General features: G+C 37.5%; 7 protein-coding genes and 1 long non-coding RNA gene across 29 annotated transcripts; 5 read left to right on the top strand and 3 right to left on the bottom strand.

Annotated features, from left to right (window-relative positions):
• Positions 1-15,728: 15,728 nt before the first annotated feature.
• Positions 15,729-19,772, bottom strand: PIN6 (Auxin efflux carrier family protein). Its single transcript, XM_023669619.2, has 7 exons — positions 19,198-19,772; positions 18,379-18,932; positions 17,715-17,907; positions 17,548-17,633; positions 17,302-17,459; positions 16,285-16,361; positions 15,729-16,195 (listed from the first exon to the last, which is right to left on the bottom strand). Exons 1-7 carry the CDS (start codon positions 19,635-19,637, stop codon positions 16,129-16,131), a joined length of 1,575 nt encoding a protein of 524 aa, XP_023525387.2. The 5' UTR covers positions 19,638-19,772; the 3' UTR covers positions 15,729-16,128.
• Positions 19,773-25,846: 6,074 nt separating this feature from the next.
• LOC111786667 (transcription factor VIP1) lies at positions 25,847-28,959 on the top strand. 2 transcript variants are annotated; one of them, XM_087121801.1, is made up of 5 exons: positions 25,847-26,686; positions 26,820-26,952; positions 27,085-27,169; positions 27,306-27,576; positions 28,819-28,959. In XM_087121801.1, exons 1-4 carry the CDS (start codon positions 26,109-26,111, stop codon positions 27,569-27,571), a joined length of 1,062 nt encoding a protein of 353 aa, XP_086977927.1. In that variant the 5' UTR covers positions 25,847-26,108; the 3' UTR covers positions 27,572-27,576; positions 28,819-28,959. The 2 variants fall into 2 exon arrangements, with proteins under 2 accessions (XP_086977927.1, XP_023522668.2); XM_023666900.2 differs by lacking the exon at positions 28,819-28,959 and having other exon boundaries at positions 25,850-26,686; positions 27,306-27,857.
• LOC111788967 (abscisic acid 8'-hydroxylase 3) lies at positions 27,437-31,262 on the top strand. Of its 2 annotated transcripts, XM_087121800.1 has the most exons (9): positions 27,437-27,576; positions 28,819-28,972; positions 29,216-29,534; positions 29,622-29,774; positions 29,925-30,188; positions 30,271-30,354; positions 30,427-30,505; positions 30,584-30,809; positions 30,977-31,262. In XM_087121800.1, the coding sequence occupies exons 1-9, from the start codon at positions 27,552-27,554 to the stop codon at positions 31,068-31,070; spliced, it is 1,398 nt and encodes a 465-aa protein (XP_086977926.1). In that variant the 5' UTR covers positions 27,437-27,551; the 3' UTR covers positions 31,071-31,262. The 2 variants fall into 2 exon arrangements, with proteins under 2 accessions (XP_086977926.1, XP_023525337.2); XM_023669569.2 differs by lacking the exon at positions 27,437-27,576 and having other exon boundaries at positions 28,565-28,972.
• A 2,838-nt stretch (positions 31,263-34,100) lies between these two features.
• On the bottom strand, positions 34,101-35,875 carry LOC147793427 (uncharacterized). Its single transcript, XR_015420050.1, has 4 exons — positions 35,519-35,875; positions 35,276-35,331; positions 34,833-34,869; positions 34,101-34,307 (listed from the first exon to the last, which is right to left on the bottom strand). It is a non-coding gene; the product is annotated as an uncharacterized LOC147793427 (long non-coding RNA).
• A 7,583-nt stretch (positions 35,876-43,458) lies between these two features.
• Positions 43,459-47,659, top strand: LOC111789177 (factor of DNA methylation 1). Its single transcript, XM_023669839.2, has 7 exons — positions 43,459-43,616; positions 44,229-45,120; positions 45,447-45,628; positions 45,807-45,896; positions 45,968-46,255; positions 46,388-46,603; positions 47,138-47,659. Exons 2-7 carry the CDS (start codon positions 44,229-44,231, stop codon positions 47,366-47,368), a joined length of 1,899 nt encoding a protein of 632 aa, XP_023525607.2. The 5' UTR covers positions 43,459-43,616; the 3' UTR covers positions 47,369-47,659.
• A 1,772-nt stretch (positions 47,660-49,431) lies between these two features.
• On the top strand, positions 49,432-55,530 carry LOC111789178 (SKP1-interacting partner 15). 20 transcript variants are annotated; one of them, XR_015419962.1, is made up of 6 exons: positions 49,432-50,701; positions 50,878-50,936; positions 51,051-52,177; positions 52,969-53,050; positions 54,548-54,633; positions 55,110-55,530. XR_015419962.1 is itself a non-coding variant. In XM_023669841.2 (2 exons), exon 1 carries the CDS (start codon positions 49,534-49,536, stop codon positions 50,653-50,655), a length of 1,122 nt encoding a protein of 373 aa, XP_023525609.2. In that variant the 5' UTR covers positions 49,432-49,533; the 3' UTR covers positions 50,656-50,701; positions 55,110-55,530. The 20 variants fall into 20 exon arrangements, 1 of the variants encoding a protein (XP_023525609.2); XR_015419958.1 differs by having other exon boundaries at positions 54,288-54,633; XR_015419964.1 differs by having other exon boundaries at positions 51,051-52,181.
• Positions 55,531-56,641: 1,111 nt separating this feature from the next.
• Positions 56,642-62,868, bottom strand: UNG (uracil dna glycosylase). Its single transcript, XM_023669843.2, has 5 exons — positions 62,098-62,868; positions 61,609-61,639; positions 60,678-60,813; positions 57,394-57,477; positions 56,642-57,039 (listed from the first exon to the last, which is right to left on the bottom strand). The coding sequence occupies exons 1-5, from the start codon at positions 62,734-62,736 to the stop codon at positions 56,973-56,975; spliced, it is 957 nt and encodes a 318-aa protein (XP_023525611.2). The 5' UTR covers positions 62,737-62,868; the 3' UTR covers positions 56,642-56,972.
• A 3,229-nt stretch (positions 62,869-66,097) lies between these two features.
• LOC111789180 (uncharacterized) lies at positions 66,098-69,381 on the top strand. The gene is made up of 6 exons (XM_023669844.2): positions 66,098-66,257; positions 66,374-66,673; positions 66,950-67,084; positions 67,629-67,685; positions 68,511-68,645; positions 69,091-69,381. The coding sequence occupies exons 1-6, from the start codon at positions 66,099-66,101 to the stop codon at positions 69,154-69,156; spliced, it is 852 nt and encodes a 283-aa protein (XP_023525612.2). The 5' UTR covers position 66,098; the 3' UTR covers positions 69,157-69,381.
• Positions 69,382-70,080: the final 699 nt, after the last annotated feature.

The raw sequence follows: 70,080 nt of genomic DNA, 5'->3' as shown, positions 1-70,080 counted from the left end.
GCTTCAAATTTTTTTTTTTAATATTTTTGGATTGGGCCGGGTTGACCCAATCATTTTCTTTTGGAACCTAAACCCAACCCAAATCAGATCGGGTTAAAAAAAATGGACCCAACCCAAACCCGAAATCCAACACAACCCAACCCAACCCTTATATTTCGGGTTGGGTCGGGTCGGGTTCTCGGGTTTCTGGGTTGGGTGTACACCCCTGTTCTCTGGTGTATTTAACTCAAGTCATCAATATAAATCGTTTGATAATCTTCTTCCTTGCATTTTCTCTCTCCTGTTTTCTGTGTTCATCTTGATCAAGTGTGTGCGTTATTGTGCGATCCTAACAACTAGTATTAGAGCTAGGCGAAATTCATCACGATCTGTAAAGATGGAGAGTTCAAATATTGGAAATGGGAAGTTCGATGGATCCGATCTCGATTTCTGGAAGATGCAGATTGAAGATTATATGTACCAGAAAGATCTTCACAAACCCCTATTGGGGATGACGCCGAATATCATGACCACGGAACAGCGGAAGCTCAAGGATCGTCAGGCCCTAGGGTTGATCCGGTTGACGCTTCTAGAAATGTGGCGTTCAACATCATCAACGAGAAGATAATGTCAGATCTGTTGAAGGTGCTGTCGAATATGTACGAAAAACTGTCGATTATGAACAAGGTGTATTTGATGCAGAGATTGTTCAATCTATAAATGTCTGAAGGTGGATTTGCTGCTGATCAAATAAACGAATTCAATATGATTGTAAGTCAACTGAGTTCAGTGGAAATTAATTTCGAAGATGAAATTAAGGCACTGATTTTGATGTCAACTTTACCCTAGTAGTGGAATACTGTTGTTGCCGCGATCAGCAGTTCCCGAGGATCAGAAAAGTTGAAGTTTGATGAAATCCAAGTGGTAGTTCTTAGCGAAAGTATTCACAAACGAGAAATTGGGGATTCATCTGATGGTGCTCTCAATGTTGACCAAAGGGAAAGAAGTAAATCGAAGAACCCAAACAAAGGTCGATCAAAATCAAATAACCGTGAACATTTTTCAAGCAGACCAAACGTAATGTGTTGGAATTGTGGAGAAAAAGGTCACTTCCAGACGATTGTACGAGACAAAAGAAGAAGCCGAATCACAAATTAGAGGATGACGATGATTGTATAAATTCAACAAAAGACATTGGGATTTTTTAATCTTCAATGTGAACAGTCTGATTGAATCCTGAATTTTGGATTCAGGTGCATCTTTTTATTCGTTTCCAAATAAAGAGTTGTTTCAAAATTTCAAGTATGAAAATTTTGAGAATGCATATCTTGCCGACAACAAAGCTTTAGAGATTGAAGGAAAGGGGATGTCTACGTAAAAACTTCGGCATGAAATCAATGGACATTAGAGGATGTCAGATATATTCTTGGTCTCAAGAAGAACCTGATTTCTATTGGTCAGTTGGATAGCACAGCTTATACAACAGAGTTTGCGAAGAGTTCGTGGAAGATTGCGAAGGGTGCTATGGTGGTAGCACGTGGCAGTAAATCTGGAACCTTATTGTAACGACCCGAATTATCTTATAAGTAGCCGTTAGGGCCATTACAAAAAAATAATTTGATTTGTTTTAAAATTAATGAAAACTATGTAAAACGGTTATTTATTAAAATCTAGTGTGGGGTACCGGTTTTAAAAGGTTAAAACATGCAACCAAAAAAATGTTCAAACAACATAGGAAATTAAAATCAAAAGGTAATATGGCGTGACCGCCTAGTTCTCATAAACTAGGCTTCCACAAACAGTTTAAATCAATAAACACAAGTGCGGAAACGTCTATCCATCAAAATAAAATTCCAACAAAAACATAAAATCCTTGAGTCACTCCATGAGTGACTTTTGCATCTTACTCGTCACCTCCATGCCACAGCTTCGCCTAAAAACCATTTTAAAAACCGGGTGAGTATTAAAATACTCAGTAAGAAACTCCCCTGTTGGGGTCAAATACATATATCATCACAAGAGATCAACCAAAATCAAGGGACCCTAGTGGTTAATCACCCGAAACACGCAGCGGTTGATTATTGCCACAAGAAAATCAACGCCCACCTTTACTCCTTAAAATAATTATCTCTGGCTGGTTACCCGAAACATGCGCTTGACCAAAATCCTACGGCCCATCACAACCAGAATCCGCGTCCGGAGTCCGACCACCCGATAGCTCGCGCGCTTGACCCGACGACCCGCGCCTCAACCCGAGACCGCTGCACATGCGTCGCCCTCTGGTTGTGCCACTTGGCACGTCTGCAGCGCGACACCCCCTCGACTCCAGTGGCTTCATCGGCTGGACGGCGGCATCTCGGCTTTGGCGGCTTATTCGGCTCGGGAAACCAGTTTCTAACCTGTTTGGCACTGTTTTGACCCTTTGAGACTTGATTTCGACCCCGTTTAAGGTAAAATAGATCATGTTATGGCCGTATTTCACAAACTCAAGATGGATATTAATTGTGTTTGTGAAATACTTAGGAAGTTGTCAAATGGTCCAATAGGAACTAACCACCAACGAAAGCGTAAGACGTATACGATGAGCTAGGAGCTTACGTTATATTTTAGGGAATACTTCGGCTAAGGCCTACCAAGTAAGTGGCTCACCCATCGTAGGTTATGCATTAGCACGTGTCATTAAATTGTATGCTAGCCTGTTATACAAGATTAAGTACACTTGTGAAATGTGAATGTATGCTATTTGAGGTGATATGATGTGCTATGTTTATGACGTTTATGATGTGTCTGGATTATTCTAGCGTGAATGGTACTATAATTCTGAATGTAAACAGCATGTAATGTATGACATGAAATCACGATAAATTGCATGAAATGTAACCCCATTAGGATTAGGTATGATACGTAGACTGAAAAATGAGAAATGACATGTTAAGCATGAAAGATGATAGCGGGGTTATATTCATTAATGATAAAAGTATAATTATTGGGGACCTCATGCATTATGTGTGTTCATGCATTGGGGGGATACCCCTATTCCATCACGAGGGTACGGACGCGTACATCCAATGCTAGGACAACGGTCATTATGTTTTGCATAGCGTTGCCATGACGGTTACTAGTTCTAACGGGTGTCTCGCCAAGGGAGCATCCCAGTGTATGCTCGCCCGACAAGTAAGGTGGCCCAGCGGTGTGCGAATTGACTGGTGAGCCCATACCCGCACGTATGGGCTGTGTGTAGAGTATATGGTACACGTCCAAATTACCCGTTAGAATAGCACCGTAGGAAGACAAATTGAAAGATAGGTCCCATCATCTCATTGCATGTGATTGTTGCATAACCCCAATAGGGGGTCACTTACTGGGTATTCTAGAAATACTCAAGCCTCGTGCTACTATATTTTTCAGATAAAGGCAAGGCACCCATGTGAGATTGACGGCAGCATCGCACAACCCAGGATCATGGCACATGCATAGCATAGTTGTTTTCATTTCGTAGTATAGGTTAGTTTAGGTTGAATTCCCGTTTGCATCAATAGTATAGGTTAGTATAGGTTGAATTGTAATTGTATAATAAATCATAGGGTAGTATAAGACATTTGTTTCAACGTTGTTCTTTTTCCTTTCTTTCTTTTGTATTCGTTATTCATGAGGTAATAAAAGGAAAACTTATGTCCCATTTATGATAAGAGCTCATTTAAGGTAAATTCCACATTTAAAGTATAGTAATGACCTTAGATTAAATAGGTAAAATTTAGGGTCGTTACAACTTCACAGATTCGTGAGTGTTATTTTAACACTGTCAACAAAACTCCTCTATCTAATTAACATCTATAAAACATCTTTTTGCAACCAAATCTGGATCATCATGTTTTTTATCAATAAGACAATGCCTCAAGGTCGGTTGTACTGTTAACTGGGCCGATTGAGCTGCGACCTCCTCCACAGCCACAACTACACCGGTGCGTTCTAGATCCTTCTGGATAGCTTTTTGTGTGGTGATTAGAGCAGACGCGTGTGTTGATTTTTGGCTCAACGTATCAGTTACCACGTCCGCCTTTCCTAGGTGATAGAGTATCTCCACGTCATAGTCTTTAAGTAACTCCAACCATTTGTGTTGTCTCATGTTTAATTATTTCTGAGTAAAGAAGTATTTAAGACTCTTGTGGTCGGTGAAAATTTGGGTCATTTTCTTCATAACGGTAGTGTTTCTAAATCTTTAGTGCACATACCACTGCTGCGAGTTCTAGGTCGTGGGTGGGATAGTTTCGCTCGTACTCTTTTAGTTGACGTGAAGCATAGGCGATAACCTTCCCATGCTATATGAGGACACACCCTAACCCTTTTTTGAAGTATCATTGTAAACTACAAAGCCTCCATCTCCTAACGACACAATAAGTATCGGGCTTGTTACTAACCTCTGTTTAAATTCTTGGAAACTGCCCTCGCATCGATCATTCCAGGTGAACGACTTTCCCTTCTTGGTCAACTCGGTGAGGGGAGTGGCGATCTTGGAGAAATCCTGCACAAACCACCAATAATACCCTACTAGACGAAGGAACTTCATACCTCAGTCACTGTGGTCGGACGAGGCCAATTCATCATCGCTTCAATCTTTGCTGGGTCTACAGTGATTCCCATTCGTGAAACTACATGCCTAAAAATCCTACATCTTCTGCCTAGAACTCACACTTGGAGAACTTTGCAAACAAATTCTTCGTTCTCAAAGTGGTCAACATTTTCCTAAGATGTTCCTCATGTTGTTCCCTAGTCTTGGAGTATACCAGGATATCATCGATGAAGACGATCACGAAGCTGTCTAAGAATTCTCTGAACACTTTGTTCATCAACCCCATAAATGCTGTTGGAGGGTTGGTCAAGCCAAACGACATACCTAAACTCGTAATGTACATACCTTTTGCGAAAGGCTATCTTTGAGATATCACTCTTCTTAATCCTCACCTGATGGTAGCCTGATCGTAGGACAATCTTTGAGAATACAACTACTCCTTGCAACTGATCGAACAGGTCATCGATCCGGGGTAAAGGGTACTTGTTCTTAATTGTCACTTTGTTAAGCTCCCAATAGTCCATGCATAAGCGCATAGAGTCGTCCTTCTTTTTCACAAATATCACTGGGGCTCCCCAAGGGGACACACTTGAACGTATAAAGTCATTGTCCAGTAGCTCTTGGAGCTGCAACATTAGTTCTTTCAGTTTAGTAGGGGTCATTCGGTACGGGGCTCTTGAAATAGGGGCTGTTCCTAGCTCAAGTACAATTTCGAATTCTACCTCACGGTTCGAGGGTAGGCTAGGGAGATCTTCTGGGAACACATCGGTGAATTCTCTCACTACTGGCACTGAGTTAATGCTCGCCTCAGTTCGCCCTAATTCCTCCACATGAGCTAATATCCCCCAAGCACCCTGGGGTAACATCTTCCTTGCCTTTAATACCGAGACTATCTTCAGAACCATTTCTACCCTAGTTCTCTTGAATTTGAAGCTTGGCTGACTAGGAGGTCTAATCACAACCACCTTATTGAAGAAATCAATGCAAGGATGGTTTTTTGCTAACCATTTCATCCCTAAGATGACGTCAAAATTGGTCATATCTAAGACTATCAGCATCACATCCATCGTGTGATTCGACAAACACAACTTATAGTCTTTTATCCTCTTGAAGGCTTCCATACTTACCCCTGTCGGGGTATCCACATACAACCCATACCTTAGTGGTTCAACTTCTACTCTCGAGTGTTTTAAAAGATTAGTAGAGATAAAGCAGTGGGTTGACCCAGAATCAAACAAGACCCATGCGTAGTGCCCAAGAATAGAGAGCGTACCTATGACTGTCGTGATGGACTTTTCTGCCTCTTAACGAGTGGTAGCATATATTCGACCCTGTTGTGGAGCCGGCCTCGGGTTTGAGGTCAATTGGTTACCAGTGGGTCTATTGGTACTAGTTGTTGCTCTCTCTTGGGTGCAATGCGCGACAACGTGACCTTCTTGGTGACAGTTGAAACATACCCGGTTCTTAAACCTGCACTGTCCTAGGTGACGTCTACCAAAGTTCGTGCAACATGGTGTCACGTGGCGTGTTTTGTGGGCGAGCCTTTGGTTGCCTACACTCTTGGTTTGAATTTGTCTTAGCGTGGTGCCACAGTACCTTTGAGGAGGTAGGTGATGTCTGTTCTCTCTTTCTCTTCTGGTCAACCGTCGTGTTTAAGTGGGTTTGGGTGTCTTACGTCGGATATTCCTTATCATTGAGCATCTCAACAAGTCGAAGTGTTGTTGCATAATCAGGTGGAAGGTGAGCTGACACCCCCCTCAGACATCGGGCCTCAAGCCCATAATAAAACATTCTACTTTCTGCTCTTCTGTCGCGACCATTATTGGGGCGAAAAGGGATAGGCGGGTGAACTTTCGTTCATACTCCTCTACTGACCTGTTTCCTTGCTCTATGCTTAGGAATTCACATTGCTTCCTATATCGCACCATTGGTTTGAAGTATTTTTGGAGGAACACTGCTCTAAACTGCATCCAGGTGATATCATCTTTGTTTGTAGCAATCGCCAGGGAGGCTGATTGCCACCACAGTTTAACATCATTACGTAACATGTAAGTCACACAACTTAGTCTCTGCTCCTCCGGACATTTCGTGCGTCGAAAAATTTCATCAATAGAAAAAAACTACAATTCAGCTACGACAGGGTCCTTGAAATTTCCCTCGAATACTTCGGGATCCCAACGTTTGAAAGCTCGAAAATACTTGCTTTCTTCTATCGCGTCGGCATTCCCCCAGTTGTGATGGGTTGTCTGCCTGGCGCTTTGCACTAAGGTCGGGATCAGTTGTGCCATTTGCTCAGCTGTCTGTGCCATGGATTGCATCATTCCCATCATGGAGGTCATATTAGGTACTTCCAGCGCATCAAGATTTTCTCTCAGTGGATTAGATGGGAAACTCCTATTCCCGAATTTGGGTTGCATTTACTGATTGTTCTTGAAGTGGGGCCTCTAAAGATGGTTCTCCTGCACCCTTGCTGGCCCGCTTCGAGCACGTTTACCCCCCAAATTTGTTACTTGGTGAGACATATTTTTCCTTGTTTCGTTCCTAACCAACAATTAACCACCTCGTAAAATTTCATTTTTCAACGGGGTATTATGCCACGTGTACGTAAAATTTCATTTTTCAGCCGGGTACGTAAAATTACCCACGATAGCCAATCAAAATATCAATATTTGACAATACATATTCATACATTATCCACTACTTTTGACTTACAAGCGTACGTAAAATCACCCATGATAGCCAATGTAATATCAATATTCAACGATACATATTCATCCATTTTATGGCCAAGCGTACCTAAAAGTGACGAGGGTTCGCCGTTCAGTCATGGGAGACTCTTTAGCTTACGAGGTAAGCAGTCTACAGAATCCCATAACTGGGCTCTAATACTAACTGTAACGATCCGACTTATCTGATAAGTATCAGTTAGAGTCATTACCAAAAAAATAATTTGATTTGTTTTAAAATCAATGAAAACTATGCAAAAGCAGTCATTTATTAAAATCCGGTGCGGCGTACCCCTTTTAAAAGGTTAAAACATGCAACCAAAAAAATGTTCAAACAACACAGGAAATTACAATCAAAAGGTAATCTGGCATGACCGCCTAGTTCCCATAAACTAGGCGTTCACAAATAGTTTAAATCAATAAACACAAGTGCAGAAACGTCTTTCCATCAAAATAAAATTCTAACAAAAACATAAAATTCTTGAGTCGCTCCATGACTGACTTTTGCATCCTACTCGTCACCTCCGTGCCACAGCTTCCCCTGAAAATTATTTTAAAAAAAGGATGAGTATTAAAATACTGAGCAAGGAACTCTCCTATTGGGTCAAATACATAAATTATCAAGGTGATCAACCAAAATCAAGAGACCCTAGTGGTTAATCACTCGAAATATGCAGCGGGTGATTATTGCCACAGGAAAATCAACGCCCACCTTTACTCCTTAAAATGATTATCCCTGACTGGTTACCCGAAACACACAGTGTGTTATCATTACCACGAGAAAATCAACATCCCTCGTTACTTCTTTAAAATGACTATTGAAGGCTGGTTACCAGAAACACACAGGGTGTAACCCATACCTTGGTAGTCATTTTCTGCAATCACCCCGAAAGGTGACTATTAGTGGCTAGTTACCCGAAACTTCCTTAAAATGACTATTGAAGGCTGGTTACCAGAAACACACAGGGTGTAACCCTTACCTTGGTAGTCATTTTCTACAATCACCCTGAAGGGTGACTATTAGTGGCTAGTTACCCGAAACACACAGTGTAACTATTTACCTTGGTAGTCATTTTCTGCAATCACCCCGAAGGGTGACTTAATATATTATGTTATACAACTCACATCAGACCAATCATCAAATACAACTACACATGCAACAGTTTTCATCGTGTTTAACAGTCATGAATTACCCAATATTTATCAACCACCAACAGATTACACACGCAACATAACAATCATTAATTACCCCGACAGTCATCAATTACCCAATATTTATTTATGAAGCACACAGTACAACACACAACCTTATGAGAAATATATTCGATCCTTTTAAAAACACAAAACATTTAGTTTCAACAGGAGGGTCCCGAGTTGTGAGCGATGGGTGGCAACGGGATGACGTGTGTGACGACCTAAATTGTCACATATTTAGAGTCGACACTAACATCTCATGCTCATCTCTAATGCAGAATATAACTCCTTATCCTAACCAAGACTAGGTGGACTTACGTTAAAACATTAGAAAACACTGTTGGACTTACGTGTTTCAAACATCATGCTGGAGTTCAAAATAAAATAAAACAATTACAAATTAAATAATTTAAATAAATGAAATGCAAACACCTTATCCTAACCAAGACTAGAAATTTTAAATATGCAACTATCCTATGCATGTGTCATAGTCTCTGATCACGACACCGCCATCAACCGTACATGGGCACCTTGCCTTTACTTGAAAAACAATATGGCACACGACCTAAGTATTTCGAAGAAATACTCAGTAAGTGAGCACACTATAGGGGTCATGCTAATGCAAACACATGCAATCATGAATTAGGGACCTATCTCTAATCATCTTAAGGGTGGCCTCCAGTTTCGAACAAATTAGATGTGTACTACTTCCCTACACACGACTCACACGTGCGAGTGTGAATCCCCAGGGTGCTCACACACCCCCTGGACCCTCTGGTCAAGCTAATCTGTAGCGACATCCGGAGGTCAGCGGAACCCCATAGTGTCATGCGCCTCATGAACACCCTCATCTATGTGCATTCGCACCTGTGCGCATTTGTGCTCATCATACGGTGCACGTCCGCACTCATCATCTCTAGGGGAAGTAGCCCTATGCTTATGAACATACAATATGCATGAAGTCCCTCTAAGTCCAATTATACATCTCTTCTCACACAATGCTCTAGTCTCACTCTTGGTTACACTATGTAACATGTGCTCGTAGATATTTACATTAATACCATTTTCATACTCTTAGGGTTGTGTCCTATGTCGATCTAACGACATGATGCAATATGACAAAAAACATCATAAGGCATGTTCAACATGGAAAACATCATCATGTTAATAACATCGTCATGCATACATCATACTCATCATAGAAGCCATTAAATGCATCATATATAACATGTACGTCATGCATCGAAACATAAATAACGTACATTTAACATACATCACAACACAATGTCATACTCATACATCATCATAATTCAAACAATCTTTAACCTATCTTATAGTAAGGCCACTTACTTGGTTGGCCTTACCCGGAGTACTCCCTAATTTAATTAACGTAAGCTCCCGTTCCTCGAGAGCTACTTCAAATGTTGCCGGAGTTCGCTTCCTATCACACCGTTCGTCATCTTTTGTTAATATTTCACATTTTAATTAATAATCCAACTAACAATATGAAATACGACACTAAAACGACCTCAGTAAAAATCGAATTCCATATTTTCATTGCTTCTAAATTATATTGGGTAATAAACTTCATGTTATTTGGATCATTTCATTCAAATATGGTTTATAATAATATTATATTTGATGGGTACAAATTATAATAATTTTTCTTATTTTCCATTTTCCTTCTCACGAGTTTATCTCCTATATAATATTTTGGTTAAATTTATTATCACTGGCTACTTTAATTGATTCTAATTTTCTTTTCTTTCCTAAATCATCATTTTTTTTTAATTCTATTTATTGTACTTGTCATTTTCAATCGAATTTGATTTTCATTTCTTTCTTTAAAAATGTCTATGCAATTAACAGAGTCATTTTCAATCCATTCTTATTTTCTTTTCTTTCTTAAAATCTATTAACCTTGCCATTTTAAATCGATTCAATTTTCTTTTCTTTTTTAAAATCTTCCTCTCTTTCATTTTTTTTTCTTTTGAGTTCTAATTCTTTTCTAATTCTTTTCTAATTCTTTTCTAATTCTATTCTAATTCTATTCTCATATCTAATTCTTTTAATTATGTTATCAGTTTCATTACAAGATTTTATATTTGGCTTTGTTATTTACAACCGTTCTTCCTTTTGTTTTCTTTCCCTTTTTGATTATTTGATTTGTTTTCCCAATCTTCCCCTCTTTCTTTGTATTTCTTTTCTCCTACCAAATTTTAATCTACTCTTTTGGTACCCTACCATAATCCCAATCTTCCCCTTTTTCTTTGTATTTCTTTTCTCCTACCAAATTTTAATCTACTCTTTCATACCATAATTTCTAACTCAGATCTAAATAATTGCAACATATTAATATCCTTCCAATAAAAGAAAAAGGTAAATGTGACTACTAAACTTTTTAGATGACATCTCTCTTCCATTATCTTCCTAACCATCTCTATTATCTGTCTTTTTTCTCCCCATAAATTTTTTTCTTTGTTTCTGTTTTGTTTGCAGAATTATTGTTTTGTTTACAGAATAATTGATCCAATTAGACAGATATTGTAGGGTAGGGTAGAGAGATTAAAGGGGAGGTGGTACTACTACTACTATTATTAATAATAATAATAATAATAATAATAATAATATTAATAATAATAATAATAATAATAATAATAATAATAATAATAATAAAGAGAAAAAGGGAGGGCGGCAGCTTAGGGTTTGTGAGTGTTGGCTTGAGTCTACTTCGTGAACAATGGGTTGGCGGCTAGCTAAGGGTTTGGTTAAATAGCTGAACCCTAGGACTTGTTGATTGTATTATTGTAGTTATTATTTTCTATTGGGCCTTATACTTATGCACCACTGCAAGGTGTATGAACATGGCTACTATTGCTGAGAGTGCATCAAATTCAAGTTTATGGCTGAGAGTCCATCTTCGGTTTTATCCCTTGGCGGATCAAAGTTCTATGTCACCTTCATTGATGATTTCAGCACGAAGGTGTAGATTTATTTCCGGAAACACAAGTTCACCTTCAAGAAATAAAAAGCTGAAGTTGAAAATCAAACCGACTTGAAGATCAAATGCCTTAGATTTGACAATGGAGGAGAGTACTACAAGTTAGAATTGAAAGCATTTCGTTCAGTTGAGAGAATTCAATTAATGAGGACAATTCCCGTTAAAGCAAGGCAAAATGATGTTGCTGAAAGGATGAACAGAACATTGAATGAGCGGGCAAAGAGTATGAGGATTCATTTTGGATTGTCAAAGACATTCTGGGTCGATGCTGTAAATAAAACACTCTACTTGATCAATAGAGGGCCGTCAATACCCTTGGAGTTCAAGTTGCTAGAAGAAGTATGGACAAGAAAAGAACTGAAGTACTCTCACTTGAGAACTTTTGGTTGTACTGCGTATGTTCATGTTGATACAATGAAGAGTGTCAAGCTTGACGCTGAGCCTGTGAAGTGCTATTTTATAGGCTTTGGTTCTAACATGATCGAGTACAAGTTTTGGGATTACAAGAACAGAAAAGTCATGAGATATTATGACGTGGCCTTTAATGAAAATGTCTTGTACAAGGACAAAGAGAAGAAAGATTCCAAGACAACGAAACAAGTGTGAGTTAAGGTTGAGTTGCTAAAAGATTCACCTAGTGATGTTGTAGCAGATACTCAAGAAACTCCTAAGACTATTGCTGAGAAACTAGAGGCGTAGCAAGTGACACCAGAGCAGATGCTTATGAGATCATCCAGAACTATCAGAGTACCAGATAGGTATTCATCTTCATTACACTATATGTTGGTGATTGATGCAGGGGAATCATAGTTCCTTGATGATGCTCCATAGTTGGAGAATACAACCAAATGGGAGCAAGTCATGGATGATGAGATGTCTAGGCTTCAGAAATGCGTTGCTCTTTCATCTACTAAGACTAAGTACGTGGCAATAACTGAAGCTGGAAAGGAGATGATATGGATGACAAACTATCTAGAAGAATTGGACAATAAGCAGCACAAAAATTTTTTTATAAAGATAGTCAAAGTGTCATACAGTTGGTGAGGAAACTGGTTTATAATTCACAAAACACAAAATGTGATACCGTTTCACTCGCAAATTAGTGGAAGATGGTGATATGTTTGAAGAAGATAGAGGGTGCAAAGAATCCAGCAAACACATTGACAAAATGTGTTGATGTTGAAACATTGAGGTTGTGCAAGGCCTCAATTGGTATGGTGCAAGAAGATTGAGAACTAAATTCTTGGTTAACTAGATAAGTCTCCAAGTGAGATAATTGTCAACATATGGAGTCTGATGACTATTTATAGTAAAAGACGTGACAGAGATATATTTGGTAGGTGTTTATATCTCTTTAAACTAAAACCATATATATAACTCATTAGCGGTCAAAATGTACTTTTTTATTCTCCATATTCTACCTGAAGTAATCAATACACATCTTTTAGTCAATATTCCTTGCATTTTTTCTCTTCTATTCTTTCTGTTCATCTAGAGTGTGTGCGCTGTTGTATAATCCTAACAGATCCAATCATCCACATTACCCCAAATATCTTAGGACTCAAATAGAAAGTTGAATTAGGTTTTCTTCAGCCGATAGAAAGGTGAATTAGGTTTGCTTCAACAAAAACAATATTTTAAAGCAAACTTTGACGACAAATATCTTAGACTACAGACCACGACAAGGTAACAACTTGGTCCCTACTTCTTCCTTACTCACCAACTACAACTCTAATAACCCAAAAATTAGAGGAAAAAAAAAAAAAAGAGAAGGGGAAATTTGTCCCACGTCACTTAAGTTGAGAAGTGGGAAGTTGAATTCCAGAGGATGCTAGTCTGACCAAGAAACGGGCCCAGGAGGTGTGCGAACTGACTGGTGGGTCCATACTCGCACGTGTAAGCTGTGTGTGGAACAGTAAATACATATCCAATTACCCGCTTAGGATAGCGGCCTAAGAGAATATAGACCGATATGATAGGTCTTACTCATGATTGCATGTGCTTGCATCTAACCCCAATATCTAGGTCACTTACTCAGCATTTCTAAAAATACTTAAGTCCTGTGCTACTCTTATTTTCGAGGTAAAGCAAGACTCCCCTATACGGCTGAGGGGTAGAATCGTCACTTAAGAGACCATGTCACATGCATAGGGTAATTTACCATTTAAATTTCGTAGACTACATGTTAGTATGCATTTAATTTCGTAGTATATAGGTTAATATAGGAAATTTATATTTTATTTTATTTTCACTTATGTTATTTTATTAAAGACCTTTTAAAAAATACGTAAGTCCATGGCTATGTATTTATGATAAAGTTTTGAATGAAGTATTTTTTTCATAAAATGACGATGATATATATATAGTAGCGACTTTAGGCTAAGTAGAAATTTAGGGTCGTTACAATATCAAAATTGGTTGTACCAAAGTCTAGTGGAGCTCATATTTAGAACGTGAAGGCCACAAGCTTGAGGAGATCCTTATCGTGTTCACCAATCAGCACCAAAGCTACTTAAAAATGCAAAAGGAACCCTCGAGCTTGGAGGAGATAATTGGATGTTCACTAGTAAAAATGTCCTTTCAAAATTCATACTTTGGCTTAAGAGAAGGAAAGGAAGAGATTTCATGATGTTATTAAGGCTTGATATGGTCCGATTGCCTCCGTCAATAGAAAGTTGAATTGGGCTTGGTTTGGCGAAAATAGTGTTTTCAAGCTTGACGACAAATATCTTAGGCTACAACCCACGATAAGATAAGAACTTAGTTCCTATTTCTTCCTTGCTCATCAACTACAACTTTCATGAAAATTTTGATGCTTAAAAGTCTTTTTACAAGCCTAGCACAACTCATTTTTAGAACATAAAAGGCCACGACCCTAATGATCCCTATCGTGCTGACCAATAAGCACCAAAATCACTTTACAAAGTAGAAAGAACACTAGAGCTTGGCAGAGAAAATTTGATGCACATGCGTAAAATTGTCCTTTCAAAACTCGAGCATAAGATGATCCCCATTGTGCTGACCAATAAGCACCAAAATCGCTTTAAAAAGTAGAAAGAACACTAGAGCTTGGCAGAGAAAATTTGATGCACATGCGTAAAATCGTCCTTTCAAAACTCGAGCATAAGATGATCCCTATTGTGCTGACCAATAAGCACCAAAATCGCTTTAAAAAGTAGAAAGAACACTAGAGCTTGGCAGAGAAAATTTGATGCACATGCGTAAAATCGTCCTTTCAAAACTCGAGCATAAGATGATCCCTATTGTGCTGACCAATAAGCACCAAAATCGCTTTAAAAAGTAGAAAGAACACTAGAGCTTGGCAGAGAAAATTTGATGCACATGCGTAAAATCGTCCTTTCAAAACTCAAGCATAAGATGATCCCTATCGTGCTGACCAATAAGCACCAAAACTACTTAAAAATGCATAAGGAAATTGGAGCTTGGAATAGAAAATTTGATGCCCTCGCATAAAATGGTCCTTTCATAACTCATTATTTAGCTCGAGAGAAGGAGAAGAAGAGATTTCATGAAAGAATAAAGGCTTGATATGATATGGATTACCTCAACGAATAGAATTTCAATTGAGTTTGCTTTGGCGAAAACAGTGTTTTCAGGCAAACTTTGACCGTAAATATCTTAGGCTACTGTCCTCGACAAAGTAATTTGGTCCCTACTTCTTCCTTTCTCCCCAACTACAACTTTCTTGAAAAATTTGAGAGTCAAAATTTGTTGTACAAGTAGTGAAGCTCATTTTTAGAACATAAAGATCACGAGCTTGAGGATATCCAAATCATGCCGACCAATAAGCGCACCAAAACGGTTTAAAAATGCAAAAGGAACCCTAGAGCTTGGAGGAGAAAATTGGATGCCCACGCGTAAAATCGTCGTTTCAATACTCATTCTTTAGCTTAAGAGAAGCAGGGGAAGAGATTTCATTAAGGAATCAAGGCTTGATATGGTCTGAATTGCCTCAGCCAATAGAAAAATGAATAAGATTTGCTTCAAAGAAACATTATTTTCAGACAAAATTTGATAGACAACTATCTTAGACTATCGTCTACTACAAGGTAAGAACTTAGTCCCTACTTCTTCTTTACTCACCCACTAAAACTTTCACGAGAAAATCAAAGTTCTAACAATTTAGAATTTTTATATTTGTTTTTTTAGCAACAAATCAAATTATTATATCTTGAGAGATGACAACACAATAATCAAACTTCTAATTTTTCTCTAAAAAAAAACTTTCATTATGATGTTCCAAGAAAATATAGATTCCTCATAACTTTTCTCCATCACAAAAATCTCATACAAATGGTTGCTGAAACTTTACGCCAACAAGTAATTAATTAAGCAACAACAAAACCCACCATAATCATAAGTCATTAATTAAGTACATAAATTAACATACCCTTTTTCTTTTCTTCTTTCAACACATCATATATTCAACCCTCTCTTCTTCCTTATACTTAGAAATTGGAAGCCTAAATGTGTCCGTTGACTTAAATATTGCACAGCACAACACAACATAACACAACACCTATTGTCGGCATTGAACATGATTGTGTTGATCCGACATGAAAGGCGACTTATGATTTTGTTTTTGTCACGTTGATGAAGGATTTCAATGCTTTGGATTCTCTCCTTTTTTTGTTGGTTCAAAGGCCCAATACAATGTAATAAAGGAGGGTTATTGGTAAAGACACCAGCATTCCGAAAATAACCCTGAAAAATTTCAGCACATCCATGGCTCGTGAAATTCAAGATTTTGGCACATAACTAACTGTTGAAAGTTATAAAAATGATATACTAACCCAGTACTGAGAATGTCTGGATGCAGCCCATATTCCCGGGCAAACACGAATGGCACAATTCCTTGTGGAAGAGCTGCCTGAACATACGTTAAAAGAAAAACAACCCCGAGTGTTAGGTTTAGAGTAAAGAGCTATGTGATTCCACATTGGTTGGAGAGGAGAATGAAACATTCTTTATAAAGGTGTAAAAACCTCTCCCTAGCAGACGCATTTTAAAAACTTTGAAGGATAACTCGAAAGGGAAAGTACAAAGAGAGCCATATTTGTTAACAGTGGGCTTGAGCTGTTATAAATAGTACAAGAGTGAGACACTGGGCGATGTGCCAGCGAGGAGATTGAGCATCAAAGGGGGTGGACAAGAGGCGGTTTGCCAGCAAGGACACTGGGACCCGAAGGGTATGGATTGGGGAGTCTACATCGATTGGAGAAGGGAACAAGTGCCAGCGAGGACACTGAATCTCAAAGGGGGTGGATTGTTATTAAAGGATATTTAATCTTGAATTATGATTTATCATATATATATATATATATATATATATATATATATATATATATATATATATATATATATATATATTATATTTGACCATTTATTACACGCAAATATCTTATATAATTGAGTGTATTTGTCTTCGATTAAAGCTTACCGTAGGTAAGTATTGTATTTGTCTTCGATTAAAGCTTACCATAGGTAAGTATTGTATTTGTCATCCTATTATAGGCAAATATCTTGTATTCATTGTTCTTTCTATATCTTTGCAATTTATTTGATTCTCTAAAGGATTATAGATAGATAACTTTCACGGTCATTTAGCTGGGGTGGTTTTAGCAAGTTCTCAATTGTGAGATCCCACATCAGTTGTGAGGAGAATGAAACACCCTTTATAAGGGTGTGGAAACCTCTCCATCATTTATAAGGTTGTAGCAACCTCGGTGTGGAAACCTCTTCATCTTTTACAATATCGGTTAGCCATTAAGGAGAAAAAAGAGTGAGAAGAGAGTAAAAAGAGAGAGGACCTGAACAATGGCAACGTGTAACTTAACACCTCTTAGGCCAACACCGAGTGAAGCAGCGGACATCGCTATGGGTCCGCAAATGAATCTGATCCCCATCCCTATGCACGCCCTCTTTCCCCCACATGCTATGATCCTCGGCTGCAATGCCATAAACAGCCCTGTCCACACACCACACCACACCACACCACACACATTTTATTGTCTTTTCTCACTAACATCAACAACAGCGAGACCACAACATTGTACCTAAGCTGAACATCGCCATCCCCAATCCAGCATCCGAGATTATCTTTATCGAGTACACCACTACGCTTGGCATTGCCACCTTCCATCTGGGTCACAAAAACTCTCTTCTTAGCTCAATCACAACAACTCAAAACTCCACAAATTTAGGCCATAAACTACAAAGTTACTTGAACGACGCAAGGGACCACAGAAGGCCGAGCACGCTGGAGTAAGTATTTGGATTACGGGACAGCTTCCGCCCCACCACCGTCAGAATAAGCCTTATCATCACAAACGCATTCGGCAACTCCTGGCTCCTCTTCGCCTCCACCTCCTCACCCATCGCCGTCATGGTGCTGTCTCTAAAGCTCATTTCCTTTACTGAATCCCATACAATACACATACCAACCCATTAATTAATTAATTAGTATTTCATTCTACTTCTTAACAAAATTAAAATTAAATGCTCCTAATGCTCAATTGAACGACATAATAATGAAAGGAAAGAAATTAAAAGTTATAGGCCATAATGAAGCATCATAATTCTGAATTGAGTGATCAATTAAAGGCATATATCCCTCCATGATTATGCACGTGCTCTCTTTTAAATCATGCCAAACCCATATGACTTCATTTTCATTTATTTTATTTTATTTATAAATTTTGTTAGTAAGGGGGTGGCCCACCTCGGAGACAAGACGTACAAATTCAACCTGAGAAGTGTGTCTGTCTCATCCTACAGGTTTGTTTTTTTTTTTTTTTTTTTTTAAAAAAAAAAAACTCTAATTAGTCTTTCTCAAAACGACAGTGTCTTGTCCCTTCACCTCCTATAAACGACAACAATCTACGTACCTGGCAATACAGCTTTGTACCCTTGTCCCTCTCCTCCTCCACCATTCTCCGGCGACTCCCACACCATCTTCACAGCTGAACTCCCTGCCACTGGTGACCTCCCCCACGTTGGCGTGTTCCCCGCCGTTGTCTTCATCTCCATGTCATTAAAATTCGAACCCCTCGGTGTCGGTTGTAGCGAGTATGCATCCGACGATCCATACCCTAATCCCAAGTCGAACGACATGTCGTTCGACCGGAGTGGCCCATGGAGCTGAACCGGGGTGTTGATCGAGAATATTTCAGCATTCGAGAGATTCGAGGCTCGTGGCGTAATTCCAATCGACGATAAACCAGAGTCCGGTGCTGATGAGGTCGATCGCCGAATTCGAACGCAAATTCGACCTTGAATATCGATCTCGGATTCCGTTAGGAGTTTATCTCGACCGTCGAGAGAAATTACATCGGCGTCAAGTTCGAATTTTGTTATAGCCTTGGCGGAAGGACCAGGGAATTGGTTATGGATCAATAAAATGGCCGCTCTATATTCAAAGAGGAAAAGCAATAATGTGTACCTACAAAATAAGACCTCAAACTTTATGATAAAATATTCCATGTGAATTTTTATAATATTGTGACATATATAGGTGAATAATGCAAACCCATTTGACGTAATTAGTATAATAATTGGTGACACACACGGGTGTAAATTATAAGATTTGCTATCCTTAAAAGTACAAACATTTAAAGCAATTATTGAAAATTTAAAAAAAAAAAAAAATCAAATACTTTATAAAATTATTCTTCTCTTTTCATAGAAAAGGAAAAGGATTGGTATACCAAATGATGCATTGAAGAACGAGGAGTTGGACCATGAGGGGTTGAGTGAAATCGCCATACATAGCATTGAGAAGAGGGATCCCCATAACCAAAGTGTTAGGCAAAGTAGCTAAAGAAAAGAGAGTGATGACCCAATCAAGCCGGCCTCCGCCGCCGCCGGAGAAGAAAACAGCCCCCAAAGAGAGGGAAAGAAGCACAAAAGCCTTGGAGATTGTATCGGCCAATATGAACTTAGTGTCCATTTCAAAAGGGTTGTTTTGAGAAATGAAGTGGAAGGACAGCACCGGCACCGCGAACACCGCAACAAACCGGTTGATTCCGGCGCATTGCTCCGCCGTGAAAATCTTCCACCACTTGACAGAGGTGTAAGCCACCAGCATTGCGAAGTACAATGGAAGCATCGCACACATCACCTTGTAGAAATCTCCCACTGTGATCATTTCTTCCCCCCTCTCTTTGCGATGGGAAGGAAGAGTTGGAAGGAGATTATAAAGATGAGTAATTGGCAAAATTACCCCTTCATGAACAGTAGATTTGTAGAGGATATCGAGGGTTGTTTTGGGTAATCAATAATTTCATGAACACATAACCTTAACTTAATAAATATAAACAAATAAAATGATATGAAGAGGGTGGTGATGGGTTTAAACATGTTTTTAAGGAAAAAGCGTGAGAGGCTTTGGAAGGAACACAAATGTGTTTGGTTTGGGGATCTGACAATGGATTGGTTGTAGCGTCCAAATGAGCATATGGACATGTCTCTTTCTCTTGCTGTCTGCAAAAATATATATACATATGCTGTGACACTCAGAGCTTTACTTTTATGTCACTCACAGCTTTTGTTTCTTACAATCCTAAGAAATTTAGAATTTTGTGTTTATAATTTTTAATATTATAATTAGTCTTATGTTGTTTGATATAATCCTCAAACTTTGTCTCTATTGTTTGGTTATTATTATTGTTAACATATATATATATATATATATAAATAAATATGTACCGACATTTGCATTGGTGTAACTCTTGGTCGTCAACATGAGTGTCTTCGATGTGATAATGGGAATGGATTGGTTGACTGAGAATTATGTCGGCACTTATTGTTATAGGAAGGAGTTGGTGGTCTACCCACCCTTACGAACCAACTTTAAGTTTAAGGGTATTAATGCTGAAGGTACCTCCAAAGTAGTTTCTGAGTTAAAAGCGAAAAAGTTAATCCAGCAATGAGCCTGGGACACATTGGCCAGCGTGGTAGATACAAAGAGGGAGGAAGAGCTCAAATCCTCGGTTTCAATGGTGAAGGAGTTCTTTAATGTGAAGGAGATCAAGTCCACAATGTTAATGAGAGTCTCTTTCACGAGCTGTAGAGGACTTGTTTGACCAATTCCTTTCCTAAATTGACCTATGGTCATGCTACCACGAGACCACGATAAAGAAGGAGGATGTGGCAAAGATAGCATTCAAGTCGAGGTGAGACTATTATGAATTCATGGTCATGTCTGGGTTGACAAAGACCCCAACAATATTTATAGAATTAATGAATTAAGTATTCAAGGAATGTCTAGACGCATTTTTCATTGTGTTCATAAATGATATCATGGTATATACTCCAAGACGAATAAAAAAACACGAACTGCACTTCAATAGAGTTTTGATGATTTTGAGAGAGAATAATTTGAACGCAAGTTCTCTAAGTGCGAATTTTGACCGCAACAGTTCTCGTTCCTAAGATATGTTGTGTCGAAAGATGGTGTTCCTAAGATAAGCTATTACTCTCTCTTTGTGAGAGACTTCTCCAAGATAGCCTAGCCACTCACACAATTGGCCAAGAGGGTAGTCTATTTTGTATTGGCCAAGAGGGTAGTCTATTTTGTATGGACGGAGGCTTTTAAGTAAGTTCCCAAGATTTGAAGGAAAGATTTGTATCAGTGAGCCGTGTGCCAATTTGTTCCAGAGGCTATTTGGTGTATAGTGATGCCTCCAAAAAAGGGTTGAGATGTGCATTGATGTCCATGGTATGTGTATAGTAGTGACCTTAGATTAAGTAGAAAATTTAGGGTCGTCACAACACCTCCAATTGGGGTTTAGTTCTCCATCACTCTCATGGTGAATTTTAATCTAGCGCTTGGATCAGTCACTTCAGCCTTAACCTCTCCAAGGTTGCTTTCAAATCTTTAGACAAATTTGAGACCATCTGAACGATCGGTTGTTGGGCATTGTCTAAGCCCTCGATGTGTTCTTCCATTTGGACAACAGAGTCAGTCAAACTATCCCTATGTTTGAAGCCACAAGCAGTTGTGGCATTGTTTTCTAGGGCCTTGACCTAAGTCATTAATTCGCGGACAGGCATTGCCACAAGGCGACTTGTCATCTCATCAATCTTGTCGGCTTTAGCGATGATCTCATTCATGTGAGATTTCAAAAGGCTCATTCCATTAGGAACTTCACTCATAATGTAACCGATCTTCGATTTCAACTAATCAGTCATATGGGAATTGCCCAGTTTTTTTTGGAGTGGACATGATTGTGTACTACTTTTTAAGGAGCCGACTCAGCTCTAATATCACTTGTCACAATCGCACTCTTATAACAGCGGGACAGAAATTGTACGACACTTGTTCTAACCCAGCGAACAAGTCAGTCGTAAAAAATTCGTACTTCATGGACAACGAGCTTTGATTCACGTTTGAGAGAAATATTTTGAAAAACGTGAGCGAGGATAAACGTTGAAAACAATTTGAAAGATAGTAATGTTATAAGCTAAAATCGATTAGGCAGCAACAACGACTTTGATAGCATATAACCCGAGTAGGAGGAAGAGACAACTAGTCATATTCCCCTATATTATCACAACATGAAATAGTAAAAACTTATCTAAGATGAAACCATGGACAACACGTCCTGGAGAAGCATGATCGAGACATCCGACATAAGGCCATAGACAACACGCTTTGGATAAGCATGACCATGACAAGGTGCACGCGCACACGACTATGAGTAAGGGTGCGATTGGACAAAGCTTCAGGTGCATGAGACAGGGTCAGAGGGCACAAGGTGACCTCAGACTCAACTCCTGTTCATCCCGTTCGACTTCTTTTGACTTGTTCTATTAAGATTTGTCTATATTTAACTTGAAAATTGTGAAATGTAGGTCCAATTAGGAGAAGTTGTGATCAAATTACAGTGTTATGAGTAAATTACGAGAAGAAATGAGTTAACAATCCTAGTATGTAGTGTATCAGAGCTCTTAAACAAGTTTTAGCTTGTTTTATATACATAAGTATGTTGATTATGTGATTATGAGCTTAATATAATAAATGTGTGAATGACATGATTTAATTTACGATTTCTATGAATGCATGCATAAGATGTGAGCATACTACAAATTTGTAATGGAAATATAGGTTGTATAACTCTAGTTTATGCTTATAAGTTGATTATGTTATAAGCGACGAATGAGTATCTATAGTCTACTAATCACAGTGGAATTCCTGACCGACTCGCTATGTGATAAGTTAGGAGCAATGAGTATTCCTAATCGTCAGATTGTATGATATTACAGACAGCAAGAGAGTTTAGTAGACAAGTCGGATTTGACCGAGAGCGAGTCTTACATACGTGTTCAAAAATTGTGATAAGCATAAATAGAGTCAATAGTCTAAGCTTGAAGTTAGTTGGAATATCTTCTAACGAACCAATGGTCATAATAAATAAACTAAGAATCACTAGTGAATAAAACTTAAAAATAACTGAAAAGATAATCAATATAACTTCTGGAGGACAAGTTAGCTACTTAGTGAGTAATCTATTTTACTTATCAATAAGCCTCATGTAGAGTGATCGAGAATTTGATGCAGTCGAGTTGGAGACTTGGAATTCGGGAATTACACTGGCACATTTTTTTTTTATTATTATTATTTTAAAGAATAGTTTGTTTTCTTTTTGGTATGTTTTTTATATGAATATAATATGTGTCAATAATAACAACAGTGATTCGAACTTTTGATGAGCCGACATTACAGAAGACATTAGAAAGATTTGTTTTCAATTAAGGTCCAAGAATGGTAAGAATTCAAGAAACGTCTGCTTTGAATGCTTTTATCTTTTTTCTTAGTAGACGGAATTGAATGAAATTAATTTTGTTAGATTGCGGTATTGAAACTCTATAACTTTGATAAAGAAACCAAGTTGAATTGAGCTCAACAGAAAAAAATATGAAAATCAAAAGAAATTAGAAAAGATCATCCTAGGCGCATTCATAGAAGATCGAAGTTGCATTATCTAACTCAGACAACTTTGAGTTTCTAACACGAGAAAGAGCTAGTTTAGGAAGGTACTCGTCATCCATGTAAGTAGTCATTTAGATCTTTCTTGAGTAATATTTTTAGGGAACGTTAGGACGTGCTAGCATGCGAATATATCTTACCTTAGGTGGTTAAAATATGCATGTTTAGGACCTTCAAAGGGTAATTTTGGATAAGAATGCAATATATGTTATGAAAAATTACTGAAATCCACCTAGGATGAGAATTTATGATGCATGCCAATTTTAATACTTTTTGCTATGTTAGAATAAAGGACGAGATATTGTGATCTAAGTTCTGAGCGATTGATGAATGTTGTCTCCTCATTGAGCTTGTATGACTGCATGATATAATATGTTTAGCTCTAAGTGATTGATTTCATGTTCTCCTTATATAGCGTGTTTATTTGCACAGAGATAAGACTAGGGCGCTCAGTTAGGTTGGCTAGACGACGATCTAGGTCAGGATGCCTCAAGTAGACTAAGCACTGTAAGATCGTGAGCAACAATCAGACGGTATAGACCCTAGTGCTCCCAAACTAAGAAAGAATCAATGAGTCAAAGTAAAACACCTCCTTAAACCACCAAGCCGCCTTAGGAGCCAAATTGACCTCCTTAGCATCTCGAGATGATCAATGTGACGTTTAGATTATGAGTTTCATGTTTTAGGTGATTGATAGGAAAATCTCCCTGATGAAGCATGCAAGTTAAGATGACGATGTTATAGCAAGGTTTGTACGCTTCTAGTAGACTAAGCACCCCAAGATCGTGAACAATAATCAAAGTTCTAGACCTGAGTACACCTAAAGACTGGATTAGCCCCGAAAAGCTAATCCCGGGTGTCTTGGAAATGCGAGATGAGATTTAAATTGCCTAGACAACCCTAAGAACCTAGTCGACCTCCATGGAATCCAAGAATGACTAAGGTATCTATCTAGGTTAATAGTAGTATGAACGGTGTCATGAGAGTTTGTGTTACCCTTTCCACTTTGATACAAGTACGATCAAGCTAGGCGTAGGTTGGTTAGGATAGTGCGTCAAGACGACTAAGTGCCCCAACCTTGTGGAAATGGCCAAAAGTTTATTGAACATGGCCTTTACGGTGTCATGGGGTCACGTAGGTTGACATAGTAGTAGACCGGCACACAAGGGTCACTCCCCCATAAACTAGGTTATCTTTTTGGTCTTATAGAAGGGTCCGCTAGCTAATCTTCCATTGATGATATTCCTATTAGTAAACATCATATTGCCCATCAAAATTTATGAGTTGGCGCCTCAACTCAGGATGTTAGTCATCATGCTACATAGGCAAAACATGCTATCTAATTCATACAACAGAAAGGTTGAAAAATCTGTACATACCTCTTGGGAGGAGATTTGGTTAAGAGATCTTCTTAGAATATCGAGGCACCTTGCTCGGATAGTAGTAAGGACTATGACGTAAATGTGAAGAACTAGCTAGCTTGACTTTATTCAATAGTCTCTTTAGCCAGTGTCATCATCCGTACATGGGACACTTGCCTTTACCTGAAAAAATTGCAGACAAAGGATGAGCATTTAAAAATACTTAGTCAATGATCAAATTAACAACGTACTTCACGACTAGTGAGACCTACTTTTTGTGATTGTTCTTTAGTCTCTACTTTCTTTTTAGTATGGAAATGCATAATATTTCTTCACAAACGGTTCATGCACGTATGCATGAATCCACTTGGTGAGTTGTATAGTACTCCTTAAACCTAACAATGGACCAGCACATGCTCACGCGGTGGAAAGCTAACATGAAGGAAAAGAATGCGTATAATACTATGGTGTACGCGTTCGTATGTACCATACTAAAAAAATAATCCATACTCGTGTGACATACAACATGCATGAGATCCCGCATTAAGAACCAAGATTCAATGAGATGATACACATAATACTTCTTTACTTATTATAACAAAAAATTTCTATGATACATACATATTCATGGTATTTCATTCATACTTATCATACATGGTACATCATCATGTCTCAGAGGGCATAACGTGATCGTATTAATATAGCAAACATGAATTAACAATCAAGAAGTACATGCATCACAACAATCCATTAGAATGTCATATGCAATAACACATAAATAGACCACATGTTACGTGATATTCAAGCATCGAATCAATTTATCCAACCTAGATTGTAACATTCCAAGAGTAAGTTTACTTACAATTTCAGGCTCAATTTGGTTTGGTGGTCTTAAGCTTGCTTTGGTCCAATGTTCCTAGATTGGACTTCACATTGAAATGCAAGTATTGAGTAAGTACAGTTTCAACAGATAATGCACAAAAATCAATTTTCTGAAAAGAAGAAAATTGCTACTCACCATTCACCAATTTCAATTTCCCATGATCTTTTTTGTTCTTGTTTGTTTGTTGATTTTATGGCAGCATCGATTTCACAATTTTACAATCACTTATTTTGTGTTTTTTTTCCTTCAACAACACAATCTACTTAATTTGATTCCTAATTGTTCTTCTCAAATTCCAATTATCAAAAGATACCATCCATTAGATTACCCCTGTTGATAAATCTCTTGATCGTTGCAACTTCGACCACCACCACCGCAAAGATTATGCTGATGGATACTAATTTCTCGGCGTCCAAACCACCGCAGCCAGCGGCGGCGATGGACATCGAACAGATGCCAGAGAATCCCCACCGTGGTTCCTACCACCGCCGCTCCCTCTCCGACACTTCCTTCCGCTTCCCTAACCTCGATGAGCTTCTCTTCTTCGATCCTTTAGAGCTCGACCTCTCGATTCTCTCTTCCCCTTCTTCTCCTACTCCCGGCGGCACTGCCATGGCCGTCGATTCGTCGTCTAATTCCAAGTTATCTAACGACGCCGTTCACCCTAAGCCGGAGCCGATTAACTCTGGGTCATTCGGCGGGCACTTGCGCAGCTTGTCGGTGGATTCTGATTTCTTCAAGAATCTGGACCTCGGCGGTGACGGTGGATCGATCGATTCATTGGGGAGGAAAACTCCGGCGAGTGAACAGCGGCAAGTTCGTCATCGACATAGCTTGTCCATGGATGGTTCTTCGTCGTCGTTTGAGGCCGATTCAACCCTAATGATCGATGGAGTGAAGAAGGCAATGGACCCGGAAAGACTTGCGGAGTTAGCCCTAATTCATCCGAAAAGAGCAAAAAGGTCAACAACACCCATGTTCATTTTATCTCTTCGATTGAATTGGAACATGAAACTTGAAACTTCTGTGTTGAATATTTATGTGATATTTGACTGATTTTGGAACTTCTGAACTGGATTTGGATATGGAATTCAGGATTCTTGCCAATAGACAATCTGCAGCTCGTTCGAAAGAGAGGAAGGTACGGTACACTAATGAATTGGAGAGGAAGGTTCAGACTCTGCAATCTGAAGCTACCACTCTGTCTGCTCAGGTGACAATGCTACAGGTATGAATTCAATTGCTTAAAACCCATTTGGCTTTGGTATGAAGTGTTTAGAAAGTAGATCAATAGCAGCAGGCCAGGTTAGTATCTTTGTTCGCCTGTTATGCTTTGATGAGACAATTTCATGTTATGCAGAGAGAGACTACTGAATTAGCCGTGGAAAATAAGGAACTCAAACTTCGGTTACAGGCTATGGATCAGCAAGCACAACTCCGGGATGGTATGCATGTTACAAGTTCTTTAAATGCACTTCACTGCATAAAAATTGTACTAAACAGGCAAAAAAAAAAAAAAAAAAAAAAAAAAAAAAAATCAAAACAGGAGAAGATTTATGTTTATTTTTCGGTTGTTCACAGATCTGAGTGAAGCTTTGAAGGAAGAAGTTCAACGGCTTAGAATAGCAGCAGGCCAGGTTCCATTGATCAATGGAAATCCTTTCAACCGACCCCCTCAATATCCATCATCTCGACCGCCTGTACACCATTTTAGTAGCTCCCACGCTCAGCAGGGTCAACAGCAGCCGTCACCCTGCTTGGCCACAAACCTGCAGCAACCAGATCCAAAATGGATGAACTCGTCCCAGCTTCTCGGTCGCAATCCCGATGGCCAAGCAAAACCTTAGAAGATGTATGTATGTACATGTAATATTATCTAGAAAAAGAGGGTGATGGGTTATGGTTTTACAATCATTTTCTTGTACATGATTCATATATTTCTTATATGCATGAGAAGTTGGTCATCTATAGCTGTTACAGATGTGTTGTTTTAGTAGAATAGCTTGAGGTATAAGTGGATTATGACTGTAACTGTAGCATCATCTTATGATTCTGCTGTTGCTTGGTTTCTGTATGAAGAATAAACTCATTGAGTTGTTGATTTAATGATGACTTGATTATTTCATATAAAAAGTAGTGACTACTGAATTTTTACCAGAAATAGAAACTGAATTGAATGTTTAACAAAAAGGGTGTACTTTTGTGCTATGCATTTCTGGTTTCTTGAACAAGTAGACATGTCACTGTATAAGCCCATCGCTAGTAGATATTTGTCCTCTTTGGGCTTTTCCTTTTGAACTTTCCCTCAAGGTTTTTAAAAAGCACTGACTCGGGAGAAGTTTCCACACCCTTGTAAAGAATGTTTTGTCTCCTCATCGACCGATGTGTGATCTCACAAATCCACTCATTTTTGGGGCCTAGCGTCCTTGCTGCCACTCGTTCTCTTCTCCAATCGATGTGGGACCCCCCAAATTCACCCCCTTCGGAGCCTAGCGTCCTTAGCTTCTTCGTTGGTATATCAATCAGTGTCTAGCTCTGATACCATTTTTAACAACCCAAGCCCACCGCTAGCCGATATTGTTTTCTTTGGACTTTCCCGGTCTAGCTTCTTCTCAAGGTTTTTAAAATGTGTCAGCTATAGAAAGGTTTCCACACCCTTATAAAGAATGCTTCATTTTCCTCCCCAACCGATGTGTGATCTCACACGACAATAACCAAAGTCGGTTGAATTCCACCCAACAGCTTTGGCATCTAGTTCCATTTTGGCCTCTCATTGGAAGGGCAAGATTCTTCAACCGGCAGCCACCAAATAAATCAAAACAATTGGATTATAGCCTTTAATTATATCCAAAGCTTGAACAAGATTCGGTTGTGTGTATGGATGAGTACAAGTTGTCGTCAGTAGCAAAGCCTATACACATCAAAAGCTACAGCTTTAACGTCATTTACAAAGCCACTTCCTGCAGTTTTAAATGGTTCAGGAGATTATGTTATGAGGCAAACTGAAAGTAGAGAGAGAGATAGGCTCAAATAGTTATAATGCCTCTAAATTTTCTGCTGATGTTTGTTCTTCTGTTCTTGTTTGTGTTATCAGCTTTCTTGCTTGTGCGTTCATGGGGTTGGAAAAAGGCAATGGAGGACATTCCTGGGAACTTGGGTTGGCCTATTGTTGGTGAAAGCTTCTCGTTTATATCAGAGTTTGGTAGCCCTGCTGGTATTTGCAGCTTCATGATCAACAGGCAGAAGAGGTACCGAAACTTCTTCTTCTTCTTCGATTATTTGTCCATCGAAAGCTCGGGTTTCTTTGATCGTTCTTAAGCTATGTTTGGGAGTGATTTTGGCTATTTGCATACAGTTTTCATTTATGAAAGTAAAATAAAGTACCATATGTTCCTACCAAACTTGATGTTTTTGAGGGAAAAATACTTTTAAACATGGCCTTAGTGATTATAGTTATTCAATTCTCAGATCATATGCAAATATGTCCTTAGGTTTGGAAAGGTTTTCAAGACGAGCGTGCTCGGGAGATTGATGGTGTTCATGACGGGGAGCAATGCGGCGAAGATTTTATTGACAGGGAAGGATGGTATGGTGAGCTTGAACCTGTTCTACACTGGCCAGCAAGTCCTCGGCCGAAGCAGCTTGCTTCAGACCAATGGTGAAGCCCACAAGAGGCTGCGACGGCTGATCGGAGAACCACTCTCCATGGATGGCTTAAGGAAATACTTTCAGTTCATCAACAATTTAGCAATTGAAACTCTAGATGAATGGTCTGGAAGAACAATTTTTGTTCTTGATGAGGCTTCCACAGTTGAGTTCCTCACTTCAAAAGAGAGGGTTGGGTGGGTGTATGATATGACATGACATAACATAATATAAGTCTTCTTGTTTTTGTAGTTCACTCTTAAAGTTATTGGTAACATGATCATGAGCTTGGAGCCTAAAGGAGAGGAACAAGAGAAGTTTAGAGACAATTTCAAGATAATCTCTTCTTGTTTTTCATCTTTGCCTCTTAACATTCCCGGAACCGCTTTCTATCGTGGTATGAAGGTAATAACGTTTACTTTTCATTTAGCTAACACGAAACTCAAAAGCTTAAACGAATAGGTTATGGTATATGCATTTTTTTTTTTTTTTTATCTGTTTTCAGGATTTGGTTATAGAACTTGAATCTTCTGAGTACATTCAAGCTGTTTTCAGGCACGTAAACGAATGTTCGAGATGTTAGATTCAATCATTGAAAAGCGACGCAGCGGAGAAATTTGCCGACAGGATTTCTTGGACTCACTGATAATCAAACACAACAAAACAGGAGGAGGAAGTGATGAAGAAAAACTCACTGATGAACAGTTGAAGGACAATATACTAACTCTGCTGATTGCTGGACATGATACTACAACTGCAGCTCTCACTTGGCTGATCAAATTTCTTGGAGAAAATCCTCATGTTTTGGAACAATTGAGAGTAAAAACATCTTCCTTTGCAATTAGAATTTTTTACTGTATCAAATGGGTCAATCCAGAATTGATTTTTCTTGAATTTGCAGCTTGAACACCAACAGATTCAAGAACATAGGAAGGGAGAAAATCTGTCATGGGCTGATGTTAACAACTTACCTTACACTGCCAAAGTATGTGTATCAAACTAATTGAATGGTGAATATGAACTTCAATACCAAAATATTGACTGTAAAAAAACTCAGGTGCTCAGTGAAACTCTGAGGAGAGCAACAATTCTACCATGGTATTCAAGAAAAGCAGCTCAGGACTTCGAAATTGGAGGTAATCTCTCGATTCAGAAGCCACCAAGAATTTGTCTGTTTGGTTTGTTCTGTAATTATAAGTATCTATGCTTTGTAGGATACAAGATCAAGAAAGGGTGGTCTGTAAACTTGGATGTTGTTTCAATTCATCATGATGCTACTGTTTTTCCTGAACCCAACAAGTTTGATCCATCAAGATTTGAGGCACCATTGAGGCCTTTCAGCTTTCTTGGATTTGGCAGTGGACCAAGAATGTGCCCTGGAATCAACTTGGCAAAGCTCGAAATTTCAGTGTTCATCCATCACCTTGTCTGCAAATACAGGTCAGATTTGTGCGTGATACTCTAGTACACGTTCGTTGTTCATTTATCGTATCATCACACATCTTGTTTACGATCGTCTAACACATTTGCATGAGTTTAGAGACTAAGTAGACACATCAGTCGAGTTTATGATGATATAAGCTATGAGTTTTAATGATAATGAACAGATGGAGATGTTTGGAGAAGGAGGATGATTCAGTGCAGCCAACTTTGGTGAGGATGCCTAAGAACAAGTACCCAATTAGAGTGGAGGCGGTGTGAGAGGTTCTTGTCTGCCGTTTGGTGAGCGGTTCTGAAGAATAAGAATGAGAGAAGAGGGTAGAGGAAAAGGGATATTGTGTAATATTTATGGTATATATGAACTGCTGCCCTCTTAATCTATCTTATTTGTATATTACATGTGGAGTTGACATGCTCTTTTAGCTTGTAAAAAATAAAATTTGTTTTTCCTTTTGTTTTATTTTTGTTTGAAAATAAACATCTCACCTTAAATTTATTAATAATTCTAAAATAATCGACCAATTTATTATTCTAAAGTTAATAATTTGATTTTCATTTTTGCCATGGTTGATGTAATGATAGGAAAATTTTAAATAAATAAATAATAATAATGAAAAAAAAAGGTCTCTCCACCTTTCTCCAAATATCTCTCCCAAACCCCTCGGGGAAATGAATAAAAAGGAAAAAAATGGCTGCCGATTTTGGGAAGAGAAAAATTGGAGAAAGAAACAAAGAAAAGATATCGAGCGAGCCACTTGGAGTAGACTAGATAGATTTTTCAAAAATGGCATATTTATCAGGAAGAGAAAAATCAGAGAAAGAAACAAAGAAAAAAGTTATCTGAGATCTCTCTTTCAATTATTTAGATTTTAAATATCCAAACTGGTTTGAAAATGGCTAAAAGTATATAATAAAAATATATATATATTTTTGAGAAAGAAAAAGAAAATCAAATTTTTTTATCTAATTAATTATCCAAACTCGTTTGAAAATGGCTAAAAGTATATAATTAAAAATATATATATATTTTTGAGAAAGAAAAAGAAAATCAAAATTTTTTATCTAATTAATTAGAGTCAGATCTCCTCTCCTGTTACCCAATTATTTAGATTTTAATTAACCATTAAATATCTGTCGGATCACATAATTAAATAGAGAAGAAAAAAATAAGAAAAAAGGAGAAGAATTGAAGGGAGAGATAAAAGGGTATATATATAATTAAAGAGAATAAATAATAATAATAATAATAATAAATATATATATAACAAAGTAAATACAGAAAAAGGGAGCCACAAGAAAAGGAAAAGGGAAGATATGGGGAGCAAAATCAATTTCATGGTTCATATAGGTTGGCTTGGATACAAAGAACAAAACTGAACTTGATAAATTGGTGATACCAGTCTAAGCTAATCAGGTAAGTGGTCTTACTATCTGCTCGATCGAAAGACTTTTCTTATGTATGATGACACGTGTCCAGTGGCTCTTGCACGTGTTATTTATGCTTTATTTTATGTGATGATGTGATGATGTTAGATGATGATGTGTTGATGTTGTATGATGATTTGATGTTGTTAGATAGTGATGCGGTGATGTTATATCATGATGTGATGTTGTTATATGACGATGTGCTAATGTTATGTGATGACGTGTCGACGTTAGATGATGATGTGATGATGTTATATGATGATGTGATAATGTTATGTGATGACGTGATGATGTTAGATGATAATGTGATGTTGTTATATGATGACTTAATAACGTTAGCTAATGATGCGATGATATTATATGAATGACGTACTTGGTATGCTTGATGCACTTTATGGAAATATGATGAGTATGATGATTGTGTGATGTTTACCTTAATATGATGATGTTTTCCATATTGAACATGCTAGTGATGATAAGTGTCATATTGCATCATGTCGTTAGATCGACATAGGACACAACCCTAAGAGTATAAAAATGATATTAATATAAATATCCACGAGTATGCGTTACCTAGAGTATCAAAGAGATGAGACTAGAGGGTTATGTCAGAAGAGACATTATGATGGTTTTAGAGGGACCTCATGCATATTGTATGTTCATAAGCATAGGGTTACTTCCCCTAGAGATGATGAGTGCGGACACGCACAGTATGATGATGAGTGCGAATGTGCATGAGTGCAAATGCCCACAGATGAGAGTGTTCATGAGGCGCATGACACTATGGGGTTCCGCTGACGTCTAAACGTCGTTATAGATTAACTTGACGAGAGGGTCCAAGGGGGTGTGCGAGCGCCCTGGGGATTCACACTCTCACGTGTGAGTCGTGTGTAGGGAAGTACTACACATCCAATTTGTCCGAGACTGGAGACCACCCCTAAGATGATTAGAGACAGATCCCTAAATCATGATTGCATGTGTTTGCATTTGCATAGCCCCCTACGTGGGGCCACTTACTGAGTATTCTTTGAAATACTCAGGCTGTGTGCCACATCATTTTTTAGGTAAAGGCAACACACACTTGTACGAAGGACGGCGACATCGCGAGCAGAGACTATGGCATGTGTATAGGGTAGACTCATATTTAAATTCCTAGTCTTGAGTTAGAATAGCTTCTTTTGCATTTCATTATTTTAAATATTTTGTATTTGTTTTTATTTTCTCTAAATTTCAGTATTTTGTAAAACCATGACGGTATTTTTCAAAAAAGAAGTTTTAATCATTTTTCGAAATTTACATTTTAAATGATGTTCATGTAAGAGTTAAATTTCCACATTATAGATGAGCATGAGATGTTAGAAACTACTATATAAGTACGTAGAAATGAAGGGTCGTTAGAGTTGAACTTAAAAGAAAATCAACCTAAAATAACAAAAAAGTTTAGCTGATTCCAAAGTTATTTTTATTTAGTGAATTGTGTAAGAATCCTACTTTTTCTTTTAAAATAAAATTGCTATTACCTGCATAAAATTGGTACCTGCATGTCATGTCATGAATGTTATGTGTAAAAAAATTATTCAAAATGTTTTTATTTGAAATTATATAATTATAATTATTCAATAAATTTCTTGTTTCTAAATTTTTATTTTCAATTGAGGCCATCTAAATAAATTAAATTTAGCATACCCACCTACATTGATTAGGTATGTTTAAATTAATAGGTTCACTAGATATAAAATTGTATCTTTGGGATTGAAACTGTAACGTCCCTAATTTTTTCTAACCTAATTAGCGACGTTACCTTATACTTGCATAATCAATAAAACAAGAGTTCACGTAAGACAGTCTCAATAACGACAATGCGTTCATTATTATAAGCCGTTCATACTTGGGGAAATCAATAACGACAGCCTAGCCTAGAAAATAATCAACATAGAAATAGAGGAAACAATTGCAATAACTAAGAACTCAAAAGAATCTAACAAGGCACCTACGACATTACAAAATCTCCTCAAGATTTCCATGGCCTTCACAGCATCCACCGTCAGCCGTACATGAGAGCCTTGCCCTTACCTGAAAATATGGGTAGCACGTGACTTGAGTATTATATAAAATACCTAGTAAGTCGCCCCACTGTTGGGGTTAAGCATATAATCATTCATCAGGATACAAGCAGTCGCACACAATACACATACATGTCGCACATAATACACCTACATGAGCACAAGTGTTAAAAGAAAGAAACTGAGAGAGGGGTCTGTCTTCCATTCCTTCCCATGGCCTTAGGCCCTTGCTTTGTCCGGGCAGGGTAGATGCATGGTACTTTCCCACACATGGTGATATGAACCAGTCTCTTGGTTCATATCACATGGCCCACGCGTGTGACTGTGGGCCCACCAGGTGAGCTCGCAAGCGAACTCCCTGGGCCTAGCTTGGTCGGGTATGTATGACATACAATACCGAACGCCACGGACAAAGGAGGACCTGCATGATATCGTGGCGAACACAATATCGAATATACACGTCCATACCATCAGTAGCATAACGGGGAGTGCCCCGGTACATAATCATTGCGTGCTTGAGGTTCTTAAGGTTTACCTTCATGGCATTATACATACAACGTTCCATCCCCTCACTACATTACATAACATAACTGGGTCAATATCGAGCAAGCATATCATAGCATACTAGTCGTCTCATTCATGGCATGCGGGGTTCTCATTACAATCACGACATGTCAATCAAGCTCATACATACAGGGTAGCAACCGTGTCACAAACGTCATATACATAAACATGGCATACATAGCATTTCACTGCAAGAATCACATACATAAACATGACATACATGGCATTTCACTGCAAGAATCACATACATAAACATGACATACATAGCATTTCACTGCAAGGAACAAACATTTCACTGCAAGGAACATCTAGCCTAGCATACATCAACAACATACATGGTGCATGCAAGGGCCACAGGGCACGCACCAACATACATACATAACTCACGCCAATAGTAATAGTAAGGTTACTTACCTCCTTGGCCTTGGCCGAAGTCACTCACAACGCTAACTCCGGCACTTAACTACCTCCTATAAAATCACATGATACACTTAGAGTCATTTCACAACTAGTTCTTATGCTTAGCTACCAAGGTACTGATGGTGTTAATATAACACATGCGGAAGCAATTTGGATCTTAGGCACTTTTAGAACATCAATTATAGTAAATAACTAGCATGTTCATAAGTATTAAAACTTTTGAGTTTAGATACTAACTTTTTGTAGTTCAAACTCCTTTTTCCTCACGAACCGGTTTCGAACCACCACTAGTGTCTTCTCCACTATCTTCCAGCCTTAAAACGGGATTGTGGAATCCGGTGAGTGACTAAACTTGGGAGGGATTTTGTATATGTGAAGAGAGTGTTTGTGAGAGGTTTTTCTCAAGGTTTTTCACCAAGAAGAAGAAGACCTTCCATGTACCATGATCACTCTATTTAAAGAGTCATGTTTGCATGTTCATGCAAATTTGAGTTCACCAAATTTTGACACTCAAAATTCCACTCAAACTTGTGGGGTTTATTTGGCAAACATGCAAGTTTGGTTAAACCAAATTTTGACACCTCAAAATTCCACTAACATGGATTTTTCCATTAAATGAAGTCAACATTTTGACTTTCTTAATTTTAATTCAACAATTAATTTGAATAATGAATTTCAAATTAAGGTAACATTAAATGATTAATCCCAATCTATTCCGACACATAATTGATTAAGATATTTAAATATCTCAGATTCTCTCTTTTTGTTTAATTCGTAAATAAAATAAAAATGCGGTTAAATATATAGTATATATGTAGCGCATATTTCCTAATTTGAATTCGAACACTTCGAACTCACTCGTTACACTGTTCTATGATTTAGTCCAATATGAGCTAGCAGAGGGACCTAATGGACCTATAGATCATGGGCTCCAACGATCCAAGATTAACCGGTTAAACTCATTAACCTTGTTAACCAACATTTGTTAACTACTAGGACACTCCACTATAGCCTAGTAGTTGCACTCCCCTCACTATAGATATATTTCTGTCCATTTAATATAACCATGATTAGTAAGTCGATCCTTCACAGATTGTTCGTAACTAGAGCTGTGTCAATTTACCGTTTTACCCCTAAAGTTACTTCTTGTTCCTTATGTCTCACTGATCCTCTAATGAACAATTGGTTTGTGGTCCAACCAGTAAACCGAATCCCTCTCAGGCTAATGAGAGGGTGGGGCCCCTTGTTCAAAACCTGGAGTCAGTGCTTAAGGGAACTACCTCTCTTCTATCCCTAAAAGTGGGTAGGAATGAATTCCGTCTTGCACCCCACGTCCCCAGCCATTCACCCAGTCTTACCCCTGAAATGGGAGGCTTATTGAGTCTACGAACTAGAGCCACTCTCACCCGTGCAAATCTAGGGATAATTCTGAACAAACAAGAGTTCATGGTTAGCTCAGGATTAAAACCGAGTTACCTAGGTTATCGAATGAAAAGAAAATCAGTCTCAACAGTAAACGACATTATAAAGTGAGAGTGGTTTTCTTCATGGTCCGATCTTATGCAATACTCATTGCATAGGACGCCCCCACTCACATGTCTCCACATGTACAATTTAGTGATCACATTGTTTATATCATATACAAAAGTGGGCCGCATCCATAGTGTCCCCAGAATAAGGTACTTAGCTTTATCCTTATACTATAGATCATTTTGACTATATACTTGAACTTGATCCACTCTTATTTCTCTACATATTGTTCAAGTAATCATACTATAGCTAGAGTGTTCTTAGTTTATTGGATTTAGATTAATGATCGTAAAGTTCACTTTATTCAATAACAATCTTTACTGAATAAAGAACAATAATAACTTTATTGAAAATAGAATATGTTTTTTGTTTACAAACTATGAGTTTTAGGACATAAAACCCAACAGGTACGTCCCTATCGCAAACTGTTTTACCAAAATGAAGTTATACTGACCTCAGATGGTTGAAACAAAGGTGGGAATGGTTGGTCAAAAACCTAGGAATTGGTATATTATACGTATGTCGCGCCGCCAAGCCGCAAGTGCAACGAAGCCGCCGACAACGTCGAAACCGATGGGCTGCAAAGGACACTGATGGCGCAGGGTTCCTGGATGAGTCTTTGGGTTGGGCCGAAAGGGAACGAGGCCCAATGGTGGTGTCCGAGCTCGGCCCGCGAGGTGCGGCCTGTGCGCTGACCGAGACGAACTCGCAGAGTGCCGAAGGGTCAACCTGTGGCCTCCGCTTCGTCTTCCTCGCCCGAAAGCCTCAACAACCCTAATCAAAGAACTCGATTACTGTCGCCAGTGGAATGGTCGTCGTCCGTCTGTCTGTCTCTGGTGGCGCGTCTGTCCCTCCTTGCCCGACGTACCCTAGCGCCGGTTTGCTCCTATCTAAGGACTCACAAAAGTCTGAAGTCTCAAGACGTTTTCGATTCCTCACCTAAACCTTTCGTCTCCTCCTTCACAGGTATGACAGTGGCTCAAAAAGAAAAGACGGCTACTAAGGTGGCTAGGGTTTAACATGGGACTCAAGATTAATACGCCCTTGTTGGCAAGGCATGCCTCACTAGAAATCTCGCAATTTCCGGCGAGATTTAATGGTTTTTTTTTTTTTTTTTTTTTTGAAACCCTTATCGTTAAAGAAACCAGCACTTGAAATCTTCACCTACTCATGAGTTTGATAGCCATATCATTTGTTAAACATGATGTGTTTCTTAGGCATGAGGCAATGTGGAAAGGGTGCGAGTATTTTAAGGTAAAAATGGTGGAGGGCATGGAAGTATGACACCCACTAAATGGACAACCAATTCATTTGAAATTGATACCTCAAGAAAGGTTCAGTATTAATGTCTTCCTGCAAAAACAAGAGAAGCATTAAAAAAGTATGTCACTTGGATATTGCAACACTTCAAATTTTCACCCATAAATTGATTGACCTTCCAAAAACTTAATTTTACGTCTTACGAATAATCAAATGATTTAGCATCAATTTTGTCATGGAAAATGATTGATTTATGCACCACAGCTATAGGGACCTTTTGTCATATTTTCAACCCATAGCTTTGGTAGTCATCATTTCTAGTTGTTGGAATTATCGAACCTAATCATTAAATGTTTGTTTCAATTTTCTGCTCAAAGTAGACAATATCATACTATTGTGGAGAGTTCTGTTCATCTAACATGGTATCAAAGTCATGTCCTAAACTTAGTCGTGCCAATAGATTGGTAAATCCTCAAATGTCGAACAAAAGACTCCAAAAGAAAAGGAGTCGAGCCCCGATTAAGGGAAGACATGCTTTATTCGAGGGGAGGTGTTGGATGATGAAAGTCTCACATGGTTAATTTTGGGAATGATCATGGGTTTCTAATCAAAGAATACTCTCTTTATTGGTGTCAGGCCTTTTGGGGAAGTCCAAAGAAAAGTGACGAGTGCTTATGCTCAAAGTGGACAATATCATACCATTGTGGAGTTTGATGTCCATTTTGCATGCCGGGGGATTAAGTTTCTTTGTATGATGTCTCTTGCGGCAAAAGACAATTTTTAGCCTAAATATTGAGACCTTCTAGCCATCATTTTAAGGCATCCCACATAGATGATCGAGTAATCGAACAAGGTGAGTTGATAGCAACTTCTTATGAGGCTTGATTATTAATGGTTATAACAAAACCTATTGAGTATGCATAAATCAATTCCAAAAACCACATTTTTCACAGCTTAAGAGACAAATCTAGACACTCTAGCTCGAGTGATTCATTACGTTTATTACTCTTCGAATATTGTTCATGCCACGACCCAACGTCGACTACAGACGCCTTCCAACCGCCGCGCCATGATCGAAAACTCCCACGAACTAGTTCCCCTCTTCCATGCTTCCTATAAAACTTGCGATGCACCATAGAATTTGTTTGAACTCCAAAGGATGATCTATAGGATCCATGGAAAGGGTCTTCAAAACCTGCTTTAGCCAGCTTTCTCTCTCGACTATGAGCATTTTGGTGGCCACCAAGAGCTTGTGAGCTAAAAAACTTCCTTTGGCAATAATTGCAAGAGAAAACTCTAGGCTCAGCTGCTTCTTCTTTACAAGCATGACCAAAGATGTCAATGAGGTTGAGTTCTTCCAAATCATTGTCATTGTTGGGGCTTAGGTTGAGGGTAAAAGGTTGATGGGATTTGTCGTTTGGGTTTTGTTTTGTTTCTCTTTGGCTGTCTTGTTGAAGTAGCCATTGACTGTTTGTGAGGAGACTCATTGGATATAGAGGAAATTTTGTTGGTGTTTTTGTTTCTTCTTGGTCGATAAATTTTGGGATTGGATGGATATATACTTATAGAGGAAGATAGGGTGTTAGATCGTTTGTTGTTGTAGAAATATCATGAATTTAAAAGAGATGTATAATTTGACTTCCAACCCTATGGAAAAGGAACTTGGTACCATCATTCGTGAGTTTTAAGTGTTCGAGTGTGTAAGATGAAATAATCCATTCAATATAGTATAAAAATTAGACGCGATGTGAATGGTTTACCCCTTGAATATAGTTATCGATATATAGCTTCCACATATATGAACATGTAATCTATGATAGATTATTGGACTTATATGTTTCCTAATATGTTAGGTTGATTATTATTACTTAATTAGAGCATGTTGTATGCCTTAATTCTTTAATATACATTGATTTAGGGTTTGGATAGCCCACTATTACCGAATTGTGAGTTGGACTATCGTTGTGTGCTAGAGAATGTGAATTATGAAATTCATAGACTATGAGCTACTGGTTACGTATTTGTAGTCTCCATGGGTTGATCAAGTACCTCGTAAGAATGGGAAGGTTGCAACCCCTAGGTTAGAGTCTACTTGTTACGTTTGAATAGTTGTCACTCATAGAGGATATTAGTAGCCATACGGAGTATACTACTATAGTACAAAATAAGGGGTGGCTAGTGGGGAGAGTCATAGCCTTTTCACTGACCCAACTCGGAAGGGCGTAGAGGCGGGTAGTTTACTGTTCTAGCTAGAAAAGGCTAAGTAACAGGTAGTTACTGTTCCTAAGACAGGTAATTTTACTGCTCTGAACCTTACGATGGTGTAAGACAGGTAGTTTACTATTCTAACACATTAAGGGTGCACGAGTAGGTAGTTACTGTTCCAGCCTAAAATGGGTGTCATGACATGTAGTTACTGATATTAGGAATAGGTAGGTGTTACCCAGCACTACTAGAGAAAATCCACCGGTTTGAGCTTAGTAGGTAGATAGGTATGGAGAATTCATATCAACAAGTAAATATAGAGTCTCTCTTGAGACCACAGCAGGCTTTTGTTAGAGAGAGTTTCGAGCACATAGCCTAAGATTCTGTGTAAAGGATTAAGTCCTACAAGTAGGTTGCTTGTTGAGTATTTTTATATTCATTCCATGTTGTCTCTATTTTTCAGGTGAAGTGTAGACTAGTGTCAGTGGCGGAAATGTGCGGCGGCAAGAGGGACCCTTAGATCAAGTCCTCTCTTTCCACGTCGTTTTTAGTATCATTTTGATGTTTATTTTTGTAAACTCATGATATTTTCTAAACTGTTTTTTATGTGACATAGTTGTGTTTTTTTTTTTTTTTTTAATTATTTTGGGTTTTTGAATGCATATTTCGAAATTTTAATTTTTCTTTCATCCCCTGTTTTATAAACGGTAAAGTTGTATGACTTTTTACCATTGACTCCACGTGGCGATTCGTGATTTGATGTGTCGAAGAGCGGTTCGTTGCACCACCATTCTTTTTGAAAATATGGACAAACTTGGATTAACGAATCTAAGCGCCAAACTAAACTTCACAGTAAGAGCGGTAGGAAACCAATCTCCAATTGGGGGTATGGTTCAATTTAATAAGGTGAAGGTCTTGGAGCTTATGCTCTTCTGTGGGGCTCGAGACACTAAGACTTTGAAGAATTTTATCTTTGATCTTAAAGAGTACTTTCAAGACGCAGTGGCATAAGAGGCAAAGATCACATTGGTCATAATGCATCTAGCTGATGATACAAAGTTGTGGTGAAGATCCAAGTAGATGGACATCCAAGATGCCCGATGTACTATAAAGCTAGAGAATGTCGAGATAATAGCAAGGAGAAAGTTAAGGGAGCTGATGCATACTGAGAATATATGAGACTATGTTAAATAGTTGGATACTCGTGACATGTCCAAGAAGGACAAGTTCTTTTATTTTGTGGACAGGCTAAAGTCAGGCAAAAACTAAACTCAACGAACAAAGAGTTCAAGACTTTTCCTCGACCTATGCTACAATTGAATGACTGTTTAACCTTAACAACGATTAATCCCAAAACCTAAAACAAAATCATGCTTCTGCAGGTGGGAGTAATATAAATTATTGACCAACTCCCCAATTGGTGGAGGAGGCGACAAAATTGAAGGCAAAGGAGAAGAAATCAAGTACTTGCCAAGCTTTCCTTCATTCTCTATGTTATTTTCTTACTCTTTCTGTTTTCATTCTTCTTCCAACAAATTTTCTTAGACGGTTTTTTCCTCGGTCAACATTTCCTCTCACCGATTTCCAACAAATTTTTTTAGACTGCTTTTCCTCCTTTCTTAGACTGTTTTTCCTCCAATTTCCTCTCACCGATTTCCTTATTTAAAAGTCATCAAGTGGTATCAGAGCTTGGTTAATCTACAGGTGGTATATCATTGTGAAGGAGCCAAAATTTTCAAAGCCAAGTTACTTAGCTCAATTGGTTAGAACGTTGACCTAACAACGGACAGGCTCACATACTCCTCCACTCCATCCTTGAATAGCAATAATGAAGATCGTCTTCATTCAATCTTCTCCAATTGCAAATTTGAATCTAGGGCTGAACCCTCGTGATATAAACCAAGAGACATCAATCATACAATATACTTCAATATAGAATGAATTGAAATATCTTTTGATAATTTTGACAACCTTTTCTTCACATCTTCATTGAAGTATATTGTATGATTGATGTCTCTTGGTTTATATCACCTCGGTTTCAACCTTTACCCCTCTTTTTTCTCCAGGTCCACTCTTTTTCCCATTCAAAGATCAGCCCGACATTCTCCTACAACATGATCACATTACTTACTCTTCGCTTCTAAGAATGAACACAATCCCCAGAGATCAACATGAGTCCTTACTTACTCCTTGCTTCCAAGGGTGAAGACTATTCCCAAAGACCAACATGAGTCCCATGTTGCTTATTCTCGCTTCTAATAGTAAAGGCTATTCCCACAAACCAACATGAGTCTTTCCCAACATGTTTTGTCTTCACTCACATGTATTAAAAAAATTCTCAAGAGATTATCCAACATAGAATTGCTCAAAGCAAAGCACACTTCACTTTTAGAGGTTCTATGTTTGAGCCATCAAAAAGGAAGACAACTTTCTCTTTAGTCATTCTATCCGGATCACTCTAATTCAAATATAGTCTAGTCTTCATTTCATTCATGTACCCCTGCATGATGTCATATCTTATTTTTATTCTAGACAATTCTTAATAAACACAAGTTAATAACATCCATTTTGATTCACGGTAAGTAAATGAGTCTTCAAATTCAAAAATCAAATAAACGTAAAGTTGAAAATTCAAGGATCAAACTTGTAGTTACACATATCATTTTAACAATTATATATTATCCGTATATAATGATTAATTGTAATTATTGGTTTGCATATTTCTATATTTTTTTAAAAAATTGTTGTAATCTAAATTATGTTAAATTTGCAATGGATTATGTTAATTTAAGTTTATATTTTTAAAACACTTAAAAATTAATTTTTTAAATAATTAGATCGGTTACATAAACAACTCTTCACAATGATATGATATCGTCCACTTTGAGTGGGACTGTACTATCGGCTTCCCCAAAAATTCCTCGTACCAATGAAGATATTATTCGTTGAATATAAATCTATGATCATTTTCTAAATTAGCCGGGGTAGAACCTTCATCCAACCAGATCCATTAATAATGTATTTTTTAATATTTATTTTAGAGGGGAATATAAAAATAATAATAATAATAATGATTTTAAAGCGATGTTTATTCTACTACTCTAGACCACTTTATAAAAAATATATAATAAATAAATAAAATTAAAAAAAAAATTAAAAAAAAAAAAAACCCGACATTTGTGTTCACCTTACTTTGCTCGTCACTATTCCGCGTCAAACCAGAGTTAATTAGCCTGTGACATTTTGCTCGTCTTTTCCACTCTCTCCGGTACCACCGCGAAGAACAAACAACACTCCTCTCTCTTTCGCTTTCAAAAATCTTGTGTAATCAAGAGGAAAAGTAAGTCCTCCTTTGAAATTCATTCAATATTTGTTGTTGTTTTAACATTTTCTTTCCACCCAGTTTAGGGATTTTGTATGCATTATTACAAATTCTATTTCTCAATGTTGCTTGATTCTGTAACTCAGTTTCGAGGCGATGTGAAGTATTTGAGTCCTTATGGTTGATTCCAGATGTTGATCCAGTCTTTTCCCCACTCCTTAGTGAACATTGTACTGAAAAACCTTAAATCAACCTGCCAAAGGATTTCACTGTCGAAGTCCTTTTCTATATTCCTTTACTAGTCTCCATACAAGCTGCGAGGGGTTTTATATTGAAATTCAGCGCTTAAAGTTTCATGGGGTTCTTTTCTTTTCCTTGTTTTTTGGGTTCTTTTATTTGGGAGGACCTTTTATAATGTCATCAGTTGTTGGTCAACAAGCTTTTGTGTAGTAGTGGTTGGTTTCTGGTTGATTTCCTTAGCTTATTGTGCTATTACCAAGTTTTTGTTGTATATGTGTGACATTTATATGGATATTTCATGATAGATTGCTTTGGATTCTTGAATGTTCAATAGTTAATGATGTATCATTCTGCAGTTCTTGTTTAATTATTCTCAATGTAATTTTTTAGATGGACTACAGCAGTGAAGAAGAGTCAGATTTCAGTGACTCAGAGATAAATGATTATGCGGACAAACCATATGAACAGCTGAGGACTGGAAAACTAGTTGTGAAAACAGCAAATGGAATTCTTAGATGTCCGTTCTGTATGGGGAAGAAAAAACAGGACTACAAATATAAGGATTTACTCCAGCATGCTTCTGGAGTGAGTAAAGGCTCTAAGAACAGGAATGCTAGACAGAAGGCGAACCATCTTGCTTTAGCAAAATATCTAGAGAATGAGCTAGCTTCTGAAGCGGACCAAATACGGCGTCCAACTCCACCAGCTCCTATCAGTCGAGATTCAGAAAAGGAGCTTTATGTATGGCCTTGGATGGGAGTCATAGTCAATATATCAGTAGGGGAGGACAGAAAGTCGGTCTGCGATTCAGGGTATTGGAGACAAAAGTTTGCTAAATATAGGCCTTTAGATGTTTATACTTTTTGGAATGAGAAGGAATCCCATGCTCAAGCTGTAGTTGAATTCAATAATGATTGGAATGGTTTTGTGAATGCAACGGACTTCGAAAAATTGTTTGAGACCAACAATCATAGTAAAAAGAATTGGAAAACCAAAACAAACTCCAGCTTGGAAATTTATGGTTGGTGTGCACGCGCCGACGATTATAACTTAAATGAGCCTATAGGCGAGTTTCTTCGGCAGAGAGGGAAATTGAGAACCGTCTCAGACATTGTGAACGAGGCAACTCAAAGTAGGAATACTGTTGTGGAGAATCTTACACATGAAATTGATTTGACTAATAAAAATCTGGATGAACTACAATACAAGTACAATGAGAAGACAATGTCTTTAAGTAGGATGCTTGAAGAGAAAGACCAGCTTCACCATGCTTTTGTTGAAGGTTGTTCTTTTTTGTTTGTGTGCGGGGGATATATGCATGAGTGTTTAGTTTCCTCATGTTCTACTATATTTTACTCAAGTGTACTATTATATTCACAACCAAACTATGCAAATGAAAATATGATCGAATGTTCAGTTACATAACTTCAAGTTCGTATTGAAATGGCTTCTAAACCTCCTCCCATAAAGATGATGATTGTATTTGTTTAGCATTTATGATTTCCCTAGGGCAAAGAGATTTGCAAAGAGGTCACCATGTGTCTATTTATGTTGCATAACTCTGATACTGTGCCATTTGTTGTTTATGATTTGTCTTATTCGGTTCAGAAACCAGAAAGACACAGAGACTTGCACGAGATAATGTTCGAAGAATATTAGAAGAACAAGAAAAACTGCACCAAGAGTTGGAGACTAAGAAAAAGAAACTTGACTCCTGGAGTAAGCAATTGAACAAACGTGAAGCATTGACTGAACTTGAGAGACAAAAACACGATGAAGAGAAGAAAAAGGTGATATGAGGCCTCCTGGTTCACATCTTTACCCTGTTATTGTTCATGTTTCATACAATGTTCTCTCATGCTTAAGACGATCTGGGGCTTAGTAAGCATTAAGCTAATAGCTCGAACTTATGTATGTTTTACTATCAGAGATGTGGTTTACAATCATTTTTAATTTTTCTTGTTCTAGAATGATATGAGGAACAATTCGCTCCAGTTGGCTTCTTTGGAACAGAGAAGAGCTGACGAAAATGTTTTACGCCTTGTTGAAGAGCAGAAGGTTTGTTCATTGTTAATTTCCGCTTTATTTTCTCGTTAAAAAGCAATGATTCAATATTTTTTTTCATCCAGAGAGAGAAAGAAGAAGCTTTAAGCAAGATTCTGCAGTTGGAAAAGCAGCTGGATGCCAAGCAGAAGCTGGAAATGGAAATTCAAGAACTGAAAGGGAAACTGCAGGTTATGAAGCATCTTGAGGATCAAGATGATGTAGGAGTACAACAGAAGATGAAAGAAATGGATGATGATTTGAATCAAAAGGTTGAGGATTTGAACGATTTACAGGAGCTATATCGAACACTTGTTGCCAAGGAGCGTGAAAGCAACGATGAATTACAAGACGCCCGCAAAGAATTAATAACTGTATGATCTCGTGCATCCCTTCTATTAATTATGATTCTCTCTCGATGCTCCAACTTATTCCTAATAGAAAAAAGAGATACAATCTAGACATCGTGTACTCTTTTCTCATTAACCAATGATTTTGCTGTGTAGGGATTGCAAGATCAATCATCAAATGGCCGTCCTAATATTGGAATAAAGAGAATGGGAGATATTGATATTAAACCATTCCAAAACACTTGCAAACAGAAATTTTCTCCTGATGAGGCAATGGTGCAAGCCTCCACTTTATGTTCCTTGTGGCAGGATAGTTTGACTGATCCAAATTGGCATCCATTTAAAGTTGTTACTATTGATGGGGATTCCCAGGTACCTGAATATGTCTTTCTCATCATCCTTTTTGTACATTTAAATTGTTTGAGGAGTGACCCATATTTCTTTAATAGTGCCTCAAAACTGGTCATAGGAGCTTGTAAACCTTTGGGAAATTGTATTGAAAGAATAACTTGAGGTTGGGATTACCTCCCTTCTCGAGCGTATTCAAGACGAAACCACCATACTTTCGCATACTTCGCTTAATGCACGAATGCACGATTCCACTAAAGTGGGCTTTCAAGGTTTCTGCCTGCAATCATCCTTTTTTTTAAATGGATGTTTTCTTCTAGTCTCTAGTCTATGGTCTTTCTATCCATCTATAGCTATTTTATTGTGAATCTTGCCTTTACCTGGGTACTTGTCATGAAAACATGCCAAATAGACTTGGACATTATCCACATGGTACAAAAACAAACAGTACTGTGAAGCTACAGATCTCTAATTGATGGTCTTTTTTTTTTTTTTTTTTTTTTTTTTTCTGGATTGACTGGTTGAAAATTATATTATGAACTATATGATGCATGGCAGGAGAATATTGATGAAGACGATGAGAAACTGAAAGGTCTGAAGCAGGAATGGGGCGACGAGATATACAACGCTGTCGTTACTGCCCTGAAAGAGATGAATGAATATAATCCAAGTGGTCGTTACTCCGTACCCGAACTATGGAACTTTAAGGAAGGAAGGAAAGCTACTTTGAAGGAGGTGGTCAGCTATATTGTTAAGAGTATCAAGTCACTGAAGCGAAAGAGAACATGAGAGGAAGGTCCCTGAAGCAAAAGAGAATGCTTGAGGAAGGTGTTATCCCATCTTTTTTACTGTTGAAACCCAATTTTTTAAAAATTTCCTCACATAATCTTTTGTTTGGGTTAATTTTTAAGTACTTCGGCTAATCTCATTAACTATGGGATCGAAAAGGTCGAGACGTTCGTTTGGTTAAGGTTTTATCAATGTGCTAGACATTCATGTAGCGCCTTGGATATGGTTATGTGCTGATTGTTATTGAGTTTATAAATTTATATAACTGCATGACATTCACTTTTGTTTGTAGTATTTAGTCCAGAGGTAAGGACTTCATGCCAGGTGATCCAGTGAAGAAAATCTAAAGAAAAAAAGAACAAGAAAATCGGTATCATATCATGATCATGTGAAATATCGACCTCTACTCTTGACATCTTATGTCTTGTGAATTATCGATTTGGATGTTCTTCGACTCGTGAAATCTAATAGCTCTATTACCATTTCAACAATTCATCGACAAAATTCATGGCGTATATATTAGGGGCTAAATAGAAATGATATGGTATACAAAGTGGTTTGTGAAACTCCATTAAGATATGCAAACCCGAATAAAAAATGACATGCTTTCCAAGTAAGTGGCACCTCAGACTCTTGAATTTAGTCATGTTCTTAGTATGCATGGAAATATGATATAAAAAAATATGTCGTAGAAATTTGAGCATGAAATGAGTTGGTTTGATGTATGTAAGAGCACGTTAAACGTTATGGTACACTGTTATCAAGAAAATAAATTGTTGAGCTTTGATTTGAACGAAACTAAAAGTGTCTTTAGCATGATACAAAACACGTTATACGAAAGTTATATTAAGATTTGAGCATGGGAGGAGCGGAGAATTATACATGTTATGTTATGATGTTCACTTAAAGAGTACAAACTAAACTATGAACTAATTTGGATATGAGATTAAGACTATGTATCCATGTTAGGTCGTCATGCTATGTCTTTAGTTTATGTGTATAATTTTAGCTGTTATATGGGAACAATTAAGAGTGCACCAACTAGCCCTTAATTGTGAACCTGATGCTATTGTCAAGAGTTCAGATAGCTATAGAACTGACTTATGAATTTATGGATGGTAATTTGTGAGGACTACTACTAGTAAGTTTGTCAGTTAGCTTTCCTGTAGTGAGTCCGTCACGAGCAACAGGGGGTTTACAGTTGTACCTTGGAGTTGGTTGTCCTTTAGACTTATGATTATTGTTCATTCATGTGAGTTTATATGGGGGACGATTAGAGGTTCGCCAACTAGCTCCTAATTGTAAACCTGACTCGATTGTTAGGGGTCGAATAACTAAAAAACTGGTATGCGATATTTTATGACATATGATTTGTGCTATGTGGAAATTATTAGAAAGTTTGCCCGTAGTTGTCCTTTATTAAACCTGTCAGGAACGACAAAGGTCTACAATTCTATTTAAAGTTGATTGAGCCTTAGCATGCATGAACCCTACGAGACTAATACCAAGGTTGTACCTCAGAACCTAGAACTATGATGATGATGATGATAATAAAAGAGTAGCAGAAAACGACTAACTAGGAGACTTAAAAAACTTTAGAAAAATTGAAGGCTTAGGAAGAATGAGTAAAGTTAGGATGTAGCCTACGAATGAACGAGAATAAGATATTGAATGAATGAACTAAGATCCATACAACTTAGTAATGAATTATGAGCTATTAATAATATAAATTTTTTAAATGAGACATGATGGAGCGGTTTGATATTATGAGGTAGAGACACACATGAACTAGGACTATGGAGTTTTGGGTTAGATCCGTGTCTTGTACCTGTTTGATATTATGAACTACCTATGTCGTGTTTTTGTGGGTGGGTCATTGAATTGTTGGTTAAATTTAACTATAAATGCATGCGTTTAAAGAAAAGTTTTAAATTAAAGGTTATTTTTGAAATGCGAGTCGTTACAATTTATTAAAAACTTAAAATATTATATTGTATAATTTTGTATTTTATTTATTTATTTTTAATTGAAAAAACCAGCTCCATCACTTTCTAGCTCTATTTCTCCCCGTTGGATAACAGCCCACAATCCCCCATTTTCAATCCCTTCCCAAGTCTCCTTCCTCCTCCTCCTCCTCCTCCACCTCCGCCTCCGCCCATCGCCGGATGGAAGCTTCTCCGATATACTGTCTTCCCAATGACACTTTCCATCAGATCTTCCTATCCCTCCCTCTCCGTCAAATTATGATCTGCCGTTGCGTCTGCAAGCTGTTCGACCAAATTATCTCATCCCCTTTCTTCATTGACATCATCTCCATCCGTCCCCCTCTTCACCTCATCGCCCTTCGGCCGCCGCACCACCACCACCACCACCACAGTCACGAGCGCCTCTCTGCCGCCGCCGCCAATTCTTGTCTCCACGTCTATGACCCTGATCAGAATCAGTGGCTTCGTTTCTCCCTCGATTTTTTGCCCTTTCGATTCCCTCACCCTGTCGCGTCCTCTCTCGGTCTTGTTTATCTCTGGGGTGACTCGCCGGAGAATCCTGAGTCGAATAAGTCGCTTGTAGTTTGTAACCCTTTGACTCGCCAGTTCCGGGTCTTGCCGCATCTCGGCTCGGCCTGGTCCCGACATGGGTCGGTTTTGGTTGACTCTGCTAATAGAGTAATGGTTTTGACGGAGCTTGCGGCTCTTTATTTCTCTGGGTCGAATCAGTGGAGTAAATTCTCTTCTAACCTGCCTTCGAAACCTCGAAGCCCTGTGTTGGTTTCTAACTCGGTTTATGCTCTTTGTGATGTGGGTTCTCCGTGGAGAAGCCAATGGAAGTTGTTTGCTTGTACTATTACTGATCTCAAGAGCTCCCAGAATTGGGGTCGGCTTGAAAGGCACGAATGGGGGGATGTTTTTGACATTTTGAAACGGCCTCGTTTGGTCCGAGGGACGGGGAACCAAATCTTGATGGTGGGTGGGCTCAAATCGTCGTTTTCGTTGACTTCTTCGTGCTCGACGATTCTGATTTTAAGGTTGGATTTGGATACATTGGAGTGGGATGAGGCGGGTCGTATGCCTGTTCAGATGTTTCAGTGCTTTCAAGGGTCAAGTAAGTTTAAGGTTTTTGGTGGTGGTGATCGGATTTGCTTTTCGGCGAAGAGAATGGGGATGATGGCATTGTGGGATCGTTGTTCTGGAAAAGCAGAGTGGCGGTGGATATGTGGGGTGCCTGGATATAGCGATGGGCTTTACAGAGGATTCGTGTTCGAGGCAAGGTTCACGGCCCTGCTGCCTTAAGTTGCCTGCCTAGACGTGGTTTGCTTGCTAAGTAAAATTAGTGTCGGTAAGTTTGCAAACAAGTTATTTATCTGGCAATCTTTACATTGAATTTGATGACCCTAGCTGTAAATTGCTGCGTTTGTTGGGTTTTGGTAAGCATCTTGCAACCGTGCAAATGGCAAATGCCGTAAAATTTTATCGAACCTTTTAAACTAAGATTTATGAATCCTTCCCTTGTAGATAACCGTTATTAAGCTGGTGAAGACAGTTATGAGATGGTGCTTAGCCAAGTTTGAATGGTAACTTCATCTCTTATTTGCTTAGATTTATGCGCAACGAAAAGAAATTTCGTTAAACCTGAGACGGAAAGCTTCATGCTGGTTCTATTTTTCTATCCTAATACATCCCGACAGATATTGTTGGTAACTACACAATGTTGTCCTTCGTTGATTAGTGAAGGAGCAAAAGTTAATCACTTCCATCCTCTTAATGAGAACAGTAGGGGTAAGGAGGGACACAAATACAGACACAACACATGGATAAGACAAGACAGATACAATGATATGAATTTCTAATATAGGAGTAAGTGCACACACATTTGGGCACTATTATTTATTTTTATTTATTATTATTATTATTTTTTTTTTATGTATACAAATGTGTATATGTTGACATGTGGTTGAAGCAACCGTCTTTTAGCATTCATTTGGAGGGCTGGGGGGGAGTAGGATGGCTTTTGTATGCTTTCATGCTAGAGCATAAAGCTTCAAAGGATCTTCTTAAGTTTTGCAAATACGGAAGTGTTTGACCATGTCATCAGTCAATTAGCCTTGCTGATTGAAAAAGACAAGGATATCAATGTCATGGAAGAGAGCTAACTCCTTGTTGTTTGAAGAAGCCCTCCACTTCAATTGGTATTTTTTCACGAAAAGACCATGTCATCCGTCAATTAGCCTTGCTGATTGAAAAAGACAAGGATATCAATGTCATGGAAGAGAGCTGGAAATTATAAATGATCGTTATGAAAAAGATGCAAGGTCCTCTTGTTGGAACTTTTGGATATCATGACTAAAGAGGATATCTTTTGGTCCTAAAGATTAGATACTTGTGGCTCAAGGTCAGAGATAAATGCTCTTTTTTGTTTTTGGTCTTTTTTTGGGATGAGAAACAATATCATTGATGGGAGAAAAATCCTGATTCGAAGGAGATACCAAAGATTTCTTCATTGGGACAAAATAGATATAAAAGTGTAAGGCTTAGAAAAGAGAGATCATTTTATACCAAGAAATAGCAAAGCATGTAATACCATCCTAAAGATGGTCAAAATGCCTCTCCTTTCTTCAATAGGTTCTTTGGTTCATTCAATCCAAGTGACCCAAAAGAAAGCTTTCATAAAGTTGACCTAAAGGTGCTTCTTCTCCATCTTGAAAGGTGACCTAATAGAGTGGATCCAAAGAGGTGATGGGCTTGTTGTGGGTGAGGTGTCGACCAATCAAAGATGTGCATAAGGTCCTTACAAAAAGAAAAGGCGAAAGAACAAGTGTGTAAGATCCCTCGTTACTAAGATCATTTTAAGCATTTGTACTTGTCTAGTTAGAGATGGATAAACTGCGCTATAATTTTCCTCTCCATCTATTTTTTTGTATGTTATAAGACAAAGATGAACGATTTAGATTCAAACTCAAGGGCCATTTTGGTCTCCTTGTTCACCATTCATAGAAGTATTTTAGAGAGAATTTATGAGATGACTAAGGAGTTCCTTCTCCATCCTCCCTTTTATGAGAGGGAAAGAGTTTTTGAGACATGTTGGGGTGTGTGTTGTTTTGTGGGGCTAGGAATAGGAATAATTGGGTATGGAGGGAGCTTGAGAGGTATGGGCCTATATTAAGTTCAACGTCATTTTGTAGACTTTGGTGACAAAACCATTTTGTAACTATCCATTAGGTCTTGTTTTACTTGATTGGAGACCCCTTTTTTAGTTTGTCACCTTCTCCTTTTTTGTGGCTCTTTTTTTGCATGCCATGTGTCACGGTCATGCTTGTTTAGGACGTGTTTCTCATGGTCGTGTGCTTGTTCCAACCCTTTTTTACCATGCTTTCATGGTTTGTTTTTCATTTTAGCATAGTTGTTTACTTTCCTTGTATTTTTGTTGGTGTATGACGCCTCGCCTCATAATGCACTATGTGGGGTACGATTATTTGTCAATCCTTCCTACCAAGAGTTATATGCAGTGAATGTTGTTATTATCCTTAATTGTTTGGCTTGCTAGCTTACAACAAACATTTTCCAACACCTTTTCTCTAACATCGTTTTCTTAACTCATTTTCCTAGAAAAGGGGTGGAGGTTGTGAGATAGGCCCTTTGTACCATTGACAATCCAAAATTCGAGTTGGCTGACTTCTCAAGAGCGAAAGTAAGTGTTGTGCTTTGTAAGTCTTGAAGAAGTGCAATGGTGACAACATGCTTTTGTATTCTTTCTTCTTTTTTTTTTTTTTTTTTTTTTTTTTTTTTTGTTTTCTCAATGGAAGTTTAGTTATTCATCAAAAAGGAAGAAAAAAGAATTTATGGAGTAGGATGTCTTCGATGGAATCACTAGTCTTCAAATACCACAGCTCCCGACCCTCATGGTTCCTCTTCTAAATTCTTGAAAAGTTTGCACAACACCTACATGTTTGAGAGCATGACGATGTTCTGTATTTTTATTTTTATTTTTGCAGAAAGACTTCTCTAATGCCATTATCAACGAGGGGTTTTCTCTCTTTTTCCCCCAAAAGTGGATACCAAAAATGTTAAAGATTACACTACTAACTAGTGGTCCCTGTAAAACCGTGACTAAGGTGATTGTTGAGAGGATGAAGGCAATTTTGCCCCAAGTGACTATCGAACTTGTAATGCTTTTGTAAGAGATCAACAAATGATATACTCCACTGAAATTGCCGATAAAGCTGTTGAGGATTGGAAAAGAAGGAAAAAGCTAAGGAGTTATTATAAAAATTGACCTCGAGAAAGCTTACAACCTTGTTGATGGAGAATAGTTGAATGGTGTTAGGAAAGCATGAGGACACATTTTCTTTATATGTATAAATTTGGGTTTATGTTGGCATGTGGTTGATGCATTCCTCTTTTTGAACGGGTGGTGGGAGGGTCTCCATTAGGATTGCCTTATTATGCTTTCGTACTTGAGTGTAAAGATTTGAAGGATCATCTTGGGGTTTGGACCAAGGAAGTGTTTGACCATGTCCATTGAAAAGCCGCGGTGACTTAAAAATCAAGGGTATTGATGTCATGGAAGAGAGCTGGGAATCACAAATGACCATTGTGATGCATGCAAGGCCCTTTGGTTGGAACTTTTGGATATCACGAACAAGGTATCTATTGGTCCCCAAAGATTAGACACTGAGCAAGGATTACACGAAAGATCATAAAACTAAAAGCTTAATATGGTTCAAGCGTCTGCTGGGGAGTTGTCTTGGTTTCAACTGATTTCAAACTCACAAGTAGATGTAGATAGTAAAGAAGGGGGGATGTTCTTGCTGTAAAGGACGTTGAGGTTGATTTTTCCTTTGATTTTGGGGAAGTCATTTTGTTTGTATGTGTATGATAACATAGCTCTGTCTCCTTCCATACGTACTTTGCATTCTGCTGTGCAGACTAAGCTCCCTAAATTTGGTGAAGGGTCTCTTGATGGGAAGTGACAAATCACTCTCAATCATCTCAAGCTTGTGAATGACATCTTGATTTTCAGCTAAGAAGAGGAGGTAGAGAAGTTCGGAAGTGATTCAGAGCTAAAATCAATTGGGAGAAGACAACTATCAATGGCATAGAGATAGATCCTAATTCCGTTCTATTCATTGTGAATGACATCTTGCTTTCTATTAAGCATTCACTAATTCCGTTCTATCCATTGTAGCTTTCTTATCGAACCCACTGCCAGAAGGCAACGCAAAGATTGTTTGTTTGTTGGCAAGTTAAGGACTCGAGCACTCCCAACTTGAGGTAATGAATTCCACAATTTCTCAATGAAAAAAATAGATGATTGAGGCTTTCTTCTACTTGAGCTTATGATGATTGGGCAAAGGGCACCTTGTTTGGAGTCTTCCAGCCAAGTTTAAGATTTCCATTAAGGCTAACTGGATCATGATATCAACTTTTCTGGGACCTCTTAGCTTTTCACAAAGCTCTTTGACAGATAAGGACTGCTTGCCAATTTGCCACAACTAACCTATTCCTCACCCCTAACATTTCTTATTCTAAAAACGAAAGATTTTGAATTCATCAGAAGAATTTTACTTTTCAAATTGTTGAATGATTTGTGTCTTCTTTTGTTGTTGTTGGATGTCAGAGCTAGAATACAAAATATAAAAGTTGAAACTGGGTTCTGAATTACCTATGCATTGCCTACATCATTATATTCATTAGTTAAAATAGATAGGATTGAAGGATTTGTTTTGAAGTTATTTTGCCGGTGACAGTGACTGCGTGAAGCTGGATTATGGTGAGCTGCCCTTCAAATATATTGAAGGATCTGAGAACAGATTCCTGCTTGGGGAATAGATTCTAGCATGGCTCGGCTTGACTTGACTTGACTCGACTCGAATTATATGGTTTGCAATGGAAGTTTTTAGTCAGCCCAGAGGCTTCTGAGAGGCGATGAGGGAGAATTTCTAAGCTATTTGGGTGGGCATCCTGTATCTGCTTCTTTCAGGCAAATTATAAAATGAAAGCTTTGATGAGAGGTTTAACCACATAGATTAATTGGTATTAATTGGCATTTCTTGGCATTGGCTTTAGTTGTTGTATACATGTAGATATGCCACGGAAGTTACTGATCTTTCATATACATCTATTACCAAATGATATGCAAGGAATTAAATTTGATGGCGCTTGATGTTAGATCATAATCTTCTGTAATCTTATACTCTTATACATTTTAAACTTAAAGATCCACGTTAGTGGCATTGAGACTCGACTTGGGAGTTCTCACGCCCAAAACACATGTGCCTTTGTTTTTTCATTTGGTGTGTCTCGGCGTTACTCAATTTTGCTTATGTACTGTATGCACTAAGGTACAATGTCGAGACGTTCCTACCATCTCGACTCTACCTTGTTTTTTATAAGTATATCATTTTCATTCATAATCATTCATAAATGGGAGAACTTTATAGAGAGAAAAGTCTACGTTTCAGACACACTTGGCCAATAGATTTTCCTTAATTTAGTCTCCAATGGCCAATGGAAGCTTTTGGCCAAAACCTACGGGTAAACTCCAAATTAAGGGTGACAAATGAAGCACCAGGTGTGCTCTTGCCCCTTCACGTTGATATTAGAAGAAATTAAGCGAACTGTCCCTTCTAGTTGACTAGTATCACGCAATAACAAAAATCTATTAAAGCCTATTCAGGAGTCGTGCAGCTATAAGGAACCCTAGATTTGTATCTTATAGTCTTGAATGTGTTTTTGGTTTTATATTTTTATTTGAATGAATTTAAATCTACTTAACAAATGTATTCTTGAATTTTGAATGTTTGAAAAAATAAAACCAAACTGTTGAGAGTGGGATTTGAACCCACGCCCTTTCGGACCAAAACCATCTCAACGTTTTTGAACCTTGAACCATAAAAACAAAATAAAAAACAAAATAGTAAAATCCTTTTGGTTTATAATAATTTTAATTCTCAAAATATATGTTTTTAGCTATATGGATTGTTTAAGAAAATTTCAAACCTTACATTTTAACATATTTCAATTATATTGTTTTTTGTTGAAGGTTAAAATTGACTAACGTTAACTTGAATGATATAATACTAAGTGGATTGACGTAAATTTGAAATTAAAAATAATAATAATGTAGGGTTGCTTTTTTAAAACACTTCTAGGCTAATTTTCATTAATTCCTTTCAGCCATTTTTTGTATTTTTAATTCCTAGTTTGTTCCCAAATTCTCTCTCCTTTGAACTTATATCAACTTACTAAGTATTATCCAATTCATTTGAACATTCATCCATAACAAGTCTAAATAAAAAATATTAAGGCATAAGGGGCTAAAATAAGATCTTTTACACAATAGAGTTGAAAAGAACACCCAAACATTTGCTACCAAGACACATTTATCCCAACTTTCTTCTAATTTTACCCTAATTCATAAAGAAGGGTTTTGCTGCTTTGGGATCAAATCTAACTACAAGTATAAACACTATAATACAAAAATGGGAAAGGATGGGCATCTCATCATTTAAACAATGATGAATCAACAAGTGAAAATTCCACAAAAATCGTCAATCCAGCAGACTATGTAGCCACAAAATTAACTGCAATGGTTCAAGCAAGTATTTTGATCAGAGTTGCCAATCTATGGCGCCAATACCCAGTTCCTTGAGAAGCATGTTTGTTCGAGAAAAATGCCTGTAGAAAATCAACAATGGGCAGTAAACAATCTTGATGAGAAAGCATTCCAAGGGAAATGAAAAGGCATCCATCAACTTTGCCTCATATTAGTGAATCACTTGAAGCATTTTCTCTCTTATCCATAAACATCTATGTTCCTTAAGTGTTTTCAAGTCTTTGAGAGAGAAAAAAGGCAGAGAACCAAGTGTTCTGTATATACACAAAATACCAAGTGGCATACTAGCAAATGTTGTTATTGTAAGAACCATATTGAAGGGAAATGATGAAGTACAAAGGTGTGAGCAAATTCCAATTAATATTTGAACTGGAAAGTTTAAAAAATTTATAATGGAATTAAACAATGGAACTAACCTGCAACCAAAGAAGCCTCTGTTGGCCGACAAACCAGAAGGATGCGCGGCTTTGAGAATGTGATGTTTTTTCTCATCAATTAACCTGTTCATACATCAGATTCTATGTGAAGTAGGACGCTATTGCCAAGAAAGAAGAGGAATTAAACCCCTCTGATGATGCTCTTGTAAGTTAATTATCAAGACAATAGAACCTAAGCTGTTCTAGGCTAGATAAAGTAAATGAAAATTGCACTATGCTGATTTTAAAGCTCAGCAAAACCATGTTTTCTCAAATAGTTTCCTGGTCATCACAGGAAAAGTTCCTATACTTGTAAGCTTAGAGCCAGCATAGCAAGACATGTACCAAATGACGACTAAAGTAAAGTATTTACCACACATCCCCTAAAATGTGGGTGTGGCGTTTATATTTGCATGGGATATGTGAGTTATTAATATGAAATGCAATTGAGCAATATAAGGAATATTACCAGTGGCATATACATAGTAACTTAATAAGTTCGTCAAAGTTGAGTGGTTAGCCTCTCAAATTAATTTTCCTTTCTAATTTGGTAGCAGCTTTCATTAATTTCTACCATAACAATCCAATCAAATTGGTATTAAAGCAATTCAAACTTGAGGATTCAGAGTCTAGGAGAATATGCTGACATTGCAGAACATTTTAGAAGAAATGATGAGTAAACTTGCAGCACTTAGATAGAAGAAAAATTATCAGATGAGAACAGCACTCCAAGCTGTGGAATAGGGGCGATGGTTGTGGGAAATAATCCAAATTCAAGAGGGCAAAAGTCATATTAGAGAGGTAAAACACACACAGAGACACGCATGCCTGAAGGTCTTCGAGTTCACGGAGGAAAGCAAGAACCAATGTGCTGCTGAACAAAGAAAAAGATGCACACGAGTCTTACTCTGGCTAATGAACCCAAGAGTCTTACTCTCGCTAATGAACCAACGAAATCACAAATCAGCTAAATACAAACACACCTAATAGCATGCAGGAATTACAAAGTTTTCTTACTCCCGACCCTACTGTTCTTATGATGCAGAGAATTTGTGATTAGGTCCCATCTAAGGCCAAACAAGAGAACTCCATTCCTTTAGTTGAGAGAACACTAAAGTTAAAGTTCTATTTCAAAATAACATTCAAGAGTTTCCTCACAATCCTAAAAGGTGGCTACTTGTAGGCTTGCAATACAATTAACACAAATCTCTCTTACAAAGCCCAACCACAAAGGTTATTTCCTCTAACGATGTTGCAACATGTAGCATCGTATGTTCTTGTCCGACATCAAGTCACCTTCATTTTCCTCTTCTTTTTTGACTTCCTCTTTTAATCCTTGTCCTTTCTGACTTCCTTTTCATCTTCCTTGTCTTTTTCGATGTCTTTATCTTTAGCTTTGATTATTATATCAGCATCGTCTTCTTCAACTTCTTCAATAATGTAACTATCTTCGACTTCTACATCACTATCATTTGCTTTGTCCCTGCCCTTGTAGTTAGTTAGGCTGATTTGGAGGGAATTCTTTAATGGTACACAAAGAGCATCTAATCTTTGCAAAGTTGTCGAAGTTGACTATGAAATTAGTTGAGAAAGTGTGGCGTTTCTTGTTTTTTGTTTGCTGAAACATTGGTTTGGATGGTTAGGAATGTTTGGATGTGGTATGATGATAGTGGATTGATGAATATGGAAGTGATGAAGACAAATATGGTGGTGGTAAATACCTAGACGAAGAAACAAATTCTAGGAGTCTACTGTTGATGTTGCCATCTTCGACCACTGTATATAGTTTTGTACCTTTCCAAGAACCTCCAAGGGCTCTCGTATTAATTGATGTAGTGGATTTGAGATTAGGCTGATGAGAGAGTACTAGGAAGGGTATATATTGAGAATATTAGTAGGGTATTAGTAAGGGGTATAGTGGTAATTACCCAGGGGATCTTGGTTAAGAGCAAAGGGAGTTGAGGTTTTAAAAGGGGATCAATTTGAGTGGGATTATCCATTGTAGGACATTGGAAGAGAGATAGCCCTCTCGAAAAGCTATTGTTACATTGCGACTTATTTGAATATTGCAATATATTACTATCTTGTGTTATTTTTGAGTTTCTGTGTATTTTCAGTGTTTGGGTACCTAACAGCTAAACATGGCCAAACAAAGAAAATTCACTCAAAAGTTGAGAAAACACTCTTTAAGAACAAAGTTATATAGGTACATAACAGCTAAATTATGGCCAAACAAGGAAAATTCATCCTAAAAGTTGAGATTACACTCTAAAAACAAAGTTCTATTTTCCTCTTAAAAAAGTCATGTTTCAAATAATATTCAGAAGTTTTTTTATAATCCTAAACAGTGGCTATTTATATCCTTACAATAAAATTAACAAGCAACGAATCAAATCTAAAATATTAATCAAATACTAGTTAATCTAAAAGTTAACAGCTAGTGCTATGGTGCTTTATGAACTTCTCTTGGAGTTCACTATACACACGCTATCGACCAAGCAGGCCAAAAACACATGTTCAACCTTCATTACTTAGTCTCACTCCTACAATGTTTCTAGAAGGATATTTTAGGAGAATTTTTAGGAGAATTTTGAACTTGTATTCCTTTTAAGCTTTCTAGAATAGGTTGGTTATTCTAACTAAAATTATATTATTTAGAGAATCTAGGTTGGTTTTTGAACTCCTTGGCTATATAAACCCAAGTGGTCCTCTTGTTTCAACAGATTGAAGTTGAAGCCTTGTGTTTAGAATCGTATGTTTTGAGGCATTCAAAGCTTGGTTGGTCACCAAACTTGTGGAGTGTTTTAGCCTTGAGATAGGAACTAGTGCGCTTAACTCTTGGCCTTTAACCAAAGGTAAAACCATTCAAACCTTTACCTTGAGCTGATCCAACTTGATGCATAGGTGTTAAAACTTGTGTCCGGTGAACTCCAAGGCAAGTTCATAGAGTACCATGTCAACTAGACTAATATTAACTAAATTATAATAATTATCTAATATTTCATCCTACATCACTTCATCTATCAAAATACATCAAGTCTTCAACTGAAAGTTCTTGGTTTTTATTTCCTGTTCCCAATTAAATTTGTAATGCCAGATTCTGATTAGTAGATGAAATTTACATAGAAGAAAAAACTTTAACCTCAAGGTCACTGATTTTCTTTTTTTCAACAAGAAAAATCTAAAGGTCGTTGCTTATATTTTAACCATGATTCGATTATTACTTTGGTTCTTTCCAGAGTCATGCACTCCCTGTTAGAACTAATATTATACTATAGAAATACCTCAATTTTGCTTGAGCAGAGTTCCCCCAAAGGAGAAAGACAACCCCTTCCTTCTTTTGTGATATTGTCTTGATGACAGCATCGGTGAATTGTTCCCATCCTTTTTTAGCATGAGAGTTGGCTTGATGCTTTCGAACTAAACAGGAAAACACAAAATATTTATCAATAAGTAAATGCAGGAAAGCATGTACCGTTACTAAAAGCAAAATAATGTCGAACTCTTATTAATGTATGGGAACGAACAAGAAACTTCACCCTTTAAAGTGTTGATTCTAGCAGTGGATTCCTTCGAGTGTCTATCAAAGTCTTGTGTTTTCAGTGCTTTTTGGTTTAGTTATCAATCTTGGAAAAGGCGTTTTGGCCTCGTCTTTGGGTCTTATGTTATTGGCTTTCATAATGGCTATTTTGAGGGGCTGGAGCGTTTGTTAGCTTGTTCCCCATGGGCTTCCATTGCAGCAATGTTATGTTATTACTTTATAAAGCTTGTTGTCGAAGATCACCCATTTGGAGGCTTTTTGCTGTTTTTTCTCCCAGGATAAGGTGGCAGTTTATGAGCAAATTTGGGAAGATTATAATTTTTCTTTAGTTGTAGCTAATCTCGGCTTGAACAGTAGGCTGTCGGAAATGGCTATCTATTAGCGCAGTTGCTCTTTGTGACGGTTTGGTGATGTTTGATGAGTTTTTGGTTCAATGTCATAGATGTTGCCGATAGCATTACAGTTAGCTATTATCTTTTAAGCTGGTAGCTATTGAAATTTTTTTTAGATGGTCAAAAGCAAAACTCATCAATGAAATATTTGTTTAAAAACAATCACAGAGAATATATCAAAGCATTATACATATTACCTCACCCTTCACTTTACTGATTTTTAAAAATGGAAGCACATTGATAAAGAAGGTATAGAACTTAAGGTGGAAAGAAGATTATTACCTGTGAGAACAGCATTAAGCAACAAGACTCCCTACAATTGATATAAAAATCATTTTAGACAACATAATAGTGAAAAAGACACTAGATAGAACTCTGACTACATTCTTACAAAATAATTTTTTCAGATCACAATAACTAATCATGCATTTTTCCACGCAGAAAAGTTCTCCCGAATTGATCAACTTATCCTTTGAAGCCAAACAAGCCCAGATTCATACGAGTAATGTCATGAAAAACTTCATTTAGAATCCTTTGCCAATATGAATTACTAATTGTATGATCCAATCTCTCAACTTAGAATCCTTGTGATGAACCATATCTATTATATAATCCATCTATCCCAAACCTATATTTACATATCTTTCATCTAATGAAAAATAAGCAAGATCTTTATGGGTAGCATTTCTGTAGCCCCAATACATTAGAAGTAGCTACATCTAAGTATGCATTTCTAAGTATTTAGAATAAAGAGATGAGAGACAACAGCACCTGAACAGCCCATTTCTCGAGATTTCCATGGGATGGGATGGAACAACCAAGATCTTCCCTCAGTTCCTTGAATATGTTGAGAAGACTTGATGGGATTTTAACTCCTTCAGGAACAGAAAAAGAAAGACCCATAGCTTGACCAGGCCCATGATAAGGATCTTGACCGAGAATAACAACTTTCACCCTATCGAAAGGGGTAGAATTCAGAGCATTAAAGATGAAAGAGGGAGGAGGATAAATAGGGACACCGCTGCTGCAAATCTCCGTCTCTACGAACTTGCAGAGGTTAAGAGCATAGGGCTTCTCAAACTCTCCGGGAAGGGCTTCGAACCATGTCTCGTCCACCAAAAGCTCCTCCAACTTCACACATCCATTCCCCCATTTGGAAACCCTATCTGAGGAAATTTTGAGATTGCGCTTCGATCTGGCCAACCATTTGTTGGTTTCCATGCGGGATTTCTGAGAGGAAGAGATGTCCATCGAAGAGGAAGCCAATGTGAGCTCTGAATCGCATTTGTCGTCCGTGGTTGCAAGGGTTTTCAGCGTCTGTGAGGTTTTTAAGCGTTTGGAAAGCGCTGGCTGGAAGATGTCGATTAGGGTTCTGGCTTTGGATTTAAGTGAAGGCGAGGAGGAAGCCATTTTGGGTCTGGTTGCTCCAGTAGAGTGGAGGTGGAGCAGGCTTTAATGGCGGGAACCAACAGAGAATCCGCTAAAAGCTTTCCACTCTCCCCGCTTGTTTGAAATTTGATCGTAGCCTATGGGATATGCGTCACCTCCAATTAAAAGAAATTATGTAATATTAAAAGAATAAAGAATATATATTTGACTTTGTTTGTACCTTATTAAAATAAAAAAACTTCCAACTATTTTAATAATACTTTTAAATTTTAAAAATAATTATTAAAAATAAACTTAAACTAAGAAAAATTAGAATTAAAAATCCACAAAACAATTTCTTGTCACCTTTGGTACGCTTTCCTTTAAAATAAATGATAGATTACAAATATAAATGTTGGACTTATATTACGTTTAATTAAAAATGTTGATTTGTATCACATAATTGCATAAACCCAAAAATAAATATGAAATTTTATAATACACATCATTTATTCTACTCGCACAACCATTTAGTTCTCAATATTTTATTTCTATTAAACATGTTTACATGACGGGAGAATTCAATCAACTTTTAATCAAACAGACTAGCCAAAAATAGAGCTAGGTACAACAAAACCTTACTATACTGTTAAGATTAGCCCAAGAGTAAAATATTTGTTAGGTATGGAGTCGGATTATTTATAGCTTAGTTAACGGTTATACATAGTAAAATTATATTTGGTAAATGACATATAAAAAGTAAATAGTTGAAAATAGCTATGTAGTTATATACAGTACATAGTTTATATGGTAGATGGTTATATTTGGTAAAGCTATATATAGTAAGCTAAACCATACATATATATATATATACCACAGTTTTGAAAATGTTTTCTGTATTCGTATATACGTGAAGTCATCTATACAAATTCTTTAGCCAATATTCTCCTTGCATTTTCTCTATTCTACTTTTTGTGTTCATCTAGATCGAGTGTGTGTTGTTGTGCGATCCTAACAATTGGTATCAGAGCAATGCGAAATTCACCACGATCTGTGAAGATGGAAAGCTTAAAGATTGGAATTGAGAAGTTCGATGAATCTGATTTCGGTTTCTGGAAGATGCAGATTGAAACTGAAAGATGCAGATGGAAGATTATCTGTATCAGAAATATCTTCACGAACCCTTGTTGGGGGTGAAGCCGGATACCATGACCACGGAACAGTGGAAGCTCAAGGATCGACAGGCCTTAGAGTTGATCCAGTTGACGCTATCCAGAAACGTGGCATCTAACATCATCAAGGAGAAGACAACGTCAAATCTGTTGAAGGCGCTGTCGAATATGTACGAAAAACCGTCGGCTATGAACAAGGTGTATTTGATGCGGAAATTGTTTAATCTATAGATGTCTGAAGGTGGATTTGTTGTTGATCATATAAATGAATTCAATATGATCGTAAGTCAACTGAGTTTGGTGGAAATTAATATCGAAGATGGAATTAAAGCATTGATTTTGATGTCATCTTTACCCGAGTCGTGGGATACTGTTGTAGCAGTTTCGAGGATCTGATAAACTGAAGTTTGATGAAATTCGAGATGTAGTTCTCAGCGAAAGTATTCGCAAACGATAAATTGGAAATTCATCTGGTAGTGCCCTCAGCATTGACTAACAGGGAAGAAGTAAACCGAAGGGCCCAAACAAGGGCGATCAAAATCAAAGAACCGAAAAAAATCTCCAAATAGACTAAACGTAATGTGTTGGAATTGTGGAGAAAAATGTCATTTTCGGACAGATTGTACAAGACCAAAGAGGGAGCAGAATCACAAATCTGAAGATGATGATGATTCTATAAATTCAACATAAGACATTGGGGATGCTCTAATCCTCAACATGGACAGTGCAAATGAATCCTGGATTTTGGATTCAGGTGCATCTTTTCATTCGTCTCCAAATAAAGAGTTGTTCCAGAATTTCAAGTTTGAAAATTTTGAGAAGGTGTATCTTGCCGACAACAAAGATTTGGAGATTAAAAGAAAAGGAGATGTCTGCATAAAAACTCCGGCAGGAAATCAGTGGACATTAAAGAATGTCAAATATATTCCTAGTCTAAAAAAGAACCTGATTTCTATTGGTCAATTGGACAGTACAGGTTATGCAATAGAGTTAGGGAAGAGTTCGTGGAAGATTATGAAGGGTGCTATAGTGGTAGAATGTGGCATCAAATCTGGAACTTTATACACCACTGCTGAATGTATGAACACGGCTGCTGTTGTTGAGAATGCTTCAAATTCAAGTCTATGGCACAATGGACTTGGACATATGAGCGTGAAAGGAATGAATACACTGGCTGCAAAAGAAGTTTTAGAAGGTCTGAAATCTGTTGATGTGAGTCGTTGTGAGAACTACGTTATGAGCAAGCAGAAACGAGTTAGCTTCACAAGGACCGCCAGAGAATTGAAGAAAGTGCAATTGGAAATGGACCCAGATGTGGAGCAAGGTTCGAAGACAACGAAGCAAGTGGGAGTTGAGCTTGAGTTGCAGGAAAACTCACTTAGTGATGTCGTAGCATATACTCATAAAACTCCTGAGATTATTGTTGAGAAACCATAGGTAGAGCGAGGTTCCAAAACCACGAAGCAAGTAGGAGTTGAGCTTGAGTTGCAGGGAAAACTCATCTAGTGATGTTGTAGCAGATACTCATGAAACTCCTGATACTACTGTTGAGGAACCAAATGTGGAGCAAAGTTCCAAGACCACGAAGCAAGTGGGAGTTGAGCTTAAGTTGCAGGGAAACTCACCTAGTGATGTTGTAGCAAATATTCATGAAACTCCTGAGACTACTACTCAGGAACTAGATGTGGAGCAAGGTTCCAAGACAACGAAGCAAGTGGGAGTTGAGGTTAAGTTGCGGAGAAAATACACCTAGTGATCTTGTAGCAAATACTCAACAAACTCCAGGAGATTGTTGTAGAGGAACCAACAGTAGAGTAAGTGACACCTGAACCGGTGTTGAGAAGATCATCCAGTACTATCAGAGTACTAGATATGTATGTACCTTCATTACACTACTGATGAAAGAGAACCAATGCCCTTTGATGAGGCCTTACAATTGGAGGATACAACCAAGTGGGAGCAAGCCATGGATGATGGGACGTCTAGGCTTCAAAAATGCGTTGTACTAAGGCTGAGTACGTGGCAATAGTTGAAGCTGTAAACAAGGGAAAAAGTGAAAATTTGGAGATCCAAAATTAACATGTATTAGAAACTGAAGACAAATCCGTATTTCACCTGGAGAAAAGGAGAATAGAGTAACGTAGGAGTACAAGATTTCGTTCCTTTCCTCATTTGAATTCTCTTCCCACATATTTGGGCCACTCATTTCTTCACAACAAAATAGAAAAAACCATGCGTGTGGGTCTACAATTGCAAACCAAACAAGTGGTTCAAATTTATCTCCAACTGAATCGATTAAACAAATTCGAAACCACATCCTTTAATAATCCTCACTCAGATTCTTCATTCTCTGCTTCCGATTCGGCTCTCAATCCTCCGATTATCCTCAAGGTATGTTTATGTACAATTTTTCAGTTCATTCTATTCATTCTATTCATTCTAGTTCTCTACTTCCCGATTTCAGTTGCCCTAGTTTTTCGAGTGAAACCGATTGACTGTTCTTGCAGATTATGACGAGCGTAACGTTCGGTCACCAGAGTAATTGGTCGCCCGGGATTGGGATTCAGGAGCATCTAGGTAGAGCAAAGATTTCTAGAGTTGCGCATTCATATTCGGAGTATTGTTGTCCATTTCTTCCTTCCAGAGAAACAAGCACTCACCATGGGAATCATGTTGCTTACTGTCGCCGGCGAACTGGACGGCAAATTAGACCTGTCCTTGCAGGTTCCGTCGACGATGCCATGGATCCTGATGAGTCCGATCGTGAGATTAACGACAGTGAGAGTCCCAAACCTGAAAATGGAGGGGTTAGTACTCAATCCCACATAGTTTGGATTCAAAAGAAAGAAAAACTCAATTATAGACTACTACTTCAGACTTGCATGAAGCTAAAATCAGAAACTATAGACCTTTAGATTTGGATTCTAATAAATTTTATAGTAATCACGAGTGTGTAGTACGTTGATAAGTGATATGTCTGATGACTTGCAAGAGAAAATAAATTGACTTAAACTGTAATTTTGCACCATCCTGGCATCATTTCTTCTTGTGGAGACTTATTTCAGTAATTTATGTTCTTCCAGATGAACTTCGAAATGCTTAGGGAAAACTTGGAAAGATCGGTTGGGACGGATGATTCCAGGTTTAGTGGGATTGACTTAGCTACTATTATCAGAAATAAGTATGGCAAGTCTTACGATGTTCAACTGATAAAGAAGGTATTCATCTTCCATTTCTAAACTTCTTACTATTCTTTGATTAAATTACAAATTCAAATGTAGGTTTGTGTTAAATAAGTTTTTGAATTTTAGACAGTTCAATGAGTCTTTAAACTTCTAAAATTATGTCTTATAGGTCATTAAACTGTAAAAAAAAAAACATATGATAAGTTCTTAAACTTTTATGGAAATGTCAATGGAAATATCTATAAAATGACGGTATCAATGTCGATAGATTTTTCTTGAAACATAGTAAAAACATAAACATCTAAAATTATTTAAATTAATAAACAAGTATTTTACAATGCTTATTATTTATTTTATATTACTGTTAGCGACATTTTTTTTTTAATGTATGTTCATCGATTTTTTCACGATGTAATGGAAATGTCGCTTTACCCTTTGTGTGGATATCGAACCCGTGAATTTGTAGAAATATCTACATGTCAATAGAAATTTAATACCCTGGTCATATAGTCACTATGGTCTGTTCATAATTCAAACTAAATTATGGATTCCTTTTCTTGTTTCTGTCATAACTCAGGAGTTCATGGGACGAAATCTTCTTGCTTTAAATGTCATGTGGAAATACAGAGAGCAGGTACGCACGAATCCAGTCTCCTCTGCTACTTCAAGACTAAAATCTTTGATCAACTGAGATCCTTTTCGAAATTAGGGGAACCTGTCTATAAATTATAACATCTGAAAGCTGATGAAGAGCATTTTCCTAAATGGACTCTATTAATTCTAACCTCACAATTGAACTAATCTGAATTATTAGGAAATTGGTAGGAAAATTTCGAGTACTATGGGAATAACATACTCCCTTTGTTCACACTATGGTTTTGTCTTTATAAATAATTTTTTTAATATTGGTGGCTCCCACATCGTTTTTAGAAGGATGCTGATATGATACGCAATACATGGTAGGAGTATTATACTCTCATAGTAACCAATTTTTCTCAAAATTGGCCTATCTACTGGAAGGGAGAAAAGGGAACCTCTGGATTTTAAGAACTAGTAGCTGCTGCACAAAATTAATATGGACATTTTCAAAGCAATAAACTCCAAACGCAAGCTCTGATAAGATCACTAAAAGTTAAGAAGTCAATTAATTACTGATAATGAAACCAAACATGACTTGCAAATAAATAATCTACAGAATATAAAGGCTATTTAAAAAATAATTATAAAATCAAACGTATTGCTATGAAATGGAGATAGAAAGCTAGGTGATGAATATATGTATAGGCTATTTTTTTTTTTTTTTAATTTTTTCTTCCTGGTCAACATATTTTGATGATCTTTTAACAATTAGTTATGGACTGGGCATGAAGGCAAATGAGCAGTTCACAGAGCATTATTGCCTTCAAATTTGGAGAGATTATTTCTACTTTAAAATGTTGAATATTTGTCAATTTGGTAGAAATCATTTCCATTGTCCGAGGAAGAGTACCTATTGCGGCTTGATGGTGTGGCTAATACGTTAAGATGCTGGGGAGCCGTTGCCCATATTCGAAACAGCTTAGACAAAACTAAAGACAGGCCCCGGATAGGAAAGGTAAGATTACTGGGAAGTCGGCTCTTTTTGTTGTATGTCTTTCATTATTAAGCAATCCCTACTAGAATTATGAACAAAGGCTGATGGGCGAGGACAGGGTTGAAGGGGAAAGCCTTAGATAGGAAACGGAAAAAATGGGGTACTAGAGTGTAGAATAGATTTCCATAGTTCTTTATAATGGATAAAATACCTATTGTTACCTAAAAGGTCGATGATTTGATTCTTATACTCACAATTGTTGAACACAAGAAACAAAACAGAATTATGATCACCAATTGAGTCAAGCCTACCTAACAAACTTGATCTTTAGAAATAATGAAATTCACTTGTCTTGAGTTTGATTTCATTAGCTCGTTCTGTGCCCAATTGTCTCTTTTGGCAGTGTTTTGATAGATTTGTATTTTCTTACTAAACATTATCGTTGGTTGTTATTGAAACTTTGCAGGCAGTCAGTATTTTTATCGACATGGATGAGTCTGGTGGTCGTGCTAATGAGTGGATATACAAGTAGATTACTTATATACGAATAAAAAGTCAAAATGTATATTTATTATATTATTTTTTTGTATAGGTAAAAATCCAACAAATACACTTTCTATTTATTTAGACAACTTTAGTTCCTCTAGGATACATTTGTTACTAAATAGTAATGGTGGTTTGTATAAACATGTGACAATGAGGCGGTCTTTTTGATCCCTTCGAGGTCGATATATGGGTTTTGAACTGCTCATCTTAATCACTCAAGTTCAAGACATTTTTCTTTCTTTCATAGAAAACAAAAAGAACTTCATAACAAAAAGGGCTACAAAAGATGTGGCCTAGCCATTAGAAACATAAAAACATTCCGGCATCAAGAAAGATTTCAGAGAAGAAAGGGTCTCAGGCAGATACCGTTTAGAGAGAATGATGCTTGAGTACTCATGGAGGTTGACCTGATAACACTGTTGCCTATAAAAGAACTTTGTATGATAGATGAATAAGCGATTTTTGTTACAACTTCTTATATCGTGTGTACGTAAAATTTACTTTGGTGACGTGTTCCTAAGTTACTTATGTTTTTAATCTATCATTCTTGTAACACCCCGCACCAGCTTTATAAGTATTACTTAGTTGTTGCTTCTAAGGATGAAATATATTCCTATAGACCAACACAGGTTATCCACCATAGGATTACTCCAAACTAAACACGTTTAATTTTGGAGTTTTAATTTTGGAGTTCTTATGATTAAGTCATCGAAAAGAAAAGTCCACCTTATTAGTATAAGTTATAATTTTAATTCTTTTAAGTTTTTTTCTACCATTCTATTCTCATGATTATTCTTATTTGAATGTTGTCTCAATTGATTCATTTGACGTTTAAAGTTGTTTGCAGTAAATATCAAATTGAATTTTCTCAAATCAGCCCTCAATATATTAAATGTGAAGTAGGCTTCAT

The sequence above is a fragment of the Cucurbita pepo genome, chromosome 2 (genome assembly GCF_057944985.1).
Source record: "Cucurbita pepo subsp. pepo isolate OVF chromosome 2, ASM5794498v1, whole genome shotgun sequence".
NCBI classification, from domain to species: Eukaryota; Viridiplantae; Streptophyta; class Magnoliopsida; order Cucurbitales; family Cucurbitaceae; genus Cucurbita; species Cucurbita pepo.
This window is presented reverse-complemented; position numbering and strand designations above follow the sequence as displayed.

Excerpts from the sequence above, each read along its gene's own strand:
- PIN6 (XM_023669619.2), bottom strand. The coding sequence starts at position 19,637 with ATGATCACAGTGGGAGATTTCTACAAGGTGATGTGTGCGATGCTTCCA. Across the intron at positions 17,908-18,378 it reads GTACAAAGCTGTATTGCCAG|TAAAGGAAATGAGCTTTAGA; the intron begins GTACGTAGATTG and ends TATGGGATTCAG. Across the intron at positions 16,362-17,301 it reads TACACGTTGCCATTGTTCAG|GCAGCTCTTCCACAAGGAAT; the intron begins GTCCTCTCTCTT and ends ACGTATGTTCAG.
- LOC111786667 (XM_087121801.1), top strand. The coding sequence starts at position 26,109 with ATGCTGATGGATACTAATTTCTCGGCGTCCAAACCACCGCAGCCAGCG. Across the intron at positions 26,687-26,819 it reads CATCCGAAAAGAGCAAAAAG|GATTCTTGCCAATAGACAAT; the intron begins GTCAACAACACC and ends TATGGAATTCAG. Across the intron at positions 27,170-27,305 it reads GCAAGCACAACTCCGGGATG|ATCTGAGTGAAGCTTTGAAG; the intron begins GTATGCATGTTA and ends GGTTGTTCACAG.
- LOC111788967 (XM_023669569.2), top strand. The coding sequence starts at position 28,764 with ATGCCTCTAAATTTTCTGCTGATGTTTGTTCTTCTGTTCTTGTTTGTG. Across the intron at positions 28,973-29,215 it reads ATGATCAACAGGCAGAAGAG|GTTTGGAAAGGTTTTCAAGA; the intron begins GTACCGAAACTT and ends ATATGTCCTTAG. Across the intron at positions 29,535-29,621 it reads TTCTTGATGAGGCTTCCACA|TTCACTCTTAAAGTTATTGG; the intron begins GTTGAGTTCCTC and ends TTGTTTTTGTAG.
- LOC111789177 (XM_023669839.2), top strand. The coding sequence starts at position 44,229 with ATGGACTACAGCAGTGAAGAAGAGTCAGATTTCAGTGACTCAGAGATA. Across the intron at positions 45,121-45,446 it reads TCACCATGCTTTTGTTGAAG|AAACCAGAAAGACACAGAGA; the intron begins GTTGTTCTTTTT and ends TATTCGGTTCAG. Across the intron at positions 45,629-45,806 it reads ACGATGAAGAGAAGAAAAAG|AATGATATGAGGAACAATTC; the intron begins GTGATATGAGGC and ends TTCTTGTTCTAG.
- LOC111789178 (XM_023669841.2), top strand. The coding sequence starts at position 49,534 with ATGGAAGCTTCTCCGATATACTGTCTTCCCAATGACACTTTCCATCAG.
- UNG (XM_023669843.2), bottom strand. The coding sequence starts at position 62,736 with ATGGCTTCCTCCTCGCCTTCACTTAAATCCAAAGCCAGAACCCTAATC. Across the intron at positions 61,640-62,097 it reads TCGAGAAATGGGCTGTTCAG|GGAGTCTTGTTGCTTAATGC; the intron begins GTGCTGTTGTCT and ends TATCAATTGTAG. Across the intron at positions 60,814-61,608 it reads GCTTAATGCTGTTCTCACAG|TTCGAAAGCATCAAGCCAAC; the intron begins GTAATAATCTTC and ends TTTCCTGTTTAG.
- LOC111789180 (XM_023669844.2), top strand. The coding sequence starts at position 66,099 with ATGCGTGTGGGTCTACAATTGCAAACCAAACAAGTGGTTCAAATTTAT. Across the intron at positions 66,258-66,373 it reads ATCCTCCGATTATCCTCAAG|ATTATGACGAGCGTAACGTT; the intron begins GTATGTTTATGT and ends CTGTTCTTGCAG. Across the intron at positions 67,686-68,510 it reads TGTGGAAATACAGAGAGCAG|AAATCATTTCCATTGTCCGA; the intron begins GTACGCACGAAT and ends TCAATTTGGTAG.